Raw genomic sequence first — 71884 nt, forward strand, 5'->3', positions numbered from 1 at the left:
AAACCTCAAAGAATATGAGGATGAAGAATAAGGAGGGGAAGAATTAAGTCCCTGTGCCCTTCTGTAGAGTCTGACCAGATTCACACACACATTCACACAATGACAAACAAACAATTATAGCTGCTGCGCAGCAATGGGTCGGGTCCGGGCTACTTTTGGGCAAATTTAGGCAATTCTGAGCAACAAACAGGAGAATAGGAAGACAAGACAGTTGACCTTATAATGTCCAATTTGCATCATTTGAGGATTGAACCCACAACCTCAAGAACCAAAGACCGTTGTTTATCACACTGAGCTAATTGCCAAGTGGCATTTAACAGTGGCTTCACAAATTGAGTAAGCCATTCACTGTCGCGCAGGCAGATTTGAAACCACAGTAAAAAGAAAAATCCATTTTGAGGTAAAATAATGATATGTATTTGTTAAACATCTACTATGAGTCTAAGATGTTAGGAGCCTTCGCACATGGTCCAGTCCAAGCTATTTGGATTTTTAAATTTAGAGGCTTGCTGTGATGCCACCATTAGGACAATTGTCTTGTGTTTTGTGTTGAGGACATTTGACATTTTGATCTGTCATCATCATCACCCTGGCTGGGTCTCGAACTCACAACCTCTGACACCAAGAACCAGCGCTTAACTCAGTGAGCTAATTATCTGGAAGTGAAACATGGTGTGTGTCTTCTCAAATAGACTCAGGGAGTCAGTGTCCGGGCAGCAGTTGTGAACGCAGATTTCTGTTATCTAAACAAAAATCTGTTAATACATAAATTGCATTTAGACAGCAAAATAGCTTGAGGACATTTGACATTTTGATCATCATCACCCGCGCTGGGTCTCGAACTCACAATCTCTGACACCAAGAACCAGCTCCTAACTCGCTGAGCTAATTGGCTGGTAGTGAGACCTGCTATGTAGCCTCATTTATCCACTCAGGTGAGCCAGTGCCCGGGCAGCTGTTGTGATGAAATGGTCAAAATTTCAGAAATTCAGTCATCTAAACAAAAATCTGATAATACATAAATTGCATCTTGACAGCATGGAAATGTTGGTGATTTGTTTTTAATGATAAGTGTTTTGCTTCATAAGAGAAAATATGATGTTTAAAAATTCCACACTCACATTGGCTGCAGTTGTTCCCATGAGAGCAGAATTCAAAATGTTCTAGAAAATTCAGTTTTTGAATTAAAATTCAGATATTTGCCAAACTTCATCAACCATGACTCCAGAATATTGTCATTTTTTTTCAGGAAGTTTGAAAATGTATTTAGCAAGAATTTGATGGTATATGTTTACAGTAGTGTTTACAGTCAAACGTTTTCATGCACTGTAGGCTCAATTTTTGCTTAATCAAAAATCCGAGAAACAAGTTTTGTGGAGGACGGTCTGGAGATGCTCTGTAGCAAGTTTGGTGTCAATTGAGCAAAAATTGTGGGAGGAGATACATTTTAAAAGTTTTACAGTTATTGAAAAAAACAGAGTGATGGACTTCATAATTTGTAATAAGTTTAAGTGGACAAAAGTTTCAGCAGTATTGAGGCTACATTGTGGTGAAGTTTCAACACTGTAGCATCTACCGTTGGTATGGTAGGAATTTTTAAAGTTTTTAAATTTAAACGCTTATTGTGCCCCCCCTAGGAGGGGGGGGCACATGTCCTTGGAGTTGAGTGAATCTGGCATGGGACTGAACCTTTGTGCAAAGTTTGGTGAGTTTTCGCCCATGGGAAGTATGACTTCCTTGGAAGAAGAAGAAAGAAAGAAAGAAGAAGAAGAAGAAGAAGAAGAAGAAGAAGAAGAAGAAGAAGAAGAAGAAGAAGAAGAAGAAGAAGAAGAAGAAGAAGAAGAAGAAGAAGAAGAAGAAGAAGAAGAAGAAGAAGAAGAAGAAGAAGAAGAAGAAGAAGAAGAAGAAGAAGAAGAAGAATTCCTAGGAATACAATAGTGTCCTGGCAGCTGTGCTGCCCGGACCCTAAAGAATTCCTAGGAATACAATAGTGTCCTGGCAGCTGCGCTGCCCGGACCCTAAAAACACACAGGGGCACACACAAACAATGTACACATGCGCACACACACAAACAAACATACCAGAATACCACTAACACTTGTTTTCTTTAGCCATTATTTCCTAATCCATTGTTCTTGTTGATTTGATAAATAAGCAGTAAATAATAAATAAGCAGTTCGTTTAGACACCGTTCTTTTTAAATTGCAGTTGTATAAGATGACCATTTAAAGACAATCATTCTTAAATCATATCTAATTTTGATACTTGTTTGTTGTAGTGTGCCTGTTTTGTGGTGTGTGTTTTTATGATGTTATACGTATTGTGCTTTTTATTAATTAATTTTTATACCAAGAGAAGCAGTTTCAACTTGTTCACTTAAAATAAAATTAACTGTTCATTCATTCATTCATTCATTCATTCATTCATTCTCTGTGGCTATGAATACATTTTCCGTTCTATCCAGGAAAGTGTATTAATACAGTGTTTTATTCATCACAGTTTAGTAATGACAAAACAAAAATATATTCCTGTACATTTTGTTAGAAAAATAAGAAATAGAAGGGAGGTGAAGTATTATTTTGTTTCAAATTAGTGCAATGACAATGATAGGTTAGGTTTTAAAATGATTGAGTAATGTAGCTGTTGTAACCTTCAAATGTTCATTATTTTTTATTTTTAATATTCCGTTTATGCAATATTAAGCCCTACCTAACTAAATAAAAATCACAAAACTGTATTTTGATACAGTCATTAATTATCATTGTTATTACAGGAAAATATTAAACAGTGAGTGAGAACGATCCAAATCGGCAATAGGAAAGTAGAAGTTAAGGTCTTTTGCCTTTGCATGATCCACTATTGTTCTTCAGACAATACAAAGGCAGAGTACAGTAACTACCGAAAAAGGGTCAACGGTCAAGTTTAAGCTTGAAATTTTTTGGTGGATAAATAACTTCATTTATAAACAATAAAATACCATATTTTCAGTGTTCTACCTACAACCAATTTGGCAGGACAACAAAATAACTTTAAAGTCATTTTTCTCAGTTTTACAATCTGGTGAGTTAAGGTCTTTTGCCTTTGTAGGGCAGAATAGTTTAGTTACTTTCCATGTTAATGATATGCATAACCACAAATGACTGAAGTATCAAAAGTATCGATATTTTCATTTGAGTATCGATTCTAGAGCATACAGACCTGGTATCGGAAGTATCGATATTTCAGTATCGATCTGCACATCACTAGTTGTCAGGAGAGCGAGCAGCCCCTCATCGAGCACGACACTTAGCTTGTGAAGAGGAGACACTAGTAAAAGTTGATAAAAGTGATTAAAAACTACGGGATAACTCCGGTGACGCCCTGGACCTGTGAGAGTGAAGCTAGAGGGACCCGACATCTCCACCAAGAAGAAAACGCATCGTTTTTTCCATGCTAAATGCTAACCGCCAGTGCTAATCAGGCTAATCCAGGCAAATTCAACTTGAGGGTGTATGTTCTTATCATTTTAAGTCTAAAAGAAGGAATGTGAAGATTTTCAGTTTAACGTCTCCTGTTTTGCGGTAGCTGCGTCTGTCCCCGCATCGCTACGGCAGCAATGAATGGGAGTGGATGCAAGTTCCGCTGGTTAGGCTGTTTACATCCCTCAAAGCCGCAATTTTTTTCCACAGACAGCATCAGATGGTTACTCAAACATGCACTGAGAAGTTTCTTTACTTCAAGCAAGCCGACGTGTTTGTAAAACTAGATCTAAATTCAAAGTCTCACGCGAGACCCTGTTGCCGTGCTCGGTGCATTCAGGGGTAGTCAGAAAGCTACCGTTTGTGTCATAAACACAGGAATATCGACTCTTGACTTGCTTCAAGTAAAAAAAACGTATCGGCGCATGTTTGAGTCGCCACCTGACGCTGTCTGTTGAAAAAAATGTACACTTGAAGCAAGTAAAGAGTCGATATTCCTGTGTTTATGACACAAAAGGTAGCTCCTACTGCACCTGAATGCACCGAGCACGGCAGCAGGGTCTCGCACAAGACTTTGAATTAGATCTAGTTTTACAAGCATGTCGGCTTGCTTGAAGTAAATAAACTTCTCGGTGCATGTTTGAGTCGCCATCTGACGCTGTCTGTGGAAAAAAATGCGGCTTTGAGGGATGTAAACAGGCTAACCAGCGGAACTTGCATCCACTCCCATTCATTGCTGCCGTAGCGATGCGGGGACAGACCGAGCTACCGCAAAACAGGAGCGATTAAACTGAAAATCTTCACATTCCTTCTTTTAGACCCAAAATGATAGGAACATACACCCCCAAGTTGAATTCACCTGGAATTGTCCTTAAAGGTTTATTTGTAATGTTTAGGTCTGCTGCCTGAAATAAACCCATTTCTATTTTCTATTTCCTATGTACGAAAGAAGCAATATTTGAAAATGTGTTATTAAAGTTTTCCTTTGAAAATGTTTAAAAGCCATATGTAAATGTTTATACATTTAGAGATAGTACAAGTTTCTGTATTATTTGCAATGTATTATTATAATTTGGATGTGGTTTAAATACATTAAAGTATGTTTTTTTACCTGGAAGTAGTCCCACAAGTCTTTCAGCCTTTAGTATACTTGTAACACATTTGCATGAAGGTAGAAAGTAGTATACCAAAAGTATAATTAAGTATATATTTTAATACACTAACATCTAATTTTTAATGTACTTATAATACAAACAAAGTACACTTTAATTTAACTAATTAGGCATGTATTAGTACATAAAAGTCATGTACTTGAAGTGCACTAAATATACTTTAAGTTGTTCCACTTTAGCACACAAAAGTACACTAAATACACTTTAAGTTGAGCTTTTCTACAATTTAATTACAATTTAAATATACTTAACACAAAATTAGTTGTTCCAATTTAGCACTCTTCAAGTTAACTAATCATAAACACACTTGAAATATAATTATGTTTAGTGTGGCTTGAAGTACACAAAAGTATGCTAAATTTTAGTACACTTAGTACATTATTTTTTCACCAGGGTGCTGAGATTCACTGGAAAGACCTCCTCATGTGACTGGACATACCTGCAGCTGGTTTGGATTCTGACAGGTGAGTGATGCAGAAAAAGAAAGCAAGGTGCTTCATGGCATGATGGAAACTTGGCATGTTGTTGCTGCTGGCCAGCTCTCTAAGTGAGGCCAAACTAGCGGAGAAAATGGAGGTCTACAATGTTTGGACTGATTGGGGCATATGAGCGCCAAATACAGCAGGACTAGAACAGAGTTGGACCCAGGGGCGCAACTGCATTGCCATGGCTGGAAGACACACACAATATAATTATAATATTTAGATGTTTGATTTGAAAATCAAGCATTCCCTAGCCAATGACAGAGTGCAGTTGAGGTTGGGCATGTGGCGCTGCAGGCTTGTATGAAACACAGCGACTGGAGGCAGTCAAGGTGGTAGAAATGGTGGATAAACACTCGTGAAGAAAAGAAAATACAATCCAAGTGAGGTGCTGGAATGTCTTGGTGGCACCATGCTGCAAGGCTCCACCAGGGTTGAGCCACCAAGCCACCTGGGCTGAGCAGCAGGCACCACAGGCCGGGTGCAGGCGCCCCTAGGCCCTGTAGCACTGCAGCCCCTCTAGCCCTGCAGTGGCTTTGTGACTCTGTTAGCCCCGCAGCAGCTTGGCCTGGATGGTTTGGCCACTTGGCTAGCCCTGTGGTGCCTGTGGCTCGGCCCAGGTGGCTTGGTGCCTCCATTAACCCCGTAGTCTCGGCTTGGCGGCCGAGACTGTATTTCCTTTTCTTTGCTGCTAAGTGTGTGTCCACCATTTCTAGCTGATTTCAGCCATTGGTCGAATCTAATATTCAAACGAGAACTTTAAAGGCTGAAGTGGAGAAGGGTTCCATGTGAACAGCAGTTGAACATGGATCAGTCATTCCTCTCCGAGAGTAGGTGCCCAAATTGAATGATGTGTTTATGAACAAACCTACAGACTCTACATTTAATGGAAAACCTGTGACATTAAAGGTGTTAGCTAGTAGTGTTAGCAAGTTCAATTCCTCCCGACCAGTAATTGTACTGGTTGACAGGTACGCCTATAGGAAGCGGCTAGTGGCTAAAGCTAAATGTATTGAACAAGCAGTAGCTCCGGTGTTGACTGGACACACATCTGAATCATTTCACACTAACTCACCTGCAGACGAACCCGACAAACCCGCAGCATCACGCCTGCACCAGAAACGTTACAGAAACAGACCGTTTGTTAGCATTAGCACAATGTCATTTTCTCCACAGAGCTATCATGATCTGGCCCCTGAGCTTTGCCTCACGTGACATCAACTAATGCTGTTGGCGCAGAGATCATTTCATGCCGATGTTGCCAATATAACCAGATGTAAACATTTATATATTTTGGACACGTCAAAATTTATGAAACATTTATTTACTATTTTAAAAATCATTAAATTAATACAATAGCTTTACACTCCATATGGAGGGATTCAAAGTCTCAAAGAATTCTATGTATCCTGTCTTTTTATTGTTCTTAATTTCCTACATTCTCATAATGGTTATGAATGTTGGCATTTCAGTTTTGATTTTCATTGACAAGAACCTTCACCAGCCCATGTATCTGCTTTTTTGTAATCTGTCTCTCAGTGACATCATTGGAAGCACTAACATTCTGCCCCGGTTGTTGTCAGATATCTTACATCCTCCTTCTGAACGATTTATCAGTTACTATGAGTGTGTGGTCCAGGCTTTCACCACACAGTACTTTTCCACTGCCTCTCATACATTGCTCATGGTCATGGCCTTTGACAGATATGTAGCCATATGTAATCCCCTACGTTATGCCTCCATAATGTCCAAGAAGATGCTGATCAAGCTGTTGGTTTCTGCCTGGGGAGTGGCCTTTGTTCTGGTCGGGATTCTGCTGGGTCTGACCATGAGACTGAACTGATGCAGGACTCTGATCAAAAATCCTTTCTGTGATAATGCCTCCCTGTTCAAACTGTCCTGTGAGAGTGTATTGATCAATAACATCTATGGCCTCACTTTCACTGTGGTCTTGATAACCTCCTCTATAGGTAGCATGGTCCTTACTTACACTAAGATAACTGTGGTCTGTCTGACCAGTAAGAACAAGTCTCTAAACAGTAAAGCCGTAAAGACTTCTTCTATCTTATCATGTTGTTTAGTGGATGTATTACCATAGTTTTACATCGTTTTCCCCAGTACTCAGACTACAGAAAACTTTCTTCCATCCTGTTTGTTATTGTGCCTGGAAGCCTTAACACAATTATTTATGGCATTCAGTCCAAAGAGATACGGAAATTCCTATCTGAAATGTTTAAGTCTAAAAAGAACAATTTGCCACCAAGTAAATGATAAATGTTTGTTTTTTGGCAAATGATTTGAATAAATAACCAGAAATCATGAACTGTGAATGCTTACATGAACACTCCTTTCCAGACAAACATTGTTTTTGTGTAAATGTTGTATGATTTATAAATAAATAAATATTTAAAGCAAAATATTTGACCTTTAAGTGTGGTGGAGTAGTAATAGAAAGTATTACAGATAGCCCGACATATATTTTAGCACACTACTTGAGTAAATGTCATTTGTTTTCCCCTGCAACCAGTGCAATCGCTAATACACTGTTCTCAACTACTAAAAAATGGCAACATTATACAGAAGCAGGGAACAGACATGTGCGTAAACAGGCCTAGAAGCAAGCCAGTCTTTTTTATTTAATTTTTTTTTTATTAGTTTATTTCATAGGGACAGTGCACCACTAATCAACAGAGTTAAAAGAAAAACTGTAAGTGGGCCAGAGTTAGCCAACAAGGCTAGTTTTCGTCCGTCTGAGTGTGTTAACTTTAGAAAAGACTTAAGACATTGGAACCTCCAGAAACAAACACCATGGCACAAGTGAAAACAGTGAGGTGGACAAACTGAATGTCAACAGAGCAGTGTGTGTATGGGTCTTCTGTGGGCAAGCCAAACTGCAGATGGTTGTCTTAGTTGTAAAATCAGAAATGGTCCATTAGGGAACATTCATGTTTAACTGTAAATGCAATCCAAAGCACAGTTGGTCAACAACAGTGGGCTCTGCACACTTTTCTTTTTTCTTTAGCTTGTGATTGAAATTGCACAAACTGTGCACTCTGTAGGTGCACTTGTGCAACCTGTAACCTTTAGGGTGACAGGGAAGATTTGGCAGGAGGAAGGGTGGGGGAGCATACGTCAGTCCGACCATTTCTCCGGCAACCCATTAATCCGACTTTTCTAGACCCATTGGCCTGACTCCCCAATGCTCCGACTAAAATAATCCCTATATTCCAACCAGGGCTAAATCCGACCATCCAGAATTCCGATTTTGGACCGGACTGGCTCTGGGTCAGCTTGGAAAAGGCTAGAGGCAAAGGAGACTCACGGCTTATGTGTTTGCCTCCTTCTTTCTTTTTGTTTTGCTTTCCTGTTTGTGTCATTTTGTGGAGCATAACGCTAAATGTCTCTGCTGCTCTGCTCTGCTCATGCCACTCTCACGCTCTCTCTCCCTCTGCACCGAGCAAAACTTCACTTCCCTGCCTGCCACTTCTTTCTGTAATTTTGAGGCACGTTTGTAATTACCAGTTTCCATCGTATTTGTATCACCATCAATCCTAAACAAATGTTTATTATAGCAGAAAAAGGAAACGCGCAATAGTAGATCATATGCATTAGGTTCTCATGTCAGCTGCCACTCTGCAGGGGACGGTGCGTATCATAAGCTGAAAGACAAAAATGTACAAGCAGGAAAGCTGATGGTAAAAAGAAAAGAAAGAGGCAGAGCCGGTCATGGCGCATCGTCACGGAGGAAATGCATCCGCCGCGGGCGTCAGCACCGGGGAGAGCTCCCCAAACAACCCGGACTCCTATGCTACACTGCCCATTAACTACATCCTACTGGAAAAACTGACAAGTCAAACTATAGTTTGTGTTAGAGGACTAATTCATCTGACATAACCTGACCCCCCCAAACCCCCTCTCTCTCACGGGCAGCGACACGCTGTCATTCATTTATATTTCAGCACTGAGACAGTGGACAGCGCAATTGGTCATATTTCAGCACTAAGACAAAATATCAGCAGTTCATTCTTCACTGATGAATCCATAAATCCTTTTAGTTAATTTTCATTTCTTGTGGATTTTTGTGTGTATTATTGAGTCGTTTTGGTCCATGTTTGTAAGCCCTTTCCCCCTGCATTATATTTTCTAAAGTTGCAACAAGCGGGGTCGGAGTGTGTGGTTGAAAACCACAGTCTGCTTCCTGTTCAAGGCCTCTCCTCCTTCGGATACCGAGACTTTGTGTTTATTAATTAAGCTTTCACTGACTCTATCACATCTGTAGCTACACATGTCTTAAAACATGAAAAATGCAAGATGAGGAGCCAGACCCTCTACGCGCTTGACTGTGGCGCTGTCAAAATACAGTTGATATCTCAGTCAATATGAATTCCTATCCTGCTGCTGGGCCGGATTAGTCGGGCTAATACACTGTTGTAATTACTGGGAGTCGGAACACTGGGCATACTTAAATCGAGGAAATGGGAGGTCGGATTAATGGACGCAAAAATATAGAAATGTGTGGTCGGAGAAATGGGAAGTCGGACTTTGGGGTTGTCGGAGAAATGGGAAGTCGGACTAATGGGAGCAAAAATATAGAGATGTATGGTCTGGGAAATGGGTATTCGGAGAAATAGGAAGTCTGTGAAATGGGAAGTCGGACTGACGTCATGCGTCCGGAAGGGTGAACAGGATAAGACACAAATTAAAAAGATAGTTCACCCAAAATTCAAATTTCACTCATTATCTACTCACCCTCATATCGACTAAGGGCTGGAAGAAGTTTCAGAGTCCTCCGTGCCTTCTCTGGGGGGCTCTGCACAGCACTGCACTGCCATCTGACAGTTACGAACGGGGATCACTTTTCTCACCAAAAACCGTCCAAATATCTCCATACTGCTCTTCTGTAATGTCTCGCTTGTATTGAAGCCCAGACATGAGAAATTATTCCGAAAAAAATTAAATAATACTATATTTTAAGCTTGTTTATAGCGGAAGCTCCCAGCACTGCTGTTTCTGGTCCGTCCAAATTTGGATTTGGACCAGGGAGAGCAGTGCTGGGAGCTTCCCAGCACTGCTCTCAATACAAGAGGGACATTACAGACGAGCAGTATGGAGGTATTTGGATATTTTTTGGTGTGTCTTTTTGGACGAAGAAAAGTGAGCCCCTTTCGCAACCGTCATATGGACATGCAGTGTTGCATGGAGTCTCCCTGTAACTCCGAGAAGGCACGGATAACTCTGAAACTTATTCCAGTCCTTAGTCGACATGAGGGTGAGTAGATAATGAGTGAAATTTGAATTTTGAGTGAACTATCTCTTTAACTTTCTTGTCTTCTCTTGTTGTTGCAAGTTGGACATTGTTACATAATAACTTCTTGTTGGTGCATCACATGTTGTTTGACGTAAAGGTCACTGATTCCCCTTAAGATAAAATTAGGTTTATAAAACCCTGCAACAGAGGAGCTCCTGATTGGAGCTGGTAGAAAATATTAGCAATTAGAGGGAGACACGAGAAAGAAAAGAAAGAACCTCTGTACACAGTCAAATGTCATGTGTAGCACATTAACTTCTATCTCTTTTACAGGTTGATGGAAAACTACACCTACAACAGCTTCACACTCCAGCTGGAAGGTTTAAATGTCTCCAAGGGCTCTGTCTACCCTGTGTTTCTTTTTATCTTGTTCTCCTACTTGTTTATAATTGTCACAAATGCTGGCATTGCTATTCTTGTTTTCATAGACAAAAACCTTCACCAGCCCATGTATCTGCTTTTTTGGAACCTGTCATTCAATGACATACTTGGAAACTGTATCATTTTGCCTCGTTTGCTCATAGATATATTACACCCTACTTCTGAAAGACTGATCAATTATCATGAGTGTGTATTCCAAGCTTTCACCTCAAACACGGCCAGCACAACTGCTCACACTGTGCTCATGATTATGGCCTTTGACAGATATGTAGCCATCTGTAATCCCCTGCGTTATGCCTCCATAATGACCAACAGGATGTTAGTGAAGCTGACGGTTTCTGCCTGGGGAGTGGCCTTAGTTCTGGTCGGGATTCTGCTGGGTCTGACCATAAGACTGAGCCGATGCAGGACTCTTGTGAGAGGTCTTTACTGTAGCAACGCTGGCCTCTTCAAACTCTCCTGTGAGAGTGTGTTTATTAATAATGTATATGGCCTCACTTTCACTGCCGTCCTATACACAGGGTCTATAGGCAGCATGGTCTTCACTTACTCCAAGATTACAGTAGTCTGTCTGACCAGTAAGAACAAGTCTCTGAACAGAAAGGCCTTGCAGACATGCAGCACTCATCTGCTTGTGTACATGGTAATGCTGCTCAGTGGATTTTGTGTCATTATTCTACACCGTTTCCCACAGTATTCAGAGTACAGGAAATTCACTAGCATTTTGTTACACATCGTCCCTAGCAGCCTTAATCCAATTATTTACGGTGTGCAGTCCAAGGAGATGAGAAAATTCTTGTCAAAGTTGTTTGAGGCCAAGAGAGTTTTTCCAAAGATATAAAAACAACCAACCTTTTATTAAGTTAGTTTCCATGAAGGACTGAAACAAGTAATTAAAAAAAAAAAGCAAAAAACGGTACTACGTTATTACGTTATTGGCACTCAATGCATGGGAACGAAAAACATAAAATTACGTGGTTGGCACTCAATGAGTTAAGCTAAAGGGAAGGTTTGCAAAGAAAGAGGGAGAAAATGTGGTGAAACGGAGCTGATGGTAAATAGAATGATGGTGAATGTGTGGAGTGGTTCATGAGATGAGTCTGGTGTGGTCATGTCCTGTATCCGGTCGTCATGTGTTATGATCCGATGGTAAGAAAGTGGAGGAGAAAAGTCTGACAGTGAAAACATGGAGCTGCTCGTGTCATTTATTCTGCGGTAACATCTACTCATCTGCTCATCTACGGCATGGGGAGGGGAAACAACACGCTGCAGTGTTTAATTTGACTGCAGCAACAGTGTTGGCCACAGTCTTACATACAGCTCCTTTAACTGTTTGTGCCCAATGCAACACAATGGGCCCTAGTTTCGTCGACCAGGTGAAGTCTAACATCAGCGCAGCTTCGCCACGCCAACGGGGTGTGGCCCAGGTCCATTTCGCAAGTTTGCTGGACAGCGCAGTCAGACTTAGACCAGCGCAGCCCCTCCCCTCGTCCCTCCCACCGGCGCAAACGGCAAAGAGGGAGGAGAGAGGGCGGGAGGGAGACAGGAGGAGGAGAGAAAGGCGTGGAGTGGGTTTGACACAGCCGAGTCAGATCTTCACCAATCAAAGGAGCTCCTCTCCTCACCTTTAACTGCGCGGCGGGTGATGCGCGCTGCAAGTTTGTCATTTTATACTTGGACATGGACGGAGGAAACAGCGACGCCAGAGGCCGAACCTCTCCCAGGAGGAAACAGCTGTTTTGGTCCGGAGGTCCGAGCTCAGAGTGACCAATAATGAGTTTACTAATATACTTAACCAGGATTGATCTGATACACTGAGAACCCCTGCCCAATCTAAGAAACAACAACTAATAAACTAATAAAGAAACTCACATTTATTCAAACCCTGTGTATAAGATGAGAGGTGTAGGCTACACTAATCACAACATAAACAAAGACCATGTGGATAAAGGACGCGCTCTCTCTCTCTCCCCCTCTCTCTCTCTCTGTCCTCCTCTCTCTCTCTCTCTGTCCGTCTCTTTTTTTCTCTTTTTTTTCTGTGATAGAGATGCTGAGTATACTGTAGTAGGCTATATACTGACTATCTGATAATGAGGCTGTTGTGGTGGACTAAGAGAGATAATGATTTGTGTTTTGTTTTTCATTATGGCTGCGTGATGCGGTCGCACGCGCTTATGAATTAATAAGTAAATAAATAAATAAAGCGATCATCACAAGGGCAGAGTGGTATGGCAGCGACATGCAGTCATCCACCCTCAGTCCTGCTTTTGGGACATCCACAGCTGCTTTTCAGTGCCAGTTCGTCCCTGCTGTGTTAATTCAGGTGGAGTTTCCATTACGCGTGCCACAGCCTTTGATCTCTGCTTTGATCTGACGTCAGATGTGACGGGACAATCTATATAGATATAAATTCACGTGTTGATTCCGTTAGTTGCATTAAATAGTGGTTATTGTGGATATTTATTGCATTGAAATGTGTCTGGAACTGTGGAGATCTGCCTGTGAGGTCTTGGTGACGTGTGTGCACTGCAGGTCAGTCAGCCAAACTTGCACTGCACCTGCTGCGCTTCGCCCTGCGCTGAGATTAGACCTGGTTGGAGGTGGCGAGCTTTCAGCGCAACCTCGGCGGGACATTTTCGCACAAAACTTGTACTGCACCAAGCTGAATCTGTGACGCCTCCCCCTGCTGCGCGGCCACGCCTATCTCAGCGCAGCGCAATCTGCCAATCTTCCAATCTGACTTTGCGCTAGGCTGCGCTGGTCGAAACTTGCATTAGACCGGCTGCGCTACCTTGCGCCACCTGCGCTGCGCCAGCAAACTAGGGCCCCATGAGTCATTCTTAAATTATGAAAATAGACACTTTAATTATGTGTAAATTTGGGGACTCTATGACGAGCAGAACTGAAATAGATGACGATCAAAAACTCATGACAGCTCACGATCTGGAAGTTTTTATCATAACTTGGCCTTTGCAAACCGAGTTGTGTATGTGGATGCAGCGCAGCCGCTCCGCTTTCACCCATGCAGCTCGGAGCAGAACAGGAAGCTCTCAGCTAACAGTCCCGCCCGGTCTTCATCTCGACCTGCGGTAAAATGTGATGGTCTCTCAGCCAAAGCAGGCCGGCACCACCGACCCGTACCACAGAAGGACCGCGACCACCAGTGGGGCCGGTGTTCCCGACCTGCTGTGGCCGAGAGACCATCACATTCCGCGGCGAGAGCCTGTGACACAGCACGGTGCGTCTGTGTTATTATTGTTTAGTGGCACCAACCCCCCCCCCCCCCCCCTCCCCCTCCCCCGCCCCGCCGCTGATGGTGGTTTTGTGAATAGAACAACAATTGTTGTATATATTGATCTTAGACGAGCCCTTTGATCCAGAAATGCAAGTGTCAGAAGAGCGACAGGCACAAACAGAGCACCTTTCATAAAAGACGCTGTATCTCCTTCTCTAGAAAAAAAGGAGGGATTTTGGTGAAACATAATATAGAATACGCTGTGGCTCTACAAAAATGGTCAAAATTGCCGGTACACTTGACTAAAACTTTGGAAAACAGCGCGGCACTCGATGAGTTAAGCTGCTGCAGCTCCAACTAACTAGGTCATATCCTCAGAACAGGAGGCGGTGTACCAGACGGCAGATTGACAAGCCGCTTATTTCTTCCACATGATATCAAGGAAATATGACCATATCCGTTATCAGAAATTTATCAAAATTTTTGTCACAATCTAAATTGGAGAACACTTTATCTCCCAGCCATAGCTGCAGCTCAGTGGCAACGCCACTGACTCTGTGATTGGGAGAGGGCGGTGGGTGGCGCAACAGGCCAAAACACAAAATCAAATCATAAACATGATTTGCATGCTGCAAATAAAAATGTTAAATGTGAATACTCTGGCTGTACTATTGTTCTCAATTAGATCAGCCTAGTTTGGTGGCACAGCGCAGGTGGCGCAAGGTAGCGCAGCCGGTGTAATGCAAGTTTCGACCAGCGCAGCCTAGCGCAAAGTCAGATTGGCAGATTGGTAGATCGCGCTGCGCTGAGATAGGCGTGGCCGCGCAGCAGGGGGAGGCGTCACAGATTCAGCTTGGTGCAGTGGAAGTTTCGTGCGAAAATGTCCCGCCGAGGTTGCGCTGAAAGCTCGCCACCTCAAACCTGGTCTACTCTCAGCGCAGGGCGAAGTGCAGCCGGTGCAGAACTGGAACTGGCACTGAAAAGCAGCTGCGGATGTCCCAAGCAGGACTGAGGGTGGATGACTGCATTTTGCTGCCGTGTTGAGATACGCACTGTGCCGTTGTGATGATCCGCTTTATTTATTTATTTATTTACTTATTAATTCATTAGCGGCGAGCGACAGCTGTTTCCTCCTGGGAGAGGTTTGGCCTCTGGCGTCGCTGTCTCCTCTGTCCATGTCAAAATATAAAATGACAAACTTGCAGTGCGCATCGCCCGCGGCGCAGTTAAAGGTGAGGAGAGGAGCTCATTTGATTGGTGAAGATCCGAATCGGCTGTGTTAATCCCACTTCACGCCTTTCTCTCCTCCTCCTGTCTCCCTCCCACCCTGTCTCCTCCCCCTTTGCCGTTTGCGCCGGTAGGAGGGACGAGGGGAGGGCCTGCGCTGGCGTAAATCGGACTGCGCTGCCCACCAAACTTGCGAAACGGACCTGGACACGCCTCGTTGGCGTGGCAAAGCTGCGCTGCACTTAGTCTTCGCTCGGCCTAGGAAACTAGGGCCCATTGAGTGATTGTATGATTACTTGCTGGACATACAGCGCCTTTAACAGGAGTCCTGCCGAAACTAAAGACCTGAAGACCTGTTGCACTCCTCTGGTTGTGTCTGATTATGTGGGTCACTGCTCATCAGTGATGTGCAATTTGTGTGTCATTATCTGCTTGCAACTCAATGTGAAAGTCATATTTTAAATGCTCAGGATGAGTGAGGGCTTATTGACTGTATATGGCCATAATGGACAAAAACTACGACAAAAAGAGTGCTCCAGACTTTGGGTATCATGAAAAGTGGTACAGTACTGTACATAAATGTAAGCCATTATATATATGTATATGAAGAGCTCTTTTCCAAAACGCGATGAACGTCAAAAAAAAAAAAAAGAGTTTGTCACGCCATTTTGCTGTGTATTGAACGTATTCACTGCTCCATCAACGTATCATGTCAAATCGCTATATTTCCCTGTTTAAAAGGCACCGCAAGATGCAGTTCCCCTCCAAACCGCGATAAGCGCTAAACCTATTTTTAGCCAAAATGCGACATGTCCTTTCTCGACCAATCAGAATTCTCTGAGTGCTTCATGCAGTCCAACATGGCGGTGCTCTGAACGAAGGTTTGTTTTCAGTCATTCATTCAGTAGTTTCTGGTTTCTATGTGTTAATTATCTGTTTATGTGGTGGACACTGGGCCGTTAAGTATACCCCCACAGCCCCTGCATACCTGCGCCCCCGCCTGTAAAGCCAGGTATCCTCTGAGTAAACGATCGATTTTTTTTTTTTTTTTTTTTTTTTACAGCAAAGACATATTTTGTTTACAGCAACATGGGTTCACATCATGATAACATCTGTATTTTGACCATTAAAACTTCCATAGTCCATAGTTCTCTTTGTTAATATTTATGTCAAGAGCAGTGGCGGCCGGTCAATAGGGGACGCTAGGGCACCGCCCCCATCAAACTTTCAGGAAAAAAGTGTAAACAGTAAACATAAATAACATGGTAAAAAGTAATTACCACATCTGTTCAGTGTTCACTCATACAATGGGTGGGAAATGGGAAATTTGTAAGCCTTTCCATTCCATATTGGGTTTATTCGGGGTTGTTTTATACATTTCAATAGCGAAGGGCGCTGGTGTATCTGGGCTCTTAAACTTTTGGCTTCCATGTGACTTCATGCTGGTCTCTAATTGGTTACTTAAAGATTCTCCTCCGGGCGCAGCTCTCTGCGCCCGTGGCCAGTCAGCACGTTTGGGTTATTTTCCAATCGGATTGATTCATGATAGGCTAAAAAGGATAAAGGAGCTTGGACCGGAGCAACCTGACTTAAAAATACAGCAGCAGGCAAGTGACCGTGGACGGAGTTACACAACACTTCTCCCGTCTGTGTCATGCCAAACACAGCTGGCTGGATGTGAAGTTAGCAATGCTCTTTATTTATCTTATTTATCTGACCCCCCCCCCCCCCCCCAATTTATTTTAGCACCAGCCGCCACTGCTCAAGAGACTTTTGGTTAAGTAACCATGGACCGACCACACACCCCCCCCCCCCCCCCCCGACGCACAGACACACACCCAACTCAGTTATTATTTTTGCTTGAGTGTTAATTGTGTTACTTTAGTGACATAGTGATCATACCTTCATTCTGTCCACTCAAAATTGGCGATCTTGGAGATGAGGCTTAGAACCCTTCGGTTGACAGCATACTGGCGACCCTTTTCTTTTCGTGCAACTTTGGCCCCTTTGTCAGGATTGATTTTGAAGATGCACCTGTTGCAAAATTAATTTCCCTTAAATTCAGAGTGACAATGCTGACATTAAAAAGGTATAGTTTTACCTCATGTCCTTTCAAAAACAATATGAGATGGTCATGTCATATCCAACCCCCCCCCCCCCCCCCCAATTGGTGGTTGTGGACTCCTCGAAGTCACTGTCTATCTATCTGGACACCTATGAGTTCCTTGAAGTGAATCCTCATTCCATTTTCCTGAAACAGGAAAGGCCAGTCCTTGAGGATTTCTTCTGTATCCTTGGGCCCTGACAGTATGTCTCTCCTCTGTGATGGAAATGTTTCCACCATCAATCTTTCAATTTTCTTTGCATCTTTATCTTTGTGCATGAACATCTTCAACAGGTCTTCCTGTTTTTCCCTCTGCATTTGTTTTGTTTCCCCTGGAGGAAGCCCTGGATCCGAATTCACACAACCATATGCATCTCTAGTCTTCTTTGCATCAGTCGGACTGGCATCTTCTGGAAGCCTTTTTCTTGCAGGCTTTGCTTGGAGACGTCTGTAATTATCTATCCTTGATATGAATTGTTTAACAAGTGAATCATAGCCAGTGCCACAAAAATTCTCACAACCTCCCTCTGCTCTGAGTCAGAGGGTCTCTTCTCATCTTCTAACAGCTTCTTCGTGCTTGATGGGATCTTGTTCCATGGAATGTTGAAGCTGTAATGCCACTCCCCACAGATTCAGTGGTTGAGGCCGAACTCGGCAGAGAAGATGAGGCTGGGCTTGACAGAGAAGATGAGGCTGTACTCAGCAGAGAATATGAGGCTGTACTGGAGGCTGAACTCCTTGCATGAGAAGCTGGGCCCCTTTGGCTGGCTGAATCTTCTAAGTCACTAAAGCATGAGTCATCAAGAGTGCTCAACTCTGGCTGGTTGATAGGGAGGAGGAATCATCTTCTACTCTCATCGAAGACTGTAAAGCTGAAACACACAAAAATACATTCCTGTCAGTAAATACCATTCACATATTCACTTTTGTTGCAATGGGCTTTATGCCCAGCTCCACTACTTCCTGAACCTTCCTGAGTTTTTCCTCAGTGGATGTGAGGGTCTAAGGACAGAGGATGTTGTTATGATGCCATGTTAAGCCCTTTGAGACAAACTGTTTGTAAAAACGGACTATACAAATAAAATTCCCTTGCCTTGAACTTAAACCAGCTCCTTTATTTCCTGTCTTACATTATTGGACAAACTAATTAACCCTTATGTCTGAAACAGACAAATGTGTCAAAAAAAAAAAAAAAAATTGGGGTGTTACACCCAACTTACATAAAAACAATGTTAATATTTTTTTCCAGGTTTTTTTGCATAGATCTTCTATTCTACTTCTCTGTTGATCCATACCAAATATTCAATTAATTTAAGACTTTTAACCCCTTAAATGCCAGTATATAGGGTCCTATGAAAAAAAAATGGCTAAAAAAGCACACAAAAAGGGGGTTTTTCAATATAAAGAATGCAAACTGGATATGTTGGGTGGGATTTTACCAGGCTTGGACATGTCATTGATTAGTAACACGCTTGATTTGGGGGGATTTTTAGTTTTTTTGTAATCCCATTTTCCAAACTTGCCCTGTGCCTCCCCTGCGCCTCGCCTGCGCCGCACCAACGGGGTGTGTCCAGGTGCAGTTTGCAATTTTCGTTCACTGCACGGCACAGCGCAATCCTGCCTCCTTTCCTCCCACCGGCGCAAGTGGCAAAGAGATCATCCACCCTCACAGTCCTGCTCTTGGAACATCCACAGCTGCTTTTTAGTCCCAGTCACTCCCTGGTTTCATCTCTTAATTCAGTCAGGCTGAGTTTCCATTACGCATGCCGACAGCCTTTGATCTGTCATCAGTGTGACAAGACAATCAATATAGATACAAGTTTATGTGCTGATTCAGATGGTTACAGTAAATAGAAGTTATTGTGATTACAGTATTTTGGCACAAAATTGTCACTGCGCCAAGCTGAACCTGTCGATACCTCCCCCTGCTACGCCGCCACACCGATCTCGGCGCACCACAGTCCACCAATTTACAAAATCTGCTGCGCACGGTGCTGCACCTGAGGAGATAACCATTGCGTCGGCCACGCCAGGCTTCGCCGCACTGCGCCACCCTGAGTTGCGCCATGGAATTAGAGCCCATTGGAACCTCCAGAAAAACACCATGGCATAAGTGAAAACAGTGAGGTGGACAAACTGTATGTCAACAGAGCAGTGTGTGTATGGGTCTTCTGTGGGCAAGCCAAACTGCAGATGGTTGTCTTAGTTGAAAAATCAAAAATTGTCCATTAGGGAACATTCATGTTTAAAGGGATAGTTCAACATTTTGGCAAATTGGCCCATTGCCATAATTGCTATAGTCATAGCAGTAGGTTCGTTACCTTTAATTGTAGGTGTAAGCTATTTTTAGTACAGCGGAGCGCAGCAGCTGGCTGCTCAGAGCTACGCTATGGAGGCTAAGGGAATTTCTTGGTTTCCCTCATTAAACTCATCAAATACAAAATCCCAAAACTCCACAGCGCTTTTGTAGACAAGTTGTGAGCTGCACAACCACCACGCTATGAGATAATGACGGAACGATACGAAACGGAGCCGTTTTCGAGGTAAATTCATACAAAACCGCTGATGCGCGTTGTGTTCAGGGACAGTTTTTCAGCAAGCAGTCTCCGTATTTACCCTGTATTTACCTCGAAAACGGCTCCGTTTCGTATCGTTCCGTCATTATCTCATAGCGTGGTGGTTGTGCAGGTCACAACTTGTCTACAAAAGCGCTGTGGAGTTTTGGGATGTTGAATTTGATGAGTTTAATGAGGGAAACCAAGAAATTCCCTTAGCCTCCATAGCGTATGAGCAGCCAGCTGCTGCGCTCCGCCGTACTGAAAATAGCTTACACCTACAATTAAAGGTAATGAACCTACTGCTATGACTATAGCGATTATGGCAATGGGCCAATTTGCCAAAATGTTGAACTATCCCTTTAACTGTAAATGCAATCCAAAGCACAGTTGGTCAACAACAGTGGACCCTGCACACTTTTCTTTTAGGTTGTGATTGAAATTGCACAAAACTGTGCACTCTATAGGTGCACTTGTGCAACCTGTAACCTTTAGGGTGACAGGGAAGATTTGGCAGGAGAAAGGGTGAACAGGATAAGATACAAATTAACTTTCTTGTCTTCTCTTGTTGATGCAAGTTGGATATTGTTACATAATAACTTCTTAATGTTGCATGTTATTTGATGTAACTGTCACTGATTTCCCTGAAGATAAAATGAGGTTTATAAAACCCTGCAACAGAGGAGCTCCTTAATGGAGCTGGTGGGAATTATCAGCAACAAGCAGGGAGACACGAGAAAGAAAAGAAAGAACCTCTGTACACAGTCAAATGTCATGTGCAGCACATTAACTTCTATCTGTTTTACAGGTTGATGGAAAACTACACCTACAACAGCTTCACACTCCAGCTGGAAGGTTTAAATGTCTCCAAGGGCTCTGTCTACCTTGTGTTTCTTTTTATTTTTTTCTCCTACTTGTTTATAATTGTCGCAAATGCTGGCATTGCTATTCTTGTTTTCATAGACAAAAACCTTCACCAGCCCATGTATCTACTCTTTTGGAACCTGTCAGTCAATGACATACTTGGAAACTCTATAATTTTGCCTCGTTTGCTCATAGATATATTACACCCTCCTTCTGAAAGACTGATCAATTATTATGAGTGTGTATTCCAAGCTTTCACCTCACACACGTTCAGCACAACTGCTCATACTGTGCTCATGATTATGGCCTTTGACAGATATGTAGCCATCTGTAATCCCCTGCGTTATGCCTCCATAATGACCAACAGGATGTTAGTGAATCTGACAGTTTCTGCCTGGGGAGTGGCCTTAGTTCTGGTTGGGATTCTACTGGGTCTGACCATAAGACTGAGCCGATGCAGGACTCTTGTGAGAGGTGTTTACTGTAGCAACGCTGGCCTCTTCAAACTCTCCTGTGAGAGTGTGTTTATTAATAATGTATATGGCCTCACTTTCGTTGTTGTTCTGTTCACAGGGTCTATAGGCAGCATGGTTCTCACCTACACCAAGATTACAGTAGTCTGTCTGACCAGTAAGAACAAGTCTCTGAACAGAAAGGCCTTGCAGACCTGCAGCACTCATCTGCTTGTGTACATGGTAATGTTGCTCAGTGGATTTTGTGTCATTATTCTGCACCGTTTCCCACAGTACTCAGAGTACAGGAAATTCACTAGCATTTTGTTTCACATCGTCCCCAGCAGCCTCAATCCAATTATTTATGGTGTACAGTCCAAAGAGATGAGAAAATTCTTGTCAAAGTTGTTTGAGGCCAAGAGAGTTTTTCCAAAGATATAAAAACAACCAACCTTTTATTAAGTTGGTTTCCATGAAGGACTGAAACAAATATGATATTGCTTAAAGCAGAAGTAAGTGGTCCGGTCGTTTTCGCTAATGCTGCGTTCCAGGCAGGCTTTTGAAATCGTAAATTACAGCTTCAAGTCACAACTTACGACTTTGTAGCGTTTCAGGCAACCCACTCGTGTTTTTCCGACCTGTTTTACCGGTGAAAGTCACTATAACGGCCACTCGTAACTTCCGACCCGTGAACTCGTACCAGATCGAACTGGTACCACTTCACGGTCGGAAAAATACGAGTTTCCTTGAACGCACCATAACAGTCCTCGTCCCTACGTCGCCACATTCACGGCGTTCCTTGGCTGCACACACAGCCCTGCATGCCGTTCTCTGTCCTCATTGGATAAAAACTGTAGGATACGATAAATGTTTTCTCTTCGGCTCAGAGCAGAGCAGAGGGACTGAGAGACCCGTGTTTCAGACCAAACACTCTATGTAAGTGGTTGCTGTCGGAAGATATAACTATTTAAGACTTATATTAACACAAATATATCACTTACTTCTGCTTTAAGAATGCCTCACTGTGTTGCATTGGGCACAAACAGTTAAAGGAGCTGTATGTAAGACTGTGGCCAAAACTGTTGCTGCAGTCAAATGCAAAACATTGCAGTGCGTTGTTTCACCTCCCCTCCAGACTCGAAGTTGCCAGAGAACCACACGCTAACCTCTGCCCTGTTCCAGCTTTGTGGCAGAGCAAGGCTCACTCACACAGTCTCAAAGTAAAGATGATTATGATGATGTGCCTCAATATGCCACATGTTAGACTGTATTAGTTACTACCTCCAGTCAGAGGGAAAAAGTAGCAGCACAGCTATATCTGTTATCATAGTAGGCTAAATATATCTCCTATGTGTTACGGTTAGGTTGAACAGGTTCTTAATGAATATTCAGCTTTTTACTCTTTTTTGTTTTATTGCTCTGACTCACAATAACTACGAGCGGAGTTCATGTCAACTCAGCTGATCTGCAGGTTATTGTTTCACTTTACTGCTCTGACGCTACGCCTGTGTCTGTGTGTGTCAGCGCTGCACACACAGACAGACACACACTGTTACCCCGCATTTACAGGAGCCTCAGTAAACTTTGGGCAGGTGCTTATCCGAAAAAAGTACAAAAATTGAAAATAGAATAAAACGGCTTGCACACCACAGGGCTCCAAAATGCGAAAGGGCTCCAAAAGAACTACAACAGCTCTTCGTCAGACAAGACCATTATTTGTGGCATGTTATCCAAGATTTGTACATTTTTGTTAAACTTGTCTAAGTCTCAGAAGACTTCATCCTAATAAAGACTCACTGGAGTATTTCCCTCTCAAGCCCAGTATTAGTTTTGTGTTCACACTTACTTAGTCAAGACTAGGGATGTATACCGTGGACCGGTACTTTTTGGTACCGGTCCATAATTGCGTCGGTACCAGAGTACCGTTAAGATTCTGGACTAACGGTACTCTTATCGGTACTTTTTGAACGTCTCCCTAAGCGTCACGTAATAATGACACCGCCGCCACAGCAGCTTGTCACCCACCAATTTCCACCGGTCTGTCAGCGCAACAGAACCGCTACACGGCGGTCACCGCAGCTGATCCCTGCTGCTCTAATCAGCACTTGGACCGGGCGAGCCGCGGCGAGTCTCAGCAGCGTCTCTCCGCGCCGCCGCGCCGACACACGGCCTGACGGCGCGTGTGGAGCGAACGAGTCCGGCCCGGTCCGTTCGCCTGTGTCGGGTCGTCATGTGTTTGAAGCCTCGCACCGAGACCCAGCAAAGTCATGTCGGAGGCGGAGGGAGTGTCCAGTAGAGCAGCAGGTCAGTGAGGAGACAGAGGAGGCTCCAGCAGCTTCATGTCTGCTGCTGAGGAGCAGAGTGACCTGATGTCACTCCGCTAAGAAAGGAGGAGAAAACTCCGACTGTGAAAACACTGAGCTGCTTGTGTCGTTTATTCTGCGGTAACACGTCTCATAAATTGACTGGTCTACGGCGTGAAGAACATGGACCGGCTGCTGTGGATGCAGCGCGTGTGTGTGTGTGTGTCAGCGCTGTACACAGACACACACGCACACACGGGGCGCAGCGTCGTAGCAATGAAGTGAAAACAACCTGCCGATCACCTGAGCTGACGTGAGCTGTGAGTCAGAGCAATACAACTTTAAGAGTACAAAAGCTAAATATTCATCAAGATCCATAGAAGGAGATCCTATTTTATCATGATGACAGATTAACTGCAGCTGCTGCAGGTTAACTGTTGACTTGCTCAGGGTTTAAAGGAGGTGTTCCTCTCTGCTGTCAATTTTTTATGCTGGTTGCTGCCCCCCTAATAAAAAACAAAACAAAAAAAAAGGTTGAATCTTTTAACATCATTATTTTTTACACTAAATTACATGTTGTATCGATAAGAGTATCGATAAGTATCAGTACCGATAAGGAGTATCGGTATGGGTATCGGTATCGATAAAATCCTAACGATATACATCCCTAGTCAAGACTGTACTATACCATACTGACTATATTCAGTCAATGCCTGTAAACACTTTGAAAGCTATGAAGCTAACTTTCAGCTAACTCACTTGCCTTACCACCCTTTCCCTCTTGGTCTGAGGCCAAACAATTTAAACACTACATATATTGTTAGGGTCACTTCCGTAGGTGAGAAGGGGGGGATGCCATATTGTGTAATGTTTTGATTGCTTGCCTGGTTACCTGATGCTGGGAAAAGGCCAAAGAGGAGTCTCGTGGACACGAGGCTGCTGCCCCGGGGAGCTGACGAAGAATCCCCTCCACCGCAAGATTGAATTATCGTTTTAGTTCTTGTCTCGTCTAAACACAAATTAACTGACAAAGCCACGACTGCGTGACGATGGACGGAGGTCAATACACGCAGGACGCTGGAGCTGGTGGCCGGCCCGGTGCCACTGCAGCAGGACGCCGGTCTGCCCAGAAAGCCTCGCCGACCAAGCTACAGGTGATGAGCGTGAAGCAACCGGTGAGTCGAACATTGAGCAATATGGCAGCGAATCATCAAGCTCCAGGTTTTCAACAATAGAAATATGTGCACCTGTGTCATCCCTGTAGCCTAGACTTGTTAGAGCCTTAACTGTAAAGCATTACTGACCAGGGTGGCGTATGGTTGCGACATATTTATGGGGGCTCGTCCGAGGATCCAAACCTTTTGTGAGTTAGTATATTTTGGATGGTATTAGCATTAAACGATAGCATTAGTGGTAGGTCAGGATTATTCTGTTTAGCTTAGTTTTGGCTCTGTTTTTGAAACGGGAAAAGGCGACCGAGTCGTTTTGTGCGGCTCCTCAAAGAGTGTATACAGCCAGGTTAGATAGACACAGAGGGGTGTACACTTGGGCTCGGACCAGCTGAGCGAGTCTGGACCTTTTCATTAACAGAGTCAGTTACCATTAGCGACAGCTCTAACCGTGGCAGCTATGCCTTGCTGAATTCAGGACAGTGAACTGGGTTGAAGTGACAGCGTAGGTGGGTGCATTCACCTGTGTGTCGTTTTTTTTGTCTGGCTTAGTGGTGTTTTGATGGCGGGGCTGGCGTTGCTCATCTGTAGCCGTATATTTGTTTGGAGTAGGGCTGTCAGGTGATTAAAAAAATTAATCTAATTAATTATAGAATTTGTAATTAATTAATCTAATTAATCGCATTTTAATCTTATATCTGCTAAAGTTACCCAAATAAAGAATTCAAATTCTAGGACATTACAAAATTGTATTGCATGACTAATCAATTGAATACACCTAGAAGAGAAGATTTGAAATCCACATTTTTATTGGTGAAGTGCCTTTCATAAATGAAATTTAAAAGAAAATGGTCAAGCACATCCCAGCAAACCAATGGGCTCTATGCACAGCTCCAGCACTTCCTGAATTTAAGGCAGGTCCTTCATTTCCTGTCTTACATTATTGGACACACTGATTAATCCAGGTGTGTCTGAGTAGTCACAATGGTCAGACACACCTGGATTAATCAGTTTGGGGATTGGGATTGTCTGTGCCCATTACTATCCTGAGAGACACTGGGGCTAAGCAAACACAAATCAGAAAGCGGGTTGTTGACCTGCCCAGCTCTAGCTTCACAGGAGAGTTCACTGCGGTGCTAGGAGTAGGAGGTGGTTATGAGTGGCTACCGATACATCACCTCTACCTACGGTCTGGGTTGGTGAGTGGATTTGTGCTGGTGGCGGAGGCACCAGACCTCCCATTTAAGACCATAGACTTTGTGATGGTTTCGCCTGAAGTGTCTGAATGTCCTGTTGATCCTCCTGAGACTAGGGAGTTAGAATCAGAGTTCCCTGAGGTTTTCACCGCCTGTGTGGTTACTTGTGCGCAGGCTAACAAGAGAGTGGAGGAAAGTAATGTGCCGCCAGAGCTTGAGTGACATGTTGAGTGACCTGTCTGACTCCCTGCTCAGCCAGTGGCATGACAGTTCACTGTCGTCAGTTACAGCTGTTAAGGAGGACGGAGTGAACAATGTTAGGGGAGATCAGGAGCAGCAAGGAGTGGATCCCAGAGAAGGCACTAGTGAGGGGGCTGAGAGTGAGGAGCAAGTACTGATAGTAGGAACTGAGGAGGTCCCTCTGAACCGCGAGTCACTGGAGCGCAGGCAGCGGGAGGACCCTTCGTTAAAGCATGCACTAAGACTAGCAGTGACAGTGCAGGAAGCTAGAGAAATGCCCAAGGGCTATTTTCTTCGAGATGGTGTGCTTTGTAGGAAGTGGAGACCCCCTACTAGACCTGCAGATGCCCACTGGGCCACCCTGGAACAGGTGGTTTTGCCCCAGTGTTACAGACAGGAGGTGTTGAGACTAGCTCATGAGTCCATGCTTGGTGGGCACCTGGGTTCCAAGAAAACCATGGACAAGATTTGTCGTCATTTCTTTTGGCCTAGTATTCGGAAGGATGTGAAGAGATTCTGCCAGTGTTGCCATGCGTCTCAGATGGTGGGAAAGCCAGGGGTTGCAGTACCGGTAGCTCCTCTACAACCTCCACCTGTGGAGGAGGAATCATTTGCACACATAATGGTTGACTGTATAGGGCTGTTGCCAAAGTCTGAGAGGGGAAATGAGTATCTTTTGACAGAACAGGTGGCTGACCCAAAGCAGCCTGGAGATGTTTTGAGCTATGTGTCGTCTTTCAGGGCCAAGTTGCAGTCAGCGGGTGAGGCAGCTAGGAAGCACCTGTTTGCCAGCAAGGTTCGCATGAAAGTCAGATACGATCGAAAAGCTGTGGTCAGACAGTTTGACCCAGGGGATGTCATTTTAGTTTTGAACTCTGGCCCAAAGGGACCCCTGGGACCGGGATTTATGGGTCCATATAGGGTTTCCTCCCCTCTTGTATATGGAGGGGAGGAATGTTAGGGTCACTTCCGTAGGTGAGAAGGGGGGGTGCTGCCATATTGTGTAATGTTTTGATTGGTTGCCTGGTTACCTGGCTGCTTAAGTCTGACGTGAGCGGAAGGAGCAAGGGATGCTGGGAAAAAGCCAAAGAGGAGTCTCGTGGACACGAGGCTGCTCCCCCGGGGAGCTGACGAAGAATCCCCTCCACCGCAAGATTGAATTATCGTTTTAGTTATTGTCTCGTCTAAACACAAATTAACTGACAAAGCCATGACTGCGTGACGACGGACGGAGGTCGATACACGCAGGACGCTGGAGCTGGTGGTCGGCCCGGTGCCACTGAAGCAGGATGCCGGTCCGCCCGGAAAGCCTCGCCGACCAAGCTACAGGTGATGAGCGTGAAGCAACCGGTGAGTCGAACATTGAGCAATATGGCAGCGAATCCCACCAAGCTCCAGGTTTTCAACAATAGAAATATGTGCACCTGTGTCATCCCTGTAGCCTAGACTTGTTAGAGCCTTAACTGTAAAACGTTACTGACCAGGGTGGCGTATGGTCGCGACAATATATAGTTTTGGGGAGAGACAAAAACTTTAATTCATATAATGATGTGTATGTCAAGACTATAGAAATATGTATGTTAATATTGTATGCATATTTTGTAGACTTATACTGATCCCAAAGCCTGTAAATGTATGTTAATATTTAATACAGGAAGGTCCTTAAAAACCACTATTCCAGAATGGGAAGATGGACATTAAAGGGATATTGTGTAAGTTCTCCATCATTTTGCCTCGTTTACTTGTTGACATGCTGCGTCCGCGCTTGAGGACTTTGCTTTCAGCTCACTCTCGGCGCGGCCTTTTGGCACGAAATTGTCACTGCGCCAAGCTAAATCTGTTGACACCTCCCCCTGCTGCACCCCTACACCTATCTCGGCGCACGGCAGTCTACCAATTTACAAAATCCGCTGCGCATGGTGCTGCGCCTGAGAAAATTACCACTGCGCCAGCCGCGCTGCGCCACCCTGAGTTGCGCCATGGAATTAGAGCCCATTGGAACCTCCAGAAAAACACCATGGCACAAGTGAAAACAGTGAGGTGGACAAACTGTATGTCAACAGAGCAGTGTGGGTATGGGTCTTCTGTGGGCAAGCCAAACTGCAGATGGTTTTCTTAGTTGCAAAATCAAAAATTGTCCATTAGGGAACATTCATGTTTAACTGTAAATGCAATCCAAAGCACAGTTGGTCAACAACAGTGGACCCTGCACACTTTTCTTTTAGCTTGTGATTGAAATTGCACAAAACTGTGCACTCTATAGGTGCACTTGTGCAACCTGTAACCTTTAGGGTGACAGGGAAGATTTGGCAGGAGAAAGGGTGAACAGGATAAGATACAAATTAACTTTCTTGTCTTCTCTTGTTGATGCAAGTTGGATATTGTTACATAATAACTTCTTAATGTTGCATGTTATTTGATGTAACTGTCACTGATTTCCCTGAAGATAAAATGAGGTTTATAGGAGAAAGGGTGAACAGGATAAGATACAAATTAACTTTCTTGTCTTCTCTTGTTGATGCAAGTTGGATATTGTTACATAATAACTTCTTAATGTTGCATGTTATTTGATGTAACTGTCACTGATTTCCCTGAAGATAAAATGAGGTTTATAAAACCCTGCAACAGAGGAGCTCCTTAATGGAGCTGGTGGGAATTATCAGCAACAAGCAGGGAGACACGAGAAAGAAAAGAAAGAACCTCTGTACACAGTCAAATGTCATGTGCAGCACATTAACTTCTATCTGTTTTACAGGTTGATGGAAAACTACACCTACAACAGCTTCACACTCCAGCTGGAAGGTTTAAATGTCTCCAAGGGCTCTGTCTACCCTGTGTTTCTTTTTATCTTTTTCTCCTATTTGTTTATAATTGTCACAAATGCTGGCATTGCTATTCTTGTTTTCATAGACAAAAACCTTCACCAGCCCATGTATCTACTCTTTTGGAACCTGTCAGTCAATGACATACTTGGAAACTCTATAATTTTGCCTCGTTTGCTCATAGATATATTACGCCCTCCTTCTGAAAGACTGATCAATTATTATGAGTGTGTATTCCAAGCTTTCACCTCACACACGTTCAGCACAACTGCTCATACTGTGCTCATGATTATGGCCTTTGACAGATATGTAGCCATCTGTAATCCCCTGCGTTATGCCTCCATAATGACCAACAGGATGTTAGTGAAGCTGACGGTTTCTGCCTGGGGAGTGGCCTTAGTTCTGGTTGGGATTCTACTGGGTCTGACCATAAGACTGAGCCGATGCAGGACTCTTGTGAGAGGTGTTTACTGTAGCAATGCTGGCCTCTTCAAACTCTCCTGTGAGAGTGTGTTTATTAATAATGTATATGGCCTCACTTTCACTGTGGTTCTGTTCACAGGGTCTATAGGCAGCATGGTTCTCACCTACACCAAGATTACAGTAGTCTGTCTGACCAGTAAGAACAAGTCTCTGAACAGAAAGGCCTTGCAGACCTGCAGCACTCATCTGCTTGTGTACATGGTAATGTTGCTCAGTGGATTTTGTGTCATTATTCTGCACCGTTTTCCACAGTACTCAGAGTACAGGAAATTCACTAGCATTTTATTTCACATCGTCCCCAGCAGCCTCAATCCAATTATTTACGGTGTACAGTCCAAAGAGATGAGAAAATTCTTGTCAAAGCTGTTTGAGGCCAAGAAACTTTTTCCAAAGATATAAATCAACCAACCTTTTATTAAGTTAGTTTCCATGAAGGACTGAAACAAATATGATTTTGTTTAAGAATGCCTAATTGTGTTGCATTGGGCACAAACAGTTAAAGGAGCTGTATGTAAGACTGTGGCCAAAACTGTTGCTGCAGTCAAATGCAAAACATTGCAGTGCGTTGTTTCACCTCCCCTCCAGACTCGAAGTTGACAGATAACCACACGCTAACCTCTGCCCTGTTCCAGCTTTGTGGCAGAGCAAGGCTCACTCACACAGTCTCAAAGATGATTATGATGATGTGCCTCAATATGCCACATGTTAGACTGTATTAGTTACTACCTCCAGTCAGAGGGAAAAAGTAGCAGCACAGCTATATCTCTTATCATAGTAGGCTAAATATATCTCCTACATCTTACAGTTAGGTTGAACAGGTTGTTAATGAATATTCAGCTTTTTACTCTTTTTCGTTTTATTGCTCTGACTCACAATAACTACGAGCGGAGTTCACATCAACTCAGCTGATCTGCAGGTTATTGTTTCACTTTACCGCTCTGACGCTACGCCTGTGTCTGTGTGTGTCAGTGCTGCACACGCACACACAGACAGACACACACTGTTACCCCGCATTTAAACTTTGGGCAGGTGCTTAGCCGAAAAAAGTACAAAAATTGAAAAGAAAAAAAACCGGCTTGCACACCACAGGGCTCCAAAATGCGAAAGGGCTCCAAAAGAACTACAACAGCTCTTCGTCGGACAAGACCATTATTTGTGGCATGTTATCCAAGATTTGTACATTTTTGTTAAACTTGTCTAAGTCTCAGAAGACTTCATCCTAATAAAGACTCACTGGAGTATTTCCCTCTCAAGCCCAGTATTAGTTTTGTGTTCACACTTACTTAGTCAAGACTATACTTTACCATACTGACTATATTCAGTTAATGCCTGTAAACACTTTGAAAGCTATGAAGCTAACTCACTTGCCTTACCACCCTTTCCCTCTTGGTCTGAGGCCAAACAATTTAAACACTACATATACTGTATATAGTTTTGGGGAGAGACAAAAGCTTTAATGGAATTTTCATATAATTATGTATATGTCAAGACTATAGAAATATGTATGTTAGACTTATACTGATCCCAAAGCCTGTAAATATATGTTAATATTTAATACAGGAAGGTCCTTAAAAACCACTATTCCAGAATGGGAAGATGGACATTAAAGGGATGTTGTGTAAGTTCTCGATCATTTTGCCTCGTTTACTTGTAGAAATGCTGCGTCCTCGCTCTTAACGTCTTATCAGTTACTATGAGTGTGTGGTTCAAGCTTTTACCACACACATGTTCAGCACCACTGCTCTCACTGTGCTCATGATTATGGCCTTTGACAGATATGTAGCCATCTGTAATCCTCTACGTTATTCTGCCATAATGACCAACAGGATGTTACTGAAGCTGACGGTTTCTGCCTGGGGAGTGGCCTTTGTTCTGTTCGGGATTCTGCTGGGTCTGACCATAAGACTGAACCGATGCAGGACTCTGATCAGAAGCCCTTACTGTGACAATGCTGCACTCTTTAAACTTTCCTGTTAGAGTGTGTTCATCAATAACATCTATGGCCTCACTTTCACTGTGGTCCTGTTATCTGGGTCTATAAGCAGCATGGTCCTTACCTACACCAAGATCACAGTCTGTCAGACCAGTAAGAACAAGTCTCTGAACAGTAAAGCTTTGAAGACCTGCAGCACTCATCTGGTTATATATCTGATAATGTTGCTCAGTGGAATGATTGTCATTATTCTCCATTGTTTCCCATAGTACTCAGACAGCAGAACATTTGTTGCTATTTTGTATTTTGTCGAAATTTTTGTCCAACTTGTTCCAGTCCAAGAAAGTTTTTCATCATAATAAAGAGCTATGTGAACAGCACTGCCTATGTATTCCATACTCTTGTGATTGTCCCCTGTTTTTGAGACCACACATTATCCCACAGTTGATCTATTTTATGAAAAACATTTAAGATGTCTCATAATAAATACCAAATTTTCTTGTATGGTAGGATTAGTAGGTCAATTTATAGTTGCTTTGAAAAGTGGTAGTGCCAGTGGTCTAATTTTTGATGCAAATAGCACCATTGATATAATTACAAATACACTGATTCATATGTTCTTAGAGATCCCTTAAGTTTGCTGGTGTTTTCTGAGTCTTTGAAAGCAGATGAGGTAAAATAAATCATGCCTAAATAATGCCTTTCCTGACCATGATGGTGTAAATATTGATTGACAATGTGTGGGTATGGAATAATGACAACATAAGTGTTATGATTGGTTCCCTAGAAACCCCAATTGCACAATGCAATTATGTCTACATAAAATATTCCAGAAAGATGTGTGCTATGATTTACCAACCAAACAGAAACAGTGAGGGTGGAAGCTGAAGAAAGCCAAGGGCTGAAACACGTCCGTCAGGCACTGCTGTGCGTTAAATAAATGTTTCAAATTTATTTTGTGAGTGCTGCCATTTCAGTTTTTTCATTGTTTCGATTTTTGAGCCGGCACCCAGTTTTACCTTTACACAAGAGTCGAGCACGCCATTCCCTTTGTTCTCACAAAAAAAAATTACTCAGCACACATAAAAAAGGGTTCTGCAAGGAAGCAAAGGAGATGAAATGTGAGAGTGATGAAGGACAAGATTAAACAATAGTTAACCTCAAAGAGGGATTCACTCGATGGTGTAAACTCTGTGATATGTATAGGTTTATAATTAACATTTATAATGAGAATTTCACCCAGAATAGAAAAAAAAACTAACCCTTACCCTAATGGTTTTTGGTATGGGGCAGAATGTTCCAGTTTGAGGGAGGTTTGAATTTAAAGGCATGTTGTGTCTAAGTGAGTGTGGAGATATATACAGGAATAAGTATTGATAGAGATTAGATGTGTCATAATTAGTGATGGTCTTAAAGTGGTACTATGCAAGTCGGCCGGAAATAATTAAAAATCCACACAAACAGGCTCAAGAACAGTTTTTATGCCAGAGCCATAGCTGCACTTAACATGGCCAGCATGTAAACATGCAGAATGTGAATACGTGTTGTTACTGTTTCCTGTATATGTTTTTCTTTGTGTGTTTTTCTTTCTTTTGATTTGATTTTTTTATTATAGATGTTTTATTTATTTTTATATTTTTCCTAATTTGCACTCTTTCGCGACCATTGACGAGTAAACTCGTCACAGCCTGCCGAACGTTCACGACCATTGATGAGTAAACTCGTCAAAACCGTTTTTTTTTTTTTACAGATTACGATAATAGACACTCTGAGGTACCCTGTGTGTGAATATGGTAGTCCTCTGATATGTAAAACTGTTTTAAACTAAAATCAAAACATAATGTTTTTTATAAACTGTGTGATCTGGGTTTTGTTTGAGTAATCGTTCTGCTCTGGGGACAGCGTGCAGCACTGTGCGGCTGTCGGCTACAGTGTTGCGACTTTCTCGCTGAATCTGGCGACTTTCCAAACCCTCTTTTGACAAAAGCGACCAACAACAAATGTGGCGACTTTTACCGGTGCTGTTACAAACATTTCTGGTGTGGCGACTCGGATCTGAAAGCCCGTTATCACGGCTGTTTTCACGGCGCTATGCAGCAGAGCGGGCGCTCTGCAGCGGGCGCTGTGACCGGCCGCCCCCGCCCCAGAGCACTCATCGCCGGCCAGTCACACAGCAGTGTCTCGGTGCTGCTCCGCTGCGGCCAGAGACCCACACCGCTGCACTGCTGCTCTCCAGGCTGCCACACCCCCCAGATATGCCTACAAATATATTTATTTAGCCGTAGAAATGATTTGGGAGACATGTCACACTGCAGAGTACCGGTAAAATAAGCCGATTGCCACTAGACACAAAAGTGCGTTTTTCTCTGAAACTAGAGCGGGAGCTCCGTTTTTGGAGAAACCTAGCTCTCTTCTTCTACTTCGTACTCACGAACGAAATGGCGGAAAAACTCGCCGTTTTTTCGTGGAGCACGTTGGAAAGTCACTCTTCAACCACGTGAAGACCTTTGTTTCTAGGTGATGTACAGAGTTCGGTTCGACGTGAGAAAAAGGTAAACAAATAGCCAAAAACATGTGGTCCTGAGCGGATGTGCTGAGGAATTAGTGTGGTCGCGAAAGAGTTAAGGACTGCATCCAATTTCGTTGTACTTGTGCAATGACAATAAAGACATTCATTCATTCAAATAACTTGCTCCTTCCTCCTCCTCCTCCAGGTCAGTGTGACCTCACTTCATCTATTCAATCAATTTTCCCTTTTTATTTATTTATTTATTTATATATATGTTTTTATTTCCAATAAATTAACAAAAAGGATACAACAACAAAAATATCCATCCTGAAACAATATCAATGATGGGGTGACTCATACAGTTTCTTTCTTTCTTCTTTTTTTGTTTAACCCGTATATATATGTATATGTGTGTGTGTATATGGGGGAGGAAAAAACAAGGAAACAAAATACAAACAAAAACAAAAAAAATCAATAAAGAATAAGTGAAAAAGCAGCAATCTGTCTTCACTGACATTGGTGGGTATTTGCACATACAGTATGTGCTTACCTGCACAAACATACACATAAGCGTGCTCGCTACACATATGTACATCCACATAGTCAAACATACACATAGATTTTACAGAGATACATATATTTAATATTAAGGTCTGCCCTGCTCTATAGGGCACCAATTCAGGACTCAACCAATCATATGTCCCCTTTAGAAAATTCCTCCAAACCTAAAAGTAATGGAAACCAAAATTCTTGAAAAATATGACCACACTTATGTTTTTCCAAAGTAAATTTTTCTAAGGGTAAAAAAGCTGAAATCTGATCTGTAAAAATCTTAAGAGTTGGAGGGAAATCATCTTTCCAAAATAAGAGTATGCATTTCTTCACAAAGTATGTTATCATAATTAATATCCTGCATTTTTTCGTATCTAACTGAAGATGCAATGAATCATTTAACAAATACAAACTGGGAATTAAATCAAATTTTATTTTCAAAACAGATTGTGTAAAGGAGTGAATTGATTTCCCAAATTTTGTAGAAGGTCACACTCCCAAAACATATGTATAAATGTCCCATCCGTTCTTTTACATCTGGGACATTTTGCTGAGATAGTTTTGGAAATTTTATGCATTTTTGTTGGTGTTGGGTATAGTTTATGAATGAATTTAAAATTAGATTCCTTAATTTTGTTGCTAGTGAATGGAAAGTATATTATTTCACAGATATTTAACCAGGTATTTTCTTCAAAGACTATTATATAGTATATAATAGTAGTAGTATAGTTTATAATATCCTTTTCCCATGACTTCATTAATATCTGGAAAGATGACTTACCTCCTCTTGAGAGAATGCTGTAAAAGTCACTTATTTTCCCTTTTATTGTTTCTGAGGACATTAATATATGTTCTATCTCGGATAGTACAAACTGCAGTTTGTCTGCTTTAATAAGTGAATGAACAAGACTCCGAATTTGTAAATATTAAAAAAAAAACTTTATTAGAAATGTTATATTCCTTTCTTTAATCAGCAAATGATTTGAATTACCTATTCAGATTAAATAGGTCTTTAAATTGTATTAAACCGGAGTTTGTCCATTCTCTTACGTTGATCTTTGTTTGAATGTTCAGGTCTGGATTTTGGTAAATAGGTGAGTCCACAGAAGTACAATTTTCCCTTTTTTGATAAATTTGCTGAAAGTTCAAAAGTGTTGTTACATGTGTTACATCACACATCATCGGACGTAAAGAACACTGATTCCCCTGAAGATTATAGCATGTTTATAAAACCTTCCAACAAAGAAGCTCTGGATTAGAGTTGGTGAGTATTATCAACAATGAGCAGGGAGATACAAAGTATCTTTGAGTCACTCAAAGTAGGTGGAATCTTTGATAACTGACAAACTATGGAAAGCAACTTACAACACCTTCACTTCTATCTGCTAGCTTGCAGCAATCAAGCACTGGGTGTTTATTTTTGGTCTTTATGCTGCTTTTTACAGGTTGATGGAAAACTACACCTACAACAGCTTCACACTCCAGTTAGAAGGCTTAAATGTCACCAAGGACTCCATCTACCCTGTGTTCCTTATTATTTTATTCTCCTTTCTGTTTATAATTGTTGCAAATATTGCCATTGCAGTCCTTGTTTTCATAGACAAAAACCTTCACCAGCCCATGTATCTACTCTTTTGGAATCTTTCACTGAATGACATACTTGGAAACTCAATCATTTTTCCTCGTTTGCTTATAGACATATTGCACCCTCCATCGGAACGTCTCATCAGTTACTATGAGTGTGTATTCCAAGCCTTTACCATACATATGTTTGCTACCTCTGCTCACACTGTGCTCATGATTATGGCTTTTGACAGATATGTAGCCATCTGTAATCCCCTACGTTATGCCACTATAATGACCAACAGGATGTTAGTGAAGCTGACAGTTTCTGCCTGGGGAGTGGCCTTTGTTCTGGTCGGGATTCTACTCGGTCTGACCATAAGATTAAACCGATGTAGGACTCTTATTAAGAGCATTTACTGTAACAATGCTGGGCTGTTCAAACTCTCCTGTGAGAGTGTGTTTATCAATAACATCTATGGCCTCACTTTCACTGTGGTTCTGTTCACAGGGTCTATAGGCAGCATGGTTCTCACCTACACCAAGATTACAGTAGTCTGTCTGACCAGTAAGAATAAGTCCCTGAACAGAAAGGCATTGCAGACCTGTAGCACTCATCTGTTTGTGTATACGATAATGTTGCTCTGTGGACTGTTGATGGTTGTTTTACATCGTTTCCCACAGTATGCAGAGTACAGGAAAATTACAAGCATTTTGTTTCAAATCATCCCTAGCAGTTTAAACCCAATTGTTTATGGTGTGCAGTCAAAAGAGATTCGAAAATTCTTATCAAAGTTTTTCGAGTCAAAGAAATTTTTTTCCAAAGTTTTAAAGTAACATTTCTATTTCATGCAGAGCACCAGAACAGGCAGGACACAGATGTTTGGACAAGTCTTTTTTAATGTGTAACTTTGGTGGAGGGGCGTTGCTGATTAAAACCTTCCTAAAGGATTTTTGAGTGTGCTGTTTTTTCTCCCCTCACTTAAAACCATATATTCACATGTACTCTGTTAATACTGTGCCTCACCACCCTTTCTCTCTTTGTCTGATATATTAATATATGATTAAGATTTAAATATTTAATCAGGATTAAGCGCACATTTTTTATCTGTTCTGAATATACCTTAAGAGGGATATTTTTCACGTGTTTATTACTCTTATCAACAGTGTTGGGTATAGTTACTTTTGAAAGTAGTTAATTAAGTTACAACGTTACCATCAATTAAAAGTAATCAGTTACGTTACTGCGTTATCTATGAATAAAAGTAACGCGTTAGAGTACTCATGCGTTAGCAAAAATTAAAAGCCTTTTGCAGCGCCTTGCACATGCTGCAACTTAACTGACAGACACACAGTCTCTTTTAAATGCACTGAGTCCTGACGAATAACATCAGTCATCCAACCAAATTAACTCTACAGGATAACAACAGTAAAGACAGTCAGAAATATGCCACATAGCGGGTTTTTTTTTTTTTTTTTTTGATCGCAGAACTGATCAAAATTCAGGAGTTGCCGTGAATCCCTCTCAGCGGCTTCACTGCTCGATCTGTCTGTGAGTTTGAACGGAGGACTCACGGAGAGGAGGGAGGCTGGCGAGACGTGAACTTCCTGCCTTGTGTGGTTGAATGTACTGGTATGACACTGCTGCTACGGCAGCTATGGAGTAGAGATCGGGGCTGGACCGGGGGAGAACTGAGCTGCCGCTCGCCGAGAGGAAGCTGCTGAAAGCGGGCGAGCACTGAGAGCCGGCCGGGTTGCTTGTTGCTGCTGGAGAAGCAGGTCCGTACGTGGAGCTGGTCCATGTAAATGGGCCCTTAAATTGGATGTGGAATTTTTTGCAGTCGATAGAAGCTTATCACCAACGCAGAGTGTGCATTTTACCGTTATGTTCTTGTCCTTTTCGCCGGCGAATTGAAACGCACGCGCACACACACACACATAGGTAACGTAGGTCAGCAGGGCACAGACGCATCACAGCACTGCACCTCAGCTGACACATCCGCAGGTTGCACAGTAGTCTGTCTGACGCGTTACCCACAACACTGCTTATCAATATGTGAGTGGACAAAAATGTTTGCTTTTTCAAATGTATCTTATTGCAACAATCTGCACCAAGGACAAATACTGTCCAAAATATTCTTCAGAATAATCTCTGAGGTGGATTGGTTGTACAGTTGGTCTGCTCTTGGTGAGGGGAAGGAGGGCTCTCTGCATCAGCTGTGTGCTTGGTGGGCATGTGGACAATATTCCAAGATGTTAATGTTTCGACATCCCATTGTCCCGACCATATTAAACCCACTGTTCTGACGTCCCATTGTTCCGAAATCTCAAGTTTCTAACTTTAACCCAAACCACCAATATCTGATACATAATACAACATTATTGTCCCTAAGCAAACCCTAATCCTAACCATAACCCACATCCCATAATCTGCCGGGGCCGGTCAGCACTGTGGAGGAGCTTCGCAAAACACCCGGGCCCCCATGAGACTTTAATAGAATTGTATAACTAGGCTGCGTCTTAGAGTGTACCTTCTGTCTCCTGGACTTCCAGTGTAACTCCTGGTCATTTCCAACCAACTTTCTTCAGTCTTATAGCATAGCTCGCAGCAACTTTGTGTAATTCATTAAATATTAGGTATGACTTACTAATCATTTTAGGTATATTGAAGGAAGTACTGTACAATATAAATACATGCTTTTGCTCATGGTAGTTGTAATGTTTATTTACATGTATCAGCAGGCAAGCTTCACCCATATTCCAGGGATTTATTAAGTTTTGTCTTGTACTTCATTGTATGATTTGACATAAGAATATGTTGAGAAATGGGTACATATTATGGAAATTGGCTCCTAACAGGCTGACTGGTATACAAAGCAAACCTACCTCTCTCAAATGCACATCTATGGAAGTCATCCAAAACACAAACAATACATGTGTAATAATATACATATCTTTAAAGAAACTTGGGGCAGGATCAAGAAATAAGACACAGCGACTGTTGTGGCCATAACTGCAGCCATCAGCCAATCTGGTGTGGGAGCGCGCATGAACTCCACAGCACTGCAGCTGATGCTTTGACACTGTGGCTGTATTGGAAATGGCACACTATACTGCTAAGACATAGCCTACTGATTTGGTCAAATTATAGTATGTAGTACGCAGTATGCAAACAAAAGCACAATCTGCAGTATTCAAAAAAAAAAAAAAGTCCACATGTCGTACTGATTCGCCTCGTTTCCTCCCCAGTTTGACCAGGCAATGCGCTCAGCAGTTACACCCCGCCTTTCCAAACGTAGACTTACATTCTTTGTAATAGCGGGTTTTCCTATTTTCCTATTAGAGTTGAGAGAGAGACAGGAAACGGGACGCAGAGAGGGGGGGGAGTGACACACAGGATAGGGCCGCTTGATGTGGGATTCGAACCGGGGCTGTCTGCAGTGAGGACTATAGCCTCAACACAAGGGGCGGTGCTCTACCAACTGAGCTAAACACCGCCCCCTACCTGGTCTTCCAACTCCTTTCTTCATTGCCTAAATCCAACCAAACCATTGAGCAAAGAAATGTTTTTTTCCTCCCCCAGTCTGCCGTCAGTAGGAGCGGTGGCTGCAGCAAGCTTGCACTTGTGAAGTGGGCTCAAGCCAGGTTCAAACAAGCCACAACACAGAGAGTAAACAAGGTCACCCGGTTCAGCACCATGGACAGCTGCAGGGGGACGTTCGGAACAGCGGTGTTTCGGGCAGGTCAGCACACTGACTGCTGCCTCTCTGACGAGCCGCTGGAAACGTTGGAGCAAATTTCCTTTCCTTGGGCGTCATTTGGGCCTAGTCCACACGAACACGAGTATTTTTGAAACCAAACTTTTATTGACCCCGGTTAAAAAATTTTTTGCGAATAACTCCGTCCACATGAGACCGCAAATCCGTCTCAAACAATGTCATGTGCATTCCAAAGCAGTAGGTGGCTATATCACTCCTAACAGGAAAGGCAAGGCAAGGCAAGGCAAGGCAATTTTATTTGTATAGCCCGTTTTTACAAACAGTTTGTCTCAAAGGGCTTTACATGGCATCGTAACAACATCCTCTGTCCTTAGACCCTCACATCGACTGAGGAAAAACTCCATGGAAACCCTTTTAACAGGGAAAAATCGGAGAAACCTCAGGGTGAGCAACAGAGGAGGGATCCCTCACCCAGGACGGACAGACGTGCAATAGATGTTGTTACAGACAAGAAAACAGTTTACAGTTTGTCACAGAATGTGCGAAATATGGAAATGTTAGCAGGAGTTGATGAAGGCAGTCTCTGGTGAGGGGAGGGGAGGGGGCGGGGGAGCCGGTCAGCTCGATGGGAGGACTGGGTGGCAGACTGGTCCATGGGAAGGAAGGGGAGGCCGGTCTAACAGCAGGGGAAGGGGAGGGAGGGGGGCGGTGCAGGCGGCGGCTGGTGCAGAGAGATGGAGCTCCGGTGGATCTGCGGAAACACAGAGAAAGTGCGAGACACCAAGGCCAAAACTACAAAGTACAGCAGAAAATGACAGTTCAAAAATATACTGAGGAGAGGAGAGGAGAGGAGAGGAGAGGAGAGGAGAGGAGAGGAGAGGAGAGGAAAGGAGAGGGCTCCATGTAACCAGATGTGTCCCCCAGCAGTCTAAGCCTATAGCAGCGTAGCTATAAAATGGTTCAGAGCTACCTGAGCCAGCCCTAACTAAAAGCCCTGTCATAAAGGAAGGTCTTCAGTCTAGACTTAAATGTAGTTAGAGTGTCTGCCTCTTTGACCCATGGAGAGAGCTGGTTCCACAGTAAAGGAGCCCGGTAACTGAAGGCTCTACCTCCCAGTCTGTTTTTAGAGATACTGGGAGTCACTAACAGACCTGCGTTCTGGGAGCGGAGTGCTCTGGTAGGACAGTAAGGAATGATTAGTTCTTTCAGATAGGATGGAGCTTTATCATTAACTCATTGAGTGCCGCGCTCCTTTCCAAAGTTTTAGTCAAGTGTACCGGCAAATTAGACCATATTTGACTTTTTATTTTAGAGCCATAGTGTATTCTATATTATTGCCACCAACACATACTGTAGCTCATTTGAAAGGTTTAACTTTATCCTTCAAATGGCCACAAACCGTTTGTTTCTACGTGCCTCCGTTCCTGAGAAAAGTCAAGCTAAACATGGCTGGGTTTCACCAAAATCCCTCCTTTTTTTCTAGAAAAGGAGATAGAGCGTCTTTTATGAAAGGTGCGCTGTTTGTGTCTGTCGCTCTTCAGACACTCGCATTTCTGGATCAAAGGGCTCGTATAAGATAAATATACACAACAATTGTTGTTCTATTCACAAAACCACCATCGGGGGCGGGGGGGGGCGCCACTAAACAGCAATAACACAGACGCACCGTGCCGTGTCACAGCCTCTCGCCGCGGAACGTGAGGCTCTGCCGGCCACAGCGGCTCGCGAACACCGGTCCCGCCGGTGGTCGCGGTCCTTCTGTGGTACGGGTCGGTGGTGCCGGTCTGCTTTGACCCAGAGACCATCAGATTTTACCGCGGGAGGACTTTGGGGAGGACACGGTGTTGCTCCAGATGAAGACCGGGCGGGACTGTCGGCTGAGAGCTTCCTGGTTCAGCTCCCAGCTGCTGCAGCCTCGCGGGTGAGAGCAGAGCAGCAGCGGAGCAGCTGCGCTGCATCTGCATGCAGAACTCCGTTTGCAGAAGCTGAGTTATGATAAAAACTTCCAGATCATGAGCTGTCATGTGACTTTGATCGTCATCTATTTCAGTTCTCCTCGTCGTAGAGTCCCCAAATTTACATATAATGTGTATTAAAGTGTCTATTTTCATAATTTAAAAAAAAAGCAAAAAACGAAAAATTTCGTTTTTGGCACTCAACGCATGGGAACGAAAAACGAGAAATTACGTGGTTGGCACTCAATGAGTTAAGAGCCTTATAAGTCAGCAGAAGGATTTTGAAGTCTATTCTAAATCCTACAGGAAGCCAGTGGAGAGAAGCTAAGGTGGGAGAGATGTGCTCTCTCTTCCTAACTCCTGTCAAAACCCTTGCTGCGGCATTCTGGACCAGCTGGAGACTCTTTAGAGAGTTTTTCGGACATCCTGACAGGAGAGAGTTGCAGTAGTCTAGCCTAGAAGTGATAAATGCATGTACTAGTTTCTCAGCATCACTCTGGGAGAGGATATTCCTAATCTTAGTGATACTGCGCAGATGGAAGAAGGCGGTCCTAGTCACGTGCTTTATGTGGGAGCTAAAGGAAAGGTCCTGGTCAAAAATGACTCCAAGGTTCCTCGCGGTTGTACTCGGGGTCAGGGTGATGCCATCTAGAGTAGCGATCTGATTAGAGAACGTGTCCCTGAGATGTTTAGGTCCAAAGCAGCTGTAACTTGTACAATGGAGGCTCAAACTGACCAGTGTCATGCCATGACATCCGGCACCGAGAGTCCGCGCTATACTAACACACCCCGCCCTTAATCTCTTGTTTATGACAGATACGAAAATAATAATAATGATAAAAGCCTATTTTCGCCATATCAACATTATGTTTACATTTGGGGCCCTAGTTTCCTAGACCGAGCGAAGTCTAAGTGCAGCGCAGCTTCGCCACGCCAACGGGGTGTGGCCCAGGTCCATTTCGCAAGATTGGTGGGCCGCGCAGTCAGACTTAGACCAGCGCAGCCCCTCCCCTCGTCCCTCCCACCGGCGCAAACGGTGAAGAGGGAGGAGAGAGGGCGGGAGGGAGACAGGAGGAGGAGAGAAAGGCGTGGAGTGGGTTTGACACAGCCGAGTCAGATCTTCACCAATCAAAGGAGCTCCTCTCCTCACCTTTAACTGCGCGGTGGGTGATGCGCGCTGCAAGTTTGTCATTTTATACTTGGACATGGGTGGAGGAAACAGCAACGCCAGAGGCCGAACCTCTCCCAGGAGGAAACAGCTGTTTTGGTCCGGAGGTCCGAGCTCAGAGTGACCAATAATGAGTTTACTAATATACTTAACCAGGATTGATCTGATACACTGAGAATGGCTGCCCAATGTAAGAAACAACAACTAATAAACTAGTAAAGAAACTCACATTTATTCAAACCCTGTGTATAAGATGAGAGGTGTAGGCTACACTAATCACAACATGAACAAACACCATGAAATCAGCGTAAAGGACGCTCTGTCTCTCCCTCTCTCTGTCCGTCTCTTTTTTTCTCTTTTTTTTCTGTGATAGAGATGCTGAGTATACTGTAGTAGGCTATATACTGACTATCTGATACCGAGGCTGTTGTGGTGGACTAAGAGAGATAATGATTTGTGTTTTGTTTTTCATTACGGCTGCGTGATGCGGTCGCACGCGCTTATGAATTAATAAGTAAATAAATAAATAAATAAAGGGGATCATCACAAGGGCAGAGTGGTATGGCAGCGACATGCAGTCATCCACCCTCACAGTCCTGCTTTTGGGACATCCACAGCTGCTTTTCAGTGCCAGTTCGTCCCTGCTGTGTTAATTCAGGTGGAGTTTCCTTTACGCACCGACAGCCTTTGATCTCTGCTTTGATCTGACGTCAGATGTGACGGGACAATCTATATAGATATAAATTCACGTGTTGATTCCGTTAGTTGCATTAAGTAGTGGTTATTGTGGATATTTATTGCATTGAAATGTGTCTGGAACTGTGGAGATCTGCCTGTGAGGTCTTGGTGACGTGTGTGCACTGCAGGTCAGTCAGCCAAACTTCCACTGCACCTGCTGCGCTTCGCTCTGCGCTGAGATTAGACCTGGTTGGAGGTGGCGAGCTTTCAGCGCAACCTCGGCGGGACATTTTCGCACAAAACTTCCACTGCACCAAGCTGAATCTGTGACGCCTCCCCCTGCTGCGCGGCCACGCCTATCTCAGCGCAGCGCGATCTGCCAATCTTCCAATCTGACTTTGCGCTAGGCTGCGCTGGTCGAAACTTGCATTAGACCGGCTGCGCTACCTTGTGCCACCTGCGCTGTGCCAGCAAACTAGGGCCCATGGTGACCACGTGATTTTGTATTAGTGTCCGCATGTTTAGTGATTATTGATATTCACAGTAGCGTCTGAGCGGTCAGCACATGATGATCCATGGGTCAGCGAAAATATAATACATCCATGGTCAGCGTCAAGAAGCTTGACGTGCTAGCAACAGTAGCTAGGGGCGGCGGGGATTTATGAAAAATGTCCGGTTTTCCTGTCCACACATGACTGCTGAAACCGGAGTTTTCGAAAAAGTTCACCCTGGACTCCGGTTACAAAAAACTCCGATTTCAGGAGCCCACAACTGCGGTTACGTGTGGACGAAAGGCGGTTTCAAAAATATCCGCGTTCGTGTGGACGGCCCCTTGGATAAACTGACCACGGATGAATTGATTGCCTCATTGTAAAACATTTATTTATTAATTGCTGTTCCGAATGTTTACTTTCATGTTTTGGAATGCTGGCCCTTAATTTTCTTTGAAAAAGGGGGCCATTCCAAACCTGAAAAAAGGTTTGCCATTTTGAAAGGTTATTTAAGGCTAGTCCACATGAACACAGGTATTTTTGAAACTGACCTTTTATGGCCCCCGGTTAAAAAAAAATCCCGTCCACACCACCGGTATGTTAACTCATTGAGTGCTGCGCTCCTTTCCAAAGTTTTAGTCAAGTGTACCGGCAATTTAGACCATGTGGTGTCGGTGTCTGAGTACAATTGCGGTCATTGTCTGTTCTTCCTTCTGATGTAAAGAGAACCAGTCATGCTCAACCCAATTTAAGCCCTTCCCAATGAACCGAGGATACTCTCACACCTGTAAGTAATTTCACTGGCATGGTATAAAAGAGTGACCGGTTGAGCAACCTCCAGACAACATGGAGGCCCAAAAAAGTATGGGGTTGAATTTTATGGCTGCTGAAACCCATGCATTGCTCGATGGGGTGTGGTTACATTACAATAGTTTGTTTGGCACATTCAGCACCCCTGGCCAGACCAGTGTGTCTGTGAAAAGTAAAGGAGAGATTTGGGCTGCTATCACAGCACATATAAATGCCACTGGCAGTGGCCAACTAAGGTCGGTGGAGCAGGTGAACCTTTGATGGAAGAATTTAAAACAAAAAGCCACCAAGGACTAGGCAGAGGCAAAAAAAACCCCAAACTGGGAACAAGCCCTTCAAAGGTAACACTTAATTGTCTGTCTTCTAAATTATCATGTAAATCACATATCACATATCTACAATATCTACAGGTATTAAATGGTCACCAATTTAGGCTATTTAAAACAGCTGCACAGCCTTATGGAGTTGACTGAAATTCAGGACTTGTTAGTGCACACAACCAATTGAGTGAACTCAATCAGGCTGTACAGCTAGTGTCCTAATTAAAGCAGAAGTAAGTGATATATTTGTGTTAATATAAGTCTTAAATAGTTATATCTTCCGACAGCAATCACTTACATAGAGTGTTTGGACTGAAACACGGGTCTCTCAGTCCCTCTGCTCTGCTCTGAGCCGAAGAGAAAACATTTATCGTATCCTACAGTTTTTATCCAATGAGGAGAGAGAACGGCATGCAGGGCTGTGTGTGCAGCCAAGGAACGCCGTGAATGTGGCGACGTAGGGACGAGGACTGTTATGGTGCGTTCAAGAAAACTCGTATTTTTCCGACCGTGAAGTGGTACCAGTTCGATCTGGTACGAGTTCACCGGTCGGAAGTTACGAGTGGCCGTTATAGGGCACTTTCACCGGTAAAACAGGTCGGAAAAACACGAGTGGGTTGCCTGAAACGCTACAAAGTCGTAAGTTGTGACTTGAAGCTGTAATTTACGATTTCAAAAGCCTGCCTGGAACGCAACATTAGCGAAAACGACCGGACCACTTACTTCTGCTTTAAGTTTCTGAGTTTTCATACTTTTCCTTTTTACAGTGCACTTATATCCTATATTATGTTACATTAATGGCAAATATACAAATTTCATGTCACTTTTGTTAAGCACTATGAGCTACATGTCTTATATGAAATGAGCAATACAAATGTTTTTTTTTTTTTTTTTTTTTTTTAAAGCTGGTGAATTCTCAGAGGCTGTCCTAGACATTCTTGGAGGGGAGAGTTCCCATGCCCTCCATGGGAGTTTGCCAGCCAGTGTTGGGGAGCCTGACGAGCCACTCAACCTCTCAGCTGAGTATTTGTTTCTCACACCTGTGGAGGCTGGTGAACCATCAACAAGTGCCAGCATTGCTCCACCCGATCCACCACATGAGGCACGTGGGCCAGAGCCAGAGCCAGCGCCAGAGAGACGGAGACGGAAGAGACATGCTGGTGATGAGGATGCCTATGAGAGGCTCCTCAAAATGGAGACCCAAAGGACAGTCAAACAAATTGAACTGGCCAAAGAACAAATTAAGCTGAGAAACGGAAGAGAAAATTAAGCTATTAGAGAAACAGCTTACTTCTGATTCGGTGTGTCCCTCTCTCTACCTTTTACTTTCTCCCTCTCAGGCGGTGCTCCCGGGATTGGCGACAGGTGCGCAGGGGACACAGCTGCAACCCATCACCTCATCACTCCACTGGCTCAAAAACCCTGGTTTCCCAAAGGAATGCTGTCTGAAAGGCAGTTTGTGGGGCGTAGTTTCTGCACTATATCCAACAGCTGAGACAGTGATATAGGTTTAAACTGGTCAAAAACGGCAGGGCACAACGGGGGGCAGAGAGGTCAGGTGCAACAGGAGGCGGTAGTGACCACAGAGCAAGGATTTTGTTGACAAAGAAGTCAAGAAAATCATTGACTGAACATTGGAGAGTAGGACCGTAGGCAGCGGAGGAAGCTGGCGACGGTTGTCCGGGCAAAGCCTTTTCAGTCTCCGCCGCACACCACCTCTCCTTCCTCTTTTCCGGCGGGGGGTCAGAGAGTGTTTTATCCGGACTGTGCGGTGACCACAGCTCAGCTGGAATTCCCACCGGTATATTTCCCTTGGTGGAGGTCCGCATGGAGAGAAGGCGCTCTCGGTTGAGAGTGACGCGGCTGCTGGGTTTTCCATTGTGTTACATTGAGCCACCTCTTGCCAGAAGAGAGCTAGCGATAGCATTATCACGCGTAAAAGTCCATATAACTGTGCAACCGAGTTCTTGGTCCACATACTGAGTCCTGGACATAGAAACAACCGCAAATAGGAGTTAAACACACACTCGACACCAGTGTTGTGCTAGTTACTGAAAAATAGTAACTAGTTACAGTTACGAGTTACTACAGTTACGAGTTACTTACGAGAATCCCCCTCTAACTATCATTTCAGTTCTGTAGCTAATGATGCTGATGAAAAAACGTATTTTTATCTGTAAAATTTTACCATCATGCTGCATGATGTCAGCAAGTACAACAGCTTTGACCTAACAGAACTGCAAAAAAAATCTTGAGGATAGATCTTACTTTGACTGAGTTACATTCAAGAGCCTGTTTTCAATGACGGAAATAAATTCACTCCGGTGGTAATTTTTTATCGATCGATCAGCTGTGTTTACCCAGAGACCGATCAGCTGTGTTTACCGTTTCATGTGTCATAATTCGAGTCCGTCTGTCGGACTCCAACCGCTGCTGCTCGGGTGGAGTGGGTGCTGGTGTGTGCTCGCTGTGACTCTCGAGCTGTGCCCCAGTTCAGGGGCTGCAGCCTGAACTGACACACAGCTTCGTTCTCGGATGCTGCGTTAGCAAAGTTACCTTAGCTCGCCATCATGCCGTGCCCAGAGAATCGCTCTGGCCGGTTACATGCTGCTATTCAGACATGCCGCTATTTCGACATTGACTTCTAATTGTCGGAATAGCGGCATTAACATTATTTTTTAAGCGTCCCACTATTCCGACATTTTTTTTTTTCATTGTCGGAGTAGCGGCACTTTACTATTTTTCAAACATTCCGCTTTTCCGACATTGATTGATTACGTTATAGTCAGACGTGTCCTTCTGATTTATTTTTATTTTTTCATCTGAGACACTGTTTCTCATACACAAATACATAGGCCTATTAGAGAAGAAAAAACAAACCCTCCAAGTTTAAAAACACACAGCACACAGCAGCGCACACTGATCTGCAGCTACTGAGACTGTTATTATTCTGTCACCTGAGTTTATCCTGCTGCTTTACATCGTTTTAACATAGGTAAAAGAAGAAAAAAAGATTGTCTGGAATAAAGGGGCAGATTACATAAGATTATTCTTTTTTCTGCTCCCTTTTGTTGAGATTTGGGAGGTTTTTGCCTGATTTATTGCCCGATGCCATGTATCTAGCTTTCTCTCCCCTCCCTCCGCCCGTTGTCTTCGTTGTCACTTTGTTGTCGCTCCACAGAGCACATGGCTAATTAATATGCACGTGCTGACCATATGGTTGTCTAGGCATTCCGGGACGGAGGTGTGTTCACGTGCGCAACTGCGCACCATTCTTGGATCCAGTTATCAAAGTTGAGGTGCAGAGTTGTGCACGCACAGTTTGATAGATCTGAAAAAGGTGTAAATATTTTGGCTGTCTTTTCTCCGTAGGCCTAAGCAAAACATTTAGTAGCAGCAGTTTTACACTGCTTACTTACAGTTTTGATAAATAAGGCCCCAGGCCCTGAGCCCAGAGCCCAGACGCTCACAGCTGCAGCTCCGCGGCTCATCCGCGGCGCTGTCCATGGTGCTGAAGGTGACAGGTTAACTTGACAAACAAACTGCAGCATAGTTCTGTTTGTTTATCATGTGTGTCAGTTTTGTTTGTGACTTGATAGTTGAGTTGTTGAGATTAAGAACATCACTCCCTCATCAAACCAGTGATACATGCTGAAAAGAAAAGAGAGAGAGAGAGACGCGCCTGGGTATCGCAGCTGTAAAAAAATAAAAATAAAATAAAAATAAAAAAGACGTGTCGGAATAGCGGTATCAAAAAGTGTCGGACTACCGGCATGTCTAGATAGAGGGATGTCGTAATAGCGGGATGTCTGAATAGTGACATGTCGGAATAGCGGGATGTCTGAATAGCGGGCGGACCCCGCTCTGGCCCTGCCCTGACCTGTCCAGTCTTCTTCATGGAGCGTGTTTGATTACATGTGGGACGCTAGACGGCGGCCGCAAAGTGCTTTGTTTTTCACAGTGTCACATTGCGCTCTGTCTTTCTTTCAATTCAATGAAACTTTATTGATCGCTAGGATGTTATGGGACGTGTGTGCAGCTGTAAAACCTCACCAGAAGGAACGGAGTAACGCAGCGTTTGGTAACGGTAACGGAGTTACTGATTTTAAAAAACAACACGTTACGTTATTAGTTACTGAAAAAAGTAACGGCGTTACTAATAACGCGTTACTACCCAACACTGCTCGACACAGTAGAAGCGAATAAAAAGTTAAAAATTTCAAAACTGGGTAACCTGCTCGGGTCGCACACAGCTTGCAGCGCCCCGGAGCCTGACCTGTAGTTTAAATGTAACAAAAGTCATTTACAAAAGAAAAACCCAGATGACCATCTGTGACCATCTTGGTCATACTAGTTTTAAGTGAATGGTGTTTGTAATTTGAGTTGACAATATTGTTTTTGGTTTACTGTTAACTGCTGAATTAGATCAGAATAACTTTAATCTGAGGTTGAAACCTCAGGTTAAGTAGGGTTGGGTATCGAATATTGACTATCGATTGGAACCGGGACTAGCTTTCCGTTCTCCACCATAGCTGAAGACATGAAGTCCACTCTGGCAGAAAAGGGTACAAGGAGCCATTTCAGTCTCGTCAGCTCCAAACACACCCGTCTGTGTTTTTAAAATGAGCCAACTACTGTACAGTAGTGCCACAGATTTCTCATTCCCCACCTTGTTTGATTGAGTGTTGCTGGATGATTTGTCGTGAATGAACGGGCAAGAGCCTATGTCACTTTCGGGCTGGGCGATAAAACATAGGATATCCTGAAATAACTTTTCCTCGATAGAAATAGGCAACAAGTCGCGGCCGATACAAAGTTGATAGGTTTCATTCATCCATGTTTTGACAGTGTGTGTGTGTGTGCCGAGCGGACCCGTTTAGAGACACGCGTCTGTATGGGACAGGCTTTTATTTAATTTAGAACAAACCTTATGCTCAGCAAAAAATGGAAAATATATAGTCTAATATATGGTTCTGTTGTTTGGCCACTGTTTAAAAATAATCAGAATATGAAAAAAGACTTGTCCGCTCTTAAAAACCCGCCGACCGGGGGAGGACCTGCCCCAAAGATATCCCCCTACAGCACTATTATCATTGAGCTGTTTGGAGAGGACTCCCCCGCATTCACGGGTCTGAACGGCATCGACAGTTCGGACATGTCAGCAGCAGCAGCCGTTGATGTGTCGGACCGCAGCACAGACTGTAGTGTGACTGCTCTCAGCTGCTGTCAGAGTGGTAGGTTATTAACAAAGTACAGTGGAAACCGCTTATAGTGGTCACGGATATAGTAATCAACCGCTTATATAGATCAAAAGGCTTGGGACGGAATCATTTCTATACAAATGCTGTTTAAATAATTCGTTTATAGGGATCTAGAAATCCGCTTATAGTGCTCATTTTTGGTCATTTTATGGATGAAAACATGCGCAAAACAATTTTAACAATTTAAAAACTACGTGTAGCCTATTTATTATTTATTTTCGGCGGTGTCCCTTAACGTGCACTGCTGCAGCAGCCTGCACATGTCGCTGTGCTGTGTTGTTGTGCTGTGTGTTGTTGTGCTGTGTGCGTCAGCTGGCTGAGACACATGACTGTGGGTGCAGCGTGGCTGTTTGTGTTGTCTGTTAAAACATGGATGAATGAAACCTATCAACTTTATATCGACCGCGGACGTCAGGAATAGATTTTGGGCTTTTGGCTCGTTCCTCATCTCCGCATAGCGCTCGTTGTCCGTTATTGGCGGAGGGAGAGCGAGCGAGCGAGAGAGAGAGAGGGGAGCGCGCACTGCATGACAGCAGCGCGCGGTAAAGTGAAACTCCGACAGTGACATGTTGCCTGTTCATTCACGAAAACCATCCTGAAACACTCTCAAACAAGGTGGGGAATGAGAAACTGCGGCGCTACTGTAGCCTAGAGTAGTTCGCTAATTTTAAAAACACACCGGCAGCGCCCGCGGATCTGTACTGAGACGTGTCACGTGAGTTACTGTAAATGATGCTGTGCGGAAAACCAGCTGTGATCAAGGTGCAGACCGGTGAGTTTGGAGCTGACGAAATGATCGCGCTGCTGACAGCCGTTTCATTACATTTTTCTCATTGAAAAACTATACAAATGGCATTTAGATGATGTTCTGCATAAAAAATAAGTGAAATAATAAAAATTCGGTTTTAGTAATCAACCGCTTATAGTGATCAAATTGACTCTGGACAAACGTGATCACTATAAGCGGATTCCACTGTAGCAACTTTTTTTCCTACAGCCATCAGTTCGGCCAGTATTGTCTCAAAATAGCTACTTTAAAGCAGAAGTAAGCAATATTTTTGTGTTAATATAAGTCTTAAATAGTTATATCTTCCGACAGCAATCACTTACATAGAGTGTTTGGACCGAAACACGGGTCTGTCAGTCGCTCTGCTCTGAGCCGAGGAGAAAACTTTTCTCGTATCCTACAATTTTTATCCAATGAGGAGAGAGAATGGCATGCAGAGCTGTGTGTGCAGCCAAGGGATGCGTGTGAATGTGGTGACGTAGGGACGAGGACTGTTATGGTGCGTTCACGGCAACTCGTAACTCGTGTTTTTCCGACCTGTGAAGTTGTACCAGTTCGATCTGGTACGAGTTCACGGGTCGGAAGTTACGAGTGGCCGTTATAGTGACTTTCATAGGTAAAAACAGGTCGGAAAAACACGAGTGGGTTGCCTGGAACGCTACAAAGTAGTAAGTTGTGACTTGAAGCTGTAATTTACAGTTTCAAAAGCCTGCCTGGAACGCAGCATTAGCCAAAACGACCGGATCGCTTACTTCTGCTTTAAATACAATGTTACAATTTTACAGACTCAATCGACCTCCCCACAGAAGAGGGAAGCCCAACAGCATGTCTCACCACACACACAGAGATGCAGGAGGGATCGCAACATCTGTCTGCTCCCTCCCTCCCAAAACGGAGCAAGAAGGATTTTGCGGAGCTGCAGTGCATCCTTGTTGAAAAGGAGATCCTTCGTGTGGAGGCCGAGACAGCCAAACTTAAAGCAGAGCATGAAAAGTTGGAACTTGAAAAGACCAAACTGAGAATGGAAATTAAATTACTGGGGAGACAGGAGAATAGACACAACTACTCGGATCAAGATAGTCTGTCATTTACAATTCTCTAATTAGAGACTAGCCTATTTATTGATTGATTGATTAACATGTTCTATTTATGTAGTTAGGCTATTTGTTTATTTTCCATGTTTCCTGCTTCATAGTTCAACACATCCTTGTAATTATAAAATAAATTCCTATTTGATATGAGCAATTTATAGCCATAATGTATTACTCAGAGCCTAATTAGCCTACTTGATTGTTGTTTATTTATTTAAAAAATAGACTATAGCGATTTGACTTTTTATTTAGTGCATAAAAAAGAAGAAGATTTCAATAGAAACAAATTATTTAAAACAACAGTGTCTGATTATTAAAGTTCAATTCAAGAGGATCAAATTAATTCAGCTGAAACATCAATGTCTGGCTATACAAGTTCATTTTACAAATAAAGTGGCACTAAATTGCAATATTTACATCATTCTCTCACTCCATACTGTACAACAAGTTATTAGTCCTACAAGTTATTGATTATATGGTTGCGGGCAAGTCGTCCGCCGATATCTTCAGGGATTACAGGGGCAGCAGGGTTCTCATCTACCTCCGGCACTACGTCTCTTGTCTGGGAAGAGGGATCCTCTTTTTAATGCAAATGTTGCGTAGCATCGCAGAAGCAGCAATGACAACACAGACACGCTCAGGATGCATTCAATTCACCTTGGAGGCAGTGAAACCTGAAAGCAACGAAATGTATCCATATATATATTAGGGTGAAAATAATAAACATCATAACTACATAGATTATACACATTACATATACCAAACTATGATTTTTGTTTTTGTTAGTGGTGTTTATGCCCATAAACTAAATACTGACCTCCGTTTGAGCACCCCGATGCATCGCTCCACAATATTTCTTGCTGATGCGTGCTGACTGTTGTAGTTCTGTTGTTGTGGTGTTCTCGGTGCGATGAGTGGGGTCATTAACCACCGCTTCAGTGGGTATCCACTGTCTCCGAGGAGAAGTCCGTTCACTCGCCCTGCCTCAAAGTCCTGACACAGCGCACTCTCTCTCAGGATGCGGGCATCATGGGTCGACCCAGGCCATCTTGCCACAAGGTCGATGATGGTCATGTCCGAGTTACACGCAATCTGAACATTTAAAGAGTGGTAACCCTTCCGATTCACATATAAATATTCGTGGTCAGAGGGAGCTTGAATGCGAATGTGAGTGCCATCAATACAGCCGACAATACCGGGTATGCCTGATTTAAAATAGAAGTCCTGCTTGGTCCTTGCGGCCTCTTCTTGCGTGGGTAGGTGGATATAATTCCTTAATAACTGCTGGAGGGCCAGGGACACTCTTCTAATAGCCCGCCATGCTGTTGTCTGGTGTACATTGATCATATCTCCTATCGTATTTTGAAAGGCCCCGTCTGCGTAAAACCTGAGCGCAATCAGCACCTGCAGGGCAGGGGACAGCGCCGAGTTTCTGTCAGACAGATGCTGCAGTTGAGGGGAGAGCTCTTCAATCAATTCAAACAGCGCTTGTCTACCAAAACGAAATCTCTCGATCAGTTCACTTTCTGAATATATATCGAGCGGGTTTGTCCTGTCACGGATGAGTCTTTCTCGTCTAAATGCCCTCTCGTTAATCAGCCGGTAAACAAGACGTCCTGCCATCCTTGCTTCTTTTTTCTGGCTGTGTGATTCTGTTAAAATTACGGTGGTTACAAGTCCGAATTTTCAACTTACGCCTGCTCCACACTAGGCGTAAAAGTTACACCCAGGCGGAACACACGCAGGGCTTAAGTAACCTTCCGTTTTAAGTCGGACCTAAGGCTACGCCCAGGCGGGTTACACCCCGCCTTTCCGAAGCCCCGCCGTTCCGACAATAGACTTCCATTCATCGTAATAGCGGGGTTTTCTATTTTTTCTAAAGACCCCGCTACTCCGAAAACAAAGGCCAGTGGGGGAAACCCCCCCACTCCGAACGGACAGACGGACCTAATCAGAAAGGAACCAGAGGCTGTGCAGTGCGCAGTGCGCAGTGATCCTTTTTTCCTTTTTGGGGTCAAACGGATCATGTGCATAATTAACTGCAAAACAAGCAAATACTTCATATTAATGACATAATGTTCATTATGCTTCTAGCCTGTCTAGCCTCTACCTGGTCTTTTTACTAAACTTAACCAACTCCTTTCTTCATTGCCTAAATCCAACCAAAGCATCTCCCTCAGTCAGCTGTCAGTGCGAGCGGCGGCTGCAGCAGCCTCGCGCCGTGTGAGCTCAAGCCGGCTTCAGCCGCGCTCGAGCGGAGGAGGGGGGGAGAAAAAGAAAAAAAGTGTATTTCTATTACTGTGTGGGAGATCTCCAACAACGGAGTCTGGGAGAAAGCAAGTGGGACAGATCTGCCCAGTCCCTGAGCAGCGCACGTTTCACAGACAAGCCACAAAGCAGAATGTAAACAACGTCACGCGGTTCAGCACCTTGGACAGCTGCGGGGGGGAGAAGTGGGTGTCGGAGTAGCGGTGTTTCGAAGTGGGGGTATTTCGGAACAGCGGGGTGTCGAAGTGGAGGGGTGTCGGAATGGAGAGCTGTCCCCGCCCAGGCGTACGCCCAGCTGGTGCACTCGGCTTCAGATGCACATGGGCGAGAGGAGCATAACCAAAACAGCGGAAAAGCGAGTGGACTTGACTGTTTTTCTGTGTAAATATCTCATGTTACAACATGAAAACCTGAGGCTTATATTCAAGTGCGGCCTATATGTACAGTATTTTCTTTTAAAATTTAGCTGGTACGGCTTATACAGGTGCGTCTATAGTCCGGAAAGTACGTAAATTGTCCATGATGTTGAGTGTCAGCTGAGTGTCAGCTGTCAGCTGAGTGTGAACTGTTGTCATGAAATCTCACGGCGCACTCCTCTCCCAATAATCGCAAAACAGTAACGAATGGAAACAGGCATAAATTCGCTTTGCTTCTTTGCGCATTTTCACAAAATCCGCTTTTAAATTCATTACGACTTGGATGGAAACCCAGCTTGTGTGTGTGCTACGGGCTTGTTGCTTGGGCAGACGCTGTTGTTGTGTTGTCGGACGATGTCGGATTGCCCCGGGCTTCAGGGAAGAAGAGGTTTCAATATCCTGACTATTCCCTATTTATCACTCCATAACTTTGAAACAACCTCCTCACACTGGGGTGTGGGGTGTCCTCACATGACACCCCAGTCTCCTGCTCAGTCAGAGGATACTGCAGTCTAACCGCAATGCTAACTAGCTGCTATGCCAGGCTGAGCTCGACAAAACATTTCAATTAATTTACTGCAGGCACACGCTTAGTTTTTAAACACACAAACACATTTAACGCCACAAGCAAGAGCAACATTGTTAAAATGACCAGGCCACAACCAAGCTTTAAGTTACACACAATGCACTTACTGTAATGAGTGGCTTGTCCCTCAGTGAGAAATCAGGGTGGTGAAGTTGAAGTTGTGTGATAAATTCTCTCAGGTTAAACCTCGAAAAGTGTTCTCTGCAAGAGCTTTGAAAAGCACTTCTCTTAGCAAAACCCTGAAGGGGTGTTTGTCTCTCGCAATGAGTCTCAACGCAAGCCTGCTCTCAACTCAAAGTTTGAAACAAACGGAAGGGAAGGGATGGGGAAGCATCGTATTTATACGGCTGGATTTCGAATTCAAAGCGACCAATCATAGCGCAGCGCAAGCTCCGACCCCTTGGTTACGGTTGCTATGTGTCTTCTGACGTGAATTTTTTTTGTTTGTTTGTCTGTTTTAATAGAATAGAATAGAAATACTTTATTTATCCCTGAAGATCTCTGCAACAACTCTGAGTGCGTTCTGGAAACGTCGACGTCTTCAGGGAGGAGAGGACTTAAGAATGATGTTGTTTTTTGTTTTGTTTTTTTGACTCGTCAAACCGTCTTTGGTCACATCATGCTCTTATGCACTTAGAAATCCCACCTCAAAACTCAACTCTTTAAGACGTTTTTAGTGTCTGTCTATAACTTTTGAATAGGCTACTACTGTTATACTACATTTTTAGGTATTGGTCTCTAGATTGAGCTGAACCATGCATATTTCCTCAACAACAATCAAGACTGCTGCTGCAGTTACACCATTTTTGTAACACAACAGAGAAAAGACAATAAAAATTTTCTACACCACATCTGCTTCTGTGTCTATCTGAAAAAAAAAGCTTTAATCACTGTCTACAGTAGGAAGAGACTTCTGCTAGTTCTGTGTATTCTTCTATTCAAACCAACCTTTGTTTACATAAGGGGCCGGATTTACTAAAGGTTTGCGTGTATTAAAGCGTGTGCAAACGTGATTGCACGCGCAAACACATGTGGAACCTGATCTACTAACCGGACGCACCGAGGATTGCGTCCCTCACACGGGCAGAATAGCACGTGCGATCCATTTAGTGTGTTTGCCTTGATGAATATGTAAATATGGGCGTTTCAGCCAGAACGTGCAAAATATTGGGAGGAGTAGATGCAAATAGATTTATTTAGCGCACGCAATGTGATTTACCAAACCAGGAAGAGATTGCGGTGGCTGTTTTTGCGTCTTTATTCACCACGTCTGAAAACCATGTACTAACTGATAGAACTTTGCCAAAACGTATGCGTTTATTGATTTGATACCTGTCAGAGCCCCATGATCTTACATCTCTGCATTTCCTCACGTCTAGGTAATTTTGTAACAGTTTTTCAGCCGTGTTAAAGGTCTTTTACGCGCCGTTACACACGGGGCACGTCTGTCCTGCAGTGTGCTCCTCTCCTCTCCTTTCCAGTACCTGGCTGCTCAGCTCCGTCTCTCAGTCCCGGTCCCGGACTGAGACACGTCACCGCTGCCTTCACCCGTCTTTGATCCCTCTGGTCAGTGGTCAGAGCGTTTAGATCCGTGTGTCCCACCTGAGCTCTCTATTAATCCACTGGATCATGGGCGGCACACACATATTAGGTGTGTGATTGTCGCTGCAGCTGCTGCCTGTTCGTCACTATATGACGAGTTGGGCCCTGTAGCGATTTGTGTTTATTTATCTAAACAGAGCGCGAGAGAGATGAACACACGTGCTGTCATTGTATGCATCGGATCAAATGTCATTCTGTCCCTTCCTCCATCCAGCTCTCTGTCCACTCTCTCCATGGCGGAAACGATTACGACGCGCAAAACCCTCATTTACATATTGCGGTTTGCACGTGTTTTCATTTAGCGGGTTACTCTTAGTAGATCACCTGTTTTGCGTGCACTAACCAAACTCGCAATATTATAGCGGGCGCAAACAATATAGCGCCCGCTATCTGGGATCTTAGTAAATCCGGCCCTACATGTGGTTTACATTTTATGTAAAATTGTCTTTTCTTTTTAGCTGAGCAGCACAATGGAGAGTCCCTCAAAGTTTAGTTTTTCATCATAATTTCACTACTATGCTTTGTTTAATGTTTCTTTACAATTTGATTGAATTTACCTGTGTATCCATATGTCTTGCAGTATCTGTAAAACACTATACAAAGTAAGTGCAATGTTATTACCATATATAACAATGATCACTACAACTACTTCAGAACAATAAACACATTTATTATGAAAAAATGAACAAAAACAACAAATTAAAAAAAACAAAATAAAAACAACAAATTCAAACAAAAAAAACAAATTCAAACTATTTTGGGGCAGGAAGGGGGTTGGGTTGGGGTCTGCTGCTGGAGGGGGGGATGGGCTGGGTTCTGCTGCTTGATGGGGGGGTGGGCTGGGTTCTGCTGCTGGATGGGGGGTGGGCTGGGGTCTGCTGGGGAGCTCTCCATTTTTTCTGCAGACAAATGACAAAACAAAGTTATGGTGTGTAATTTCTTTATACATTTCATAACAGAAAATCTCATTGACACTTAGAAACTAGCACTCACCGTCCATTATGAAGGCAGTTGATGCCTGGAGAACCTCCAGCTGCTTTTCTAGGGCCTTGATTTTGGTGTCCCTGAAGGACACCTTTGCTTTCTCTGCTCTCAGGAGCCTCTCCTTCTTGACCAGAAGTTTAATGGCCCGGTCATGGGCCTCATTAATTTTGACATTTTTGTCCCTTGGGGCAACGTTTGGGTCATTAGATGTATACTGCACACACACACACACACACACACACACACACACACACACACACACACAAAAAAAAGATTAATTAGCACAGATACACACTCCACAGATAAGTGATCACTGATGAGACAGAACAAATATTTAACCATTACTATTAATATTCACATTGTATTTCTCAGGAAGACATAATAATGGATGTATCTAGATCACAATTATGTTATTCTACATAATCTACACTCGGTTAGGGCTGACCCCCCAAAAAATCGAAGCTTGGCTTTTTTTTCTCTTTTTGACACCGGTTCTCATTGGCAATGGTTACATTAACATGAGTACCGGTAGGCTACTTGGCATCCTGGAAATCTGCCTGATTTTGCTACAAGAGGATGACCAAGTGGATGAGACCCCAGGACCATCTGGCACCAACAGCACTGCAGCCCCCCAGCCCTGAGGCTATGGGCCAGATTTACTAAGATCCCAGATAGCGGGCGCTATATTGTTTGGGCCCGCTATAATATTGCGAGTTTGGTTAGTGCACGCAAAACAGGTGATCTACTAAGAGTAACCCGCTAAATGAAAACACGTGCAAACCGCAATATGTAAATGAGGGTTTTGCGCGTCGTAATCGTTTCCGCCATGGAGAGAGTGGACAGAGAGCTGGATGGAGGAAGGGACAGAATGACATTTGATCCGATGCATACAATGACAGCACGTGTGTTCATCTCTCTCGCGCTCTGTTTAGATAAATAAACACAAATCGCTACAGGGCCCAACTCGTCATATAGTGACGAACAGGCAGCAGCTGCAGCGACAATCACACACCTAATATGTGTGTGCCGCCCATGATCCAGTGGATTAATAGAGAGCTCAGGTGGGACACACGGATCTAAACGCTCTGACCACTGACCAGAGGGATCAAAGACGGGTGAAGGCAGCGGTGACGTGTCTCAGTCCGGGACCGGGACTGAGAGACGGAGCTGAGCAGCCAGGTGAGAGGAGAGGAAAGGAGAGGAGAGGAGCGCACTGCAGGACAGACGTGCCCCGTGCGTAACGGCGCGTAAAAGACTTTTAACACGGCTGAAAAACTGTTAGAGAATTACCCAGACGTGAGGAAATGCAGAGATGTAAGATCACGGGCCTCTGACAGGTATCAAATCAATAAACGCATACGTTTTGGCTAAGTTGTATCAGTTAGTACATGGTTTTCAGACGTGGTGAATAAAGACGCAAAACAGCCACCGCAATCTCTTCCTGGTTTGGTAAATCACATTGCACACGCTAAATAAATCTATTTGCATCTACTCCTCCCAGTATTTTGCACGTTCTGGCTGAAACGCCCATATTTACATATTCATCAAGGCAAACACGCTAAATGGATCGCACGTGCTATTCTGCCCGTGTGAGGGACGCAATCCTCGGTGCGTCCGGTTAGTAGATCAGGTTCCACATGTGTTTGCGCGTGCAATCACGTTTGCACACATTTTAATACACGCAAACCTTTAGTAAATCCGGCCCTATGTCTCCTCTTTCTAGTGAGGATGTGGATGATGAAGATGAGGACTCTGTGCCACCAGCAAGGAAAATGAGGCGCTCCAGTTTTGTTTTATAGTCATAGTTTCATAGTTACAGTCAAGGTTTCCTGGTTTCATAGTTTCAAAGTCATAGTCAAAACTACTTTTACAAGTTTTACTTATTACATGTTCATAATAAAATTACTCCATTTGGTGACAAAATGATACAGTTTATTTTATTATTTTTTTTATTCATCATCATCATCATTATCTTTATTTGCCAGACTCAGGGTCCATAAAAGCACACGAACTACACTGATTTTATACTGTGCACAATGGTAGTAGTTGATGGGCCACAAGGTAAATTTCATATCCAAAAGCTCCAGTAAATGGCAATAGACTCCTGTAATGGACATAAGTTGTATTTTTGAGCCAGTTTCCTTTGGAAGTGGAAAATAACCTATTTGGCATACTCTGGTGCCAAACTGCCAAATAGTGCCAAATGTCCGCCTGGTCCTATCCTTACTAAAACCTTTGTGGAGGCTTTGCCCTTTGCTGAAATTCCATCAATTTTTTTACATTTGTAGTCAATAATTTGCTGAAGGTGATCAGTGGCACCTGTGTGCATGGGGTTATTGTTATCATAGTGTTATCCTCTTACAAATAGGAAAAGAAAATAGGCGAGGATAGAAATTGCACATTTCTCCTTTGATTTATTCCAATTTACTCAAGTATAGTAACAGACACAACATTTTTGACACTGGGAATACATTCCCTGAGGTCCCTAGATGCTCCCAGACACCAAGGAAATGCATGTGAACCATATAATTGTGTAACAATTCTTCATTTTTTCTTAAAATATGGTTAGGGTTTAACACCCACAACTATGGTTTGACATCCTTTGTCCCTTTACATCTATATCTATAAAATATTGAATTGACTCATTCCATAAAAAAATTTAGCTTCTGAAAATACTTTTATTTTTGTTGGGAAAAAAAAAAAAAATGAGTTTGAAATTTTTCGTGAAAAGGTGATATTTCAAAATCCTTATTATAAAACAGGTTGAATTTTACATATGGTTCACACACTTCCTGTCCACATATGTAGGCTACCAAATTTTAGGTTGATATGTAAAACTACTGAGGCAGATGTTTATATGACAGTATAGGATTTTTTGGTGGTGAAAGAAGAGGTGTACAGATGGTACATATGTTTAAATCACCTTCGTTGTTGACGTGATGTCGCTTGTGGGCTGCCGTAGTCTGATATTGTCTGAGACATTTTCAGTGACTGTGAAAAAACCGTAGCACCTACAACCTTAATTTTTTTCCTACATGTTGCCGAAAGCTGCAGTTTGAATAAACCTGTATTTCAAACAAACACATACTAATTATTGGCCTTGCAATAACCTAACAATGTGGCACAATGTATGTTTTTTCATACATCACATTGCAAAACTGTTTATCATATGGTCGATTAAAAATAAACTCCTTTAACTAGCAAAGACCACGCCACAACAACATGCCATTGATGATTTAATGGGATGAATAAATGACATTGCATAGACAGTGGCGGCCTTAGACATCTGGGGGCCCGTTTCAATATTTCATATGAGGCCCTACCCTGTTAAACATAAAATTATTTGCCAACTATGTGCCCATGTGTCGCCGATGCTTTAAACCCTGAAAGGACGCAGTAAACGCACTATCCATGCATCCCAGGTACGCACAACACATTAAGTGTTAAAATCACTATCAGGGCAAGAAACCAGGACTTCGCAGAAAAATCGAGGACTGAAGTTGGTTTTCATCAAAAAGCAAAATCATTATGTACATTTTCAGACAAACTACAGGCTTTAACAATATTCTGAATTTAAATTGGCAACAAAAGTAATGAGAGCAAAGTGCTCCGCGTTATTTCAGCACCACGGACAAGGAAAGGACGAGACATGCGGACAGACAGACGTCTACAGGCGCTGATCCTGTCGGTGCTGCGGTGCTGGAGCAGCCACTGGAGGCAGACAGCTGTCTCCTCCATTATTACAATCTGTAAGCTGCCAATAATATCACATTTTAGTTGTGCTCTCGCTGTGTTTTATTTCTCTGTTAAGTTAGGACGTACTCATAGATCACCTGTTTGGAGGCATTTTAACCCGAGGAAAAAAAGGAAAGAGGAGGAAAGTGATTGACAGACGTCAATCATCAGGTTACGCAACTGGGCGCACGTCAGGAGGAAAGCAGGAAAAACAAACACTAAGAGAAAAGGAATAATACTGGGAGAAGGAAAACGAGGGTCTATTGATAGTTTGCGGGCGTTTTCAAAGGTAAGCCTACGTTGTTATTGATATTTCCTGCCGTATTATTAATTAGGAGCGATTAGTAGGCTACAGTCGCGGTATGGCATGACACGCGCATCAGTGGTTGTAGAGCGGATCAGGGGTCGAGTGTGTGACCGCACGGTGGACAGAGCTGTTTGTGTGTGTGGTGGATGTAGGCCTGTGTGTGTATGATAAGGTGAAACCTATGAATTATTGTACTGTCTTTTACTTGGTGGCTGGCAGCTGGGGGCCCCCCTGGTGGCTGGGGCCTGTTTCAATTGAAACGGTTGAAACATATAGGTAAGGCCGCCTATGTGCATAGAGTGGAAAAGGTGAGGAAATGTTGATGTCCGGTGTGGGAGGATGAACTGGAGAGCAGCAGAGGGAGACTCAGAGTGGGGCTTCCATCTTGGCGTTGTTCCGTCAGAGCTGGAACAATGAGGCTCGCCTCAATGCAAGATCAAAACAAAACAACTACTGTTAAAATTTCAACCCCTAAGTGGACATTTAAGCTGCCTGACATGAATCCATTAACACTACAACAGCCGTGATGTCATTTTGATCTCTCTCACCGATTACAATGCATGTCACTTGGTTTAAATAACACAATCTATGTCTCCCAGTCACTGACTTTTCCTAAAAGCCTGTGACACATCATCCTGTGAAATTCTCATTACTTCAGGTCAAAGGCATCCCTATACAACTGAATCAAATTAACTGTCCACTTAACTTGATTCTGTTGCCTAGAGATGTGTCACACCTCATCTTATGCATTTTGGGGTTTCTGGAATAAAAGAGAGGGGTAAAAAAAGAACACCACGTCATATGTGTGCATAAATGTGTTACATCCAGAGGTTGCGCTAGACTTTTTCGTCGCCGGTCATTTTGACTGACGGGGTCATAAAAATTCCGTCATAATCTATTTTTACCGGTCACTTTATTTATTTTTTTAAATGATAATAATGCCATATTCAATAGCATTCAATTTTAATTCATGTTTAATTCATATCAAGTCAACAACCAAATTGGAACAGAGGAATGCTGGAGCAGAGTCGGCGTCAGAGAGCAATCTAACAGGTGGGGTCAGTCAGTGAATGCGGGGGTCTTCTCGCCACTCAACATCTAAATACAACGTAAATACTGATGATGACATCAGTTTTCTGTCAACAATCACATGCTAACCATGTGTTATACCAAAACATCCAAAGGAGCACGTTTTCACATAGGCACCGCATAGTGCACCGGCGTTAGCTCTCTCTCTCTCTCTCTCTCTCTCTCTCTCTCTCTGTGCCTCTCTTTTACGCACGCACGCACGCAGCCACTGCGCATCACTGAAACAACTGAAGCTATAGACCACACAGCCAGATGCAGCACAAATTCAGACAAGACAAAACCCACTCAGCTTTACGTGTTATAAACAATGCCACGGCGGGCAGAATACATTAAAAGAAGGCTTAACGTTACCTTTGGAAGAGTTGTGCGCGGCGAGTGTGTGAAACGGTGATGTCCTGCCCCCACCGCTCTACCTGTACCGAGACACACCGCTGTGTAGCTACAGCTACGTAACTTAACAGCTGACTACTGTCGGCCCCTCGGACACTGCAGCTGAATCTCGCCCGTTAAATCATTATCGACCGTCATATTTGCACTGACACGACTCCCAGTCAATATTTAATCCACTTGTAATGTTTGGAGTTTGAATACTGCGGGAAGCTTTCTGTCTTCTTCTCTGTTGTTGGTGTTGTTTATGTGTGGCAGCGCTACAGCGCCACACACGCTCCACACAGGCCTGGAGGAGGTACTACAGCGTTCTACTGAGCGCACCGGCCAGCTGTGAGTTTGTTTGTTTTTTAATCTAATTCTCACCATAGTGACTTTGAGACATTGTATATGTTTTATATCGTTATCCACCGCTCCATTTATTGATTATCCGCCGGCTTCATTGTAAACAAATGCACATGGCCAGATGGCCATGGCTGTGAATTGCAATCTGTCAAAATGACGGATGGCCTCAAAATTTTTCCGTCACCGTTTTAAAAAAACGGTCAATGACGGAAAATATCCGGTTAACGCGACCCCTGGTTACATCTGAATGGTTACCTGGCAATTGAAAGGCACGGAGAAGCTTTCTTCACTGGACCACACATAGATAGCCAAAACATCTTCTTCGGTGAGAAACCTGATGTTCTCTTCGTTCTCCACACCAAGTTCCTCTGCTGCAGACATTTGTATCTCACTGCAAAGGAGTGATGGAGACAGATCATTAGAATGTCACTCATTTTGTAGGCTGACAAAGGATAGTAATCCATTAGGTCATCATGCCTGAAAAACAAAAACAAAATGCTCTTACTGTCCCTAAGACACGTAGACTCCAATGACCCTGAACTTACATAACAGCAACATTTTTTTCTGTTACAAAGGACACACAGCCATGGTTAACAATTAGCTGTATCTTGCCAACCTCCAATTCCTCCTCAGTTTTCCCTGGCAAAATCAACATGCCCTTTTTATATGAAGTACCCTTCACTGTGACTGTATGAACTCATGCTGCCCTCATGTTGAAACATGAATTGTCGTATTTTACATAGAAATCGTCCAATTTGATCAAAACTTTAAGTGATGAAATTCCACCCTTGAATGCACCAGCTCAGAATTTGTTATACTCCGACTGCCCCCTGGTGGAGGAACCATCAACTTCCCCTAACTCAGTGCTTCTCAAAGTGTGGGGCGCGCCCCACTGGTGGGGAACGGAGACATGACAGGTGGGGCGCGACAAACGGGAGGAAATTTTCAATTTCATGCCTATCTTACTGTAAATGCTATTGACAATAAAGATAATTCACTCTAAACAAAACACACACACACACACACACACACACAAACAAAGTAATAGCCTAATAATTAATAGCTACAATTATTAAAAAGCATTAGGAGACCGGAGAAAAATGTAACCTGGAACTAAAGTGCAAAAACAATGATTGATGTCGGAATGTTAATTGCAGCGGGCCAATATTTGCAGCGGGACCGTTAATATAATACATCCATGAGCGGGACAACAAAGTAGCCGGTAACTGTGAGAAACATGGATAAATTTGTGACACGGACCACAAAAGAGCCAGCGCCACCATCACACACACAAGACCAGACAGAGGGGCCAAGTCAACCAAAAAGAAAATATGACGAAAGCTATATTGGTCTCGGATTTACGGTTTCAGTGGTCGGTGCAGAGGAGAGACCAATGTGTGTTCTGTGTCTGAAGCCGTTAGCAGCGGACAGCATGAGACCAAACAAATTACGGAGGCACCTGGAGACAACACACCCCAGTCACGCTACCAAGCCACTGGATTTCTTTAAAAGAAAATTGGCAGAATATCGACAGCAGGAGCAACGCATGGTAAAGGCTGCGTCAGTTAACTGTCAAGCACAAATTGCCTCATACAAAGTTGCATACAGAATCGCGCAATGCAAAAAGCCATACAATTGCTGAGCAGCTGATTTTGCCCGCTGCTCTTGACATGGTGACAGCTATGATGGATGAGAAAAGCGCAGCCAAATTGAAAACTATCCCTCTTTCAAATGACACAATTGCGAGGCGCATATGTGACATTTCAAATGATCTTGAAGATCAACTCATTCAAAAAATAAAAGAAACACGTTTTGCATTGCAAGTGGATGAGGCTACCGACAGCAATAAAGACAGCTTGTTTATTTCATATGTCCGCTTTGTGAACAGCGAGTCAATGTGTGAGGATTTGCTGTTTTGCAAATACATAAAAAAGAGAGCCACGGCTGATGAACTATTTAAGATCATGGACAGTTACTTAAAAGAACACGATCTTAAATGGGAAAATTGTGTGGGCTTTTGCTCTGATGGCGCACAGACCATGGCAGGGAAAAGAAACGGGCTGCAGGCACTTATCAAGAAGGTTGCTCCAGATGCGCACTGGACGCACTGTGTCATTCATAGGGAAGCGCTCGCGTCAAGACAGCTCAGCCCCGAACTAAACAAAGTTTTAACAGAGGTTGTGGGCATTGTAAATTTCATCAAAACTCGACCCTGACAGCGAAGCAAGGTGGCTCTCCAGGGGCAAAGTGTTGTCGCGCGTCTTTGAGCTGAGAGTGGAGATTCGGCTTTTTTTGGAGGAGGAGCGCATGTACGAGGCTGCAAGCAAATTCAGCGATGAACAATTTCTGTTGAAGCTGGCCTATCTCAGCAATGTATTTGGCAAGCTGAATGAATTAAATCTTCAGCTTCAAGGCAAAGACAAGCACCTACCTCACCTGGCAGACAAGATCACTGCATTCTCCCGAAAACTCGAGGCATGGGGCAGACGCCTCGATCAACAAAATGTAGATGTCTTTGAGAACCTGAGTGAAGTTACTGAAACCATTCATACTGGAGCCACCACAGTGATCCCGTGTATAAAGCAGCACATCTCTTATGAGAGAAATGTTTCAGAAATACTTCCCGAACAACAGTGCTCAGTATGCCTGGGTTATGGATCCATTCAGTGCAGCAGGTAGATTTTATTGATCATAATCATATATTTTATTTATGTTGTATACTGAAATATATTTTTATTCAACAGATTTTTTCATGTTTATTATGCAATGACAAATAAAGTAATCCTATTTTTATTCTATCTGCAGTGCCTGCTGATTTGAGCCAGGCTGAAGAGGACCAATTCATTGACATGACCTCTGACTCCACCCTGAGGCTGAGGTTTACAGCTCACACTCTTAGTGAGTTCTGGATTGGAGTGGAGAGGGAATATCCCCTCATTGAGCAGAGAGCTTTGTACATCCTTCTTCCCTTTGCCACATCATATCTCTGTGAGATAGGCTTTTCAGCTGTTGCTTCTCTGAAAACGAAGTACAGATCTCAGCTCAACATTGAGCATGACTTGAGAGTGGCAGTTTCCATCCTGCAACCCCGTTTTGAAAGGATGTGCAGTGCAAAACAGGCACACTGCCGCCACTAATGCAGGGAAAGTTCACTTGAGTTGTGCCAGAGCACCTTGTTTATGTTTTGGTTTTTGCACAGATTGCAAATTAAGTTATGATGGCACAACTGCACTTTTATTTTCTCTTTTTGAACTTTGTGCAGTGCAAAACAGGCACACTGCAGCCACTAATGCAGGGAAAGTTCTCTTGTTTTTTGCACAGATTGCAAATGAAGTTATGATGGCACAACTGCATTTTATTTTCTCTTTTTGAACGTGTTATTTGTTGTTTTTGATTTTGATTCAGTATCAAATATGACTGATATACTTGGTGCTAGTAATTTCAATAAATTTGAAATAATTTGAAGTAATTTGTCAAGATCTTTGTTGGGGCGACGGGGGGGAAGTGGGGCTTGAAAATCCCCACCCTGTTCAAAGTGGGGAATGACGAAAAAAGTTTGAGAACCACTGCCCTAACTCCTTCATGTCATCAAATTATATGCAATGTCAGATTTTTTCAAAACTTCATGTGTGATTAGGGACCACCCCTGAACACACCTACGCACAACTGCTTAGAACCCCCTTGTGGATGAACGAAATATTACTTTTTTTTGCCTCCTTCCAGGTTTTCTATCCCTTTCTGCTTCACGCCACAGCCCCGACATGCCTCAGGCCCCGCGGTCGCATGGGTGAGCGAGGGCCCGTCATCGCCGCTTGCGGCTTTAATTAGAAGTTTAAATGGTGCTGATTAAACGCCTGACTTTAAGCTGGGTCAGTTCTGCTGTTGAAGCCCTGAAGCCCCACAGACCCAGCGCCGCAGCAGCAGCGGCACAGAACTGAATTTGTACTGTAAACCTACAATTTGGTAGTTTGATAGCCATTAAGGCCAGTGAAAAATGGCTGAGCATTTACGCATTTAAGAGCTTGTGCCTTTTTCCCATTTCACCTCAGGAGGTGTTTGTTTTATAGCCTAGGCTATACAGAAATATTAAATCTACAGTGAAATTCAACTGTGTCTAAGCTCAAACAAACACAAAAAACATGATCAAAAATACATCTTTAGGCAAGGCAAGGCAAGGCAATTTTATTTGTATAGCCCGTTTTTACAAACAGTTTGTCTCAAAGGGCTTTACATGGCATCGTAACAACATCCTCTGTCCTTAGACCCTCACATCGACTGAGGAAAAACTCCATGGAAACCCTTTTAACAGGGAAAAATCGGAGAAACTTCAGGGTGAGCAACAGAGGAGGGATCCCTCACCCAGGACGGACAGACGTGCAATAGATGTTGTTACAGACAAGAAAACAGTTTACAGTTTGTCACAGAATGTGCGAAATATGGAAATGTTAGCAGGAGTTGATGAAGGCAGTCTCTGGTGAGGGGAGGGGGCGGGGGGGGGGGGCCGGTCAGCTCGATGGGAGGACTGGGTGGCAGACTGGTCCATGGGAGGAAGGGGAGGCCGGTCTAACAGCAGGGGAAGGGGAGGGAGGGGGGCGATGCAGGCGGCGGCTGGTGCAGAGAGATGGAGCTCCGGTGGATCTGTGGAAACACAGAGAGAGTGCGAGACACCAAGGCCAAACTACAAAGTACAACAGAAAATGACAGTTCAAAAATATACTGAGGAGAGGAGAGGAGAGGAGAGGAGAGGGCTCTGTGTAACCAGATGTGTCCCCAGCAGTCTAAGCCTATAGCAGCGTAGCTATAAAATGGTTCAGAGCTACCTGAACCAGCCCTAACTAAAAGCCCTGTCATAAAGGAAGGTCTTCAGTCTAGACTTAAATGTAGTTAGAGTGTCTGCCTCTTTGACCCATGGAGAGAGCTGGTTCCACAGTAAAGGAGCCCGGTAACTGAAGGCTCTACCTCCCAGTCTGTTTTTAGAGATACTGGGAGTCACTAACAGACCTGCGTTCTGGGAGCGAAGTGCTCTGGTAGGACAGTAAGGAATGATTAGTTCTTTCAGATAGGTTGGAGCTTTATCATTAAGAGCCTTATAAGTCAGCAGAAGGCTTTTGAAGTCTATTCTAAATCCTACAGGAAGCCAGTGGAGAGAAGCTAAGGTGGGAGAGATGTGCTCTCTCTTCCTAACTCCTGTCAAAACCCTTGCTGCGGCATTCTGGACCAGCTGGAGACTCTTTAGAGAGTTTTTCGGACATCCTGACAGGAGAGAGTTGCAGTAGTCTAGCCTAGAAGTGATAAATGCATGTACTAGTTTCTCAGCATCACTCTGGGAGAGGATATTCCTAATCTTAGTGATACTGCGCAGATGGAAGAAGGCGGTCCTAGTCACGTGCTTTATGTGGGAGCTAAAGGAAAGGTCCTGGTCAAAAATGACTCCAAGGTTCCTCGCGGTTGTACTCGGGGTCAGGGTGATACCATCTAAAGTAGCGATCTGATTAGAGAAAGTGTCCCTGAGATGTTTAGGTCCAAACACAATAACCTCAGTTTTATCTGAATTCAGTAGCAAGAAGTTAGAGGACATCCAGGATCTAATGTCTTTCAGACAGTCTTGCAGATTGATGAGGCGGCTTCTGTCATCTGGCTCCATGGACAAGTGGAGTTGCGTATCATCAGCATAACAGTGAAAATTGATTGAGTGCTTCCGGATGATGCCACCTAATGGGAGCATGTAAAGAATGAAGAGGATTGGCCCTAAGACTGAACCCTGCGGTACACCATACGTAACTCTGCTATACTCTGAGTGGTCGTTATTAACATTAACAAATTGAAACCTGTCAGATAAGTATGACTTAAACCATTTTAGGGCAGTTCCTTTAATCCCTATTTCATGATCTAGTCTCTGCAGCAGGATGCTGTGGTCGATGGTGTCAAATGCAGCACTGAGGTCCAAAAGTACAAGAACAGAGACGAGACCTCTGTCTGAAGCTATAAGAAGATCATTAGAGACTTTGACCAGTGCTGTTTCAGTGCTATGGTGTTCTCTGAATCCAGATTGGAAAGCTTCAAAGAGCACGTTGCTGTGCAGATGTTCATGTAGCTGCTCCAGGACAATCTTCTCAAGGATCTTAGAGATGTAAGGAAGGTTGGATATAGGCCGATAGTTGGCTAGGACATCTGGGTCAAGAGAAGGTTTTTTAAGTAAAGGGTTAATGACAGCCACCTTGAAGGCCTGTGGCACGTAGCCTGTGGCTAAGGAAAGATTGATTTGGTTCAGAAAAGAAATGTTAATTAAGGGGAAGACATCCTTAAGTAGTCTTGTCGGAACTGGATCCAGCAGACATGTGGCTGACTTGGAAGAAGTAATTGCAGAAGTTAAGTCTAACAGGTCGATGGGAGAGAAGCTGTCCAAGTGTGAACCAGGTCTGGGAGGTGCTTCTATGGGTACCGTAATCTGTGGTCCATTACTAGCAATTTTTGTTCTAATATTAATTATCTTTTCGGTAAAGAAAGTTAGGAAGTCGTTGCTGCTGAGAGTTGGAGGGATGGATGGCTCAACAACACTATGGTTCTTGGTTAGCCTGGCCACAGTGTTGAAAAGGAACCTGGGGTTGTTCTTATTCTTTTCTATTAGAGATGAATAGTAATTGCTTCTAGCATTACGGAGTTCTTTTTTATATATTAATAAACTATCCTTCCAGGCTTGGCGGTCTTCCTCATGTTGGCTGGAATGTGTTTTCCTTTCCAGCTGTCTGGTCTTCTGTTTCAAAGCGCGCAAGTTTGGGCTGTACCAGGGAGCTATTCTTTTCTGATTGATAACTTTCTTTTTCAGGGGAGCTACAGCATCAAGTGTTCCAAGGAGTGCTGCTGCAGTGCTATCCACAAGATAGTCCACCTGTGTGGGGGTGAAACCAGCATAACTGCCCATAATATGGTTACAGAATGTGGTGAAGTCAGCATCACTGCCCATAATATGGTTACAGGATGTGGCAGCAAGCTCTGCTGGAATAAGCTCTTTAAATCTAGAAACAGCAGTGTCGGATAGACATCTACTGTAGCGGGATTTTTTCCCAGGTAGGATATAATTTGTTAAAGTAAATTCAAATGTTATTAAAGAATGGTCGGACAAGACGGGGTTCTGAGGAAGAACTGTGACATGGTCAGCTTCTATTCCATAAGTAAGTACTAAGTCAAGGATATGATTAAAAGTGTGAGTGGGTTTGTTTACCCTCTGAGAGAAGCCGACTGAATCCAAAAGTGACTTGAAGGCAGTAGCCAGACAATCATTATCGACGTCCACATGAATGTTAAAGTCACCTACTATAATGACTTTGTCTGAGCTCATTGCTAAATTTGACAGAAAGTCAGGGAATTCTTCTAGAAACTCAGAATAAGGTGCAGGAGGACGATACACTACTGTTGTAAGAGTGGTTTTTCTGCTTTCCAGTCTGGGTGAGAGAGGCTGACAGTAAGGCTTTCAAATGTATTATATGAACTATTATGTCTAGGGTTGATAATCAGATTTGACTGATAAATAGCAGCCACTCCTCCTCCTCGGCCTGTGTTACGAGGCACATGACAGTTAATGTAACTAGGAGGGGTAGATTCATTCAAACTAACATATTCATCTTGCTGCAACCAGGTCTCAGTTAGTGTTAATATGTCAATATGGTGACTTGTAATTAAGTCATTCACTAGGAGAGACTTGGATGGGAGAGAACGAATGTTGAGCAAACCACATTTAATAGTTCTATTAGTTTGGCTTGCTGGAGCAGTGGTTTTGATTTTAACTAAGTTGCTATAAACAACTCCTCTAGATTCGGGTTTAGGCTTAGACAGCCTCGAGGCAGACACAGTTTCTATAGGCTGGGTGGGTGACAACA

At 43.5% G+C, this 71884-nt stretch overlaps 5 protein-coding genes and 2 pseudogenes across 6 annotated transcripts in view; 6 read left to right on the forward strand and 1 right to left on the reverse strand.

Annotated features, from left to right (window-relative positions):
* Positions 1–6469: 6469 nt before the first annotated feature.
* Positions 6470–7383, forward strand: LOC146975044 (olfactory receptor 5K16-like; annotated as a pseudogene).
* A 3293-nt stretch (positions 7384–10676) lies between these two features.
* LOC146975045 (olfactory receptor 5AC1-like) lies at positions 10677–11642 on the forward strand. The gene has a single exon (XM_085796904.1). It carries the CDS (start codon positions 10698–10700, stop codon positions 11640–11642), a length of 945 nt encoding a protein of 314 aa, XP_085653030.1. The 5' UTR covers positions 10677–10697.
* A 9071-nt stretch (positions 11643–20713) lies between these two features.
* On the forward strand, positions 20714–21679 carry LOC146975046 (olfactory receptor 52N5-like). The gene has a single exon (XM_085796905.1). The coding sequence runs from the start codon at positions 20735–20737 to the stop codon at positions 21677–21679; it is 945 nt and encodes a 314-aa protein (XP_085653031.1). The 5' UTR covers positions 20714–20734.
* Positions 21680–28899: 7220 nt separating this feature from the next.
* LOC146975047 (olfactory receptor 52N5-like) lies at positions 28900–29850 on the forward strand. The gene has a single exon (XM_085796907.1). It carries the CDS (start codon positions 28906–28908, stop codon positions 29848–29850), a length of 945 nt encoding a protein of 314 aa, XP_085653033.1. The 5' UTR covers positions 28900–28905.
* A 1197-nt stretch (positions 29851–31047) lies between these two features.
* LOC146975048 (olfactory receptor 4C11-like) lies at positions 31048–31832 on the forward strand (annotated as a pseudogene).
* Positions 31833–35888: 4056 nt separating this feature from the next.
* On the forward strand, positions 35889–39236 carry LOC146975049 (olfactory receptor 8G17-like). Of its 2 annotated transcripts, XM_085796909.1 has the most exons (2): positions 35895–36802; positions 39200–39236. In XM_085796909.1, the coding sequence occupies exons 1-2, from the start codon at positions 35895–35897 to the stop codon at positions 39234–39236; spliced, it is 945 nt and encodes a 314-aa protein (XP_085653035.1). The 2 variants fall into 2 exon arrangements, with proteins under 2 accessions (XP_085653034.1, XP_085653035.1); XM_085796908.1 differs by lacking the exon at positions 39200–39236 and having other exon boundaries at positions 35889–36845.
* Positions 39237–71669: 32433 nt separating this feature from the next.
* The window catches only part of LOC146975050 (uncharacterized), a 2127-nt gene continuing 1912 nt past the window's right edge, over positions 71670–71884 (reverse strand). Inside the window, exon 2 of the mRNA XM_085798888.1 lies at positions 71670–71884. This exon is cut by the window's right edge and continues 725 nt beyond it. The gene's annotated coding sequence lies outside the window, so the exon portion shown is untranslated.

This window comes from Trachurus japonicus, chromosome 14 (assembly GCF_045865225.1).
Source record: "Trachurus japonicus isolate A0001 chromosome 14, Traja_1.0".
NCBI lineage: Eukaryota > Metazoa > Chordata > Actinopteri > Carangiformes > Carangidae > Trachurus > Trachurus japonicus.

Bases quoted from the DNA above. Each gene is read 5' to 3' on its own strand.
- LOC146975045 (XM_085796904.1), top strand. From the start codon at position 10,698: ATGGAAAACTACACCTACAACAGCTTCACACTCCAGCTGGAAGGTTTA.
- LOC146975046 (XM_085796905.1), top strand. From the start codon at position 20,735: ATGGAAAACTACACCTACAACAGCTTCACACTCCAGCTGGAAGGTTTA.
- LOC146975047 (XM_085796907.1), top strand. From the start codon at position 28,906: ATGGAAAACTACACCTACAACAGCTTCACACTCCAGCTGGAAGGTTTA.
- LOC146975049 (XM_085796908.1), top strand. From the start codon at position 35,895: ATGGAAAACTACACCTACAACAGCTTCACACTCCAGTTAGAAGGCTTA.